At 47.9% G+C, this 59,544-nt stretch overlaps 2 protein-coding genes and 1 long non-coding RNA gene across 12 annotated transcripts; 2 read left to right on the top strand and 1 right to left on the bottom strand.

Moving 5' to 3' along the window:
• Positions 1 to 560: 560 nt before the first annotated feature.
• sergef (secretion regulating guanine nucleotide exchange factor) lies at positions 561 to 10,994 on the top strand. 5 transcript variants are annotated; one of them, XM_023795771.2, is made up of 11 exons: positions 561 to 643; positions 935 to 1,070; positions 1,316 to 1,471; positions 2,961 to 3,055; positions 3,300 to 3,360; positions 3,552 to 3,665; positions 5,569 to 5,631; positions 5,735 to 5,890; positions 6,296 to 6,462; positions 7,935 to 7,971; positions 10,287 to 10,994. In XM_023795771.2, the coding sequence occupies exons 1-11, from the start codon at positions 596 to 598 to the stop codon at positions 10,499 to 10,501; spliced, it is 1,248 nt and encodes a 415-aa protein (XP_023651539.2). In that variant the 5' UTR covers positions 561 to 595; the 3' UTR covers positions 10,502 to 10,994. The 5 variants fall into 5 exon arrangements, with proteins under 5 accessions (XP_023651539.2, XP_023651538.2, XP_072554553.1 ...); XM_023795770.2 differs by having other exon boundaries at positions 5,732 to 5,890; XM_023795772.2 differs by having other exon boundaries at positions 582 to 643; positions 907 to 1,070; positions 5,732 to 5,890.
• Positions 10,995 to 14,204: 3,210 nt separating this feature from the next.
• Positions 14,205 to 56,892, bottom strand: LOC111835435 (voltage-gated potassium channel KCNC1). Of its 6 annotated transcripts, XM_023795744.2 has the most exons (6): positions 56,543 to 56,892; positions 55,584 to 56,218; positions 32,136 to 33,069; positions 21,934 to 22,116; positions 21,548 to 21,656; positions 16,749 to 20,893 (listed from the first exon to the last, which is right to left on the bottom strand). In XM_023795744.2, exons 2-6 carry the CDS (start codon positions 56,151 to 56,153, stop codon positions 20,782 to 20,784), a joined length of 1,908 nt encoding a protein of 635 aa, XP_023651512.1. In that variant the 5' UTR covers positions 56,154 to 56,218; positions 56,543 to 56,892; the 3' UTR covers positions 16,749 to 20,781. The 6 variants fall into 6 exon arrangements, with proteins under 6 accessions (XP_023651514.1, XP_023651512.1, XP_023651513.1 ...); XM_023795746.2 differs by lacking the exons at positions 16,749 to 20,893; positions 21,548 to 21,656 and adding an exon at positions 14,205 to 16,285; XM_023795745.2 differs by lacking the exon at positions 21,548 to 21,656.
• Positions 55,689 to 59,283, top strand: LOC140578216 (uncharacterized). The gene is made up of 3 exons (XR_011982306.1): positions 55,689 to 55,826; positions 56,887 to 57,002; positions 58,875 to 59,283. It is a non-coding gene; the product is annotated as an uncharacterized lncRNA (long non-coding RNA).
• Positions 59,284 to 59,544: the final 261 nt, after the last annotated feature.

The following is a 59,544-nucleotide window of genomic DNA, read 5'->3' as shown; positions in this document are numbered from 1 at the left end:
TGTAAACCTGACTGCATGGCTAGTTGCTTGATTTTACACACCTGTAGCAATGGGTCTGAATGAAACACCTGAACTGATTAAGAGGTATGTCCCAATACCTTTGTCCATATAGTGTATCTCAGAACAAAATGCATAAACAGTTTCCATTGTAGAGCCCTGTATCCAGTCATCCAAAAGACGTTTTACCTCTGATGGATTAACTCACCCAAATTACCAAGAATGTTGCACAAACTTAGGTTTGCTAGTTTTGTGAAAGATTGCTAACATATAGATTATTGTACAAATTATTCTTATTAAATCAACTGTAAACAAGCAGATAAAAAAGAAACACATTAATGACAACATGTAAATGTACAAATATAGTAATGAAATTAGTTTTAAATTGAACAAAGTAATTGTATATTCAAATTATAACTAAAATAATGCAACAATAAGTTATTGTTATTATAGATTATCATTCAATTACAGTAGTAAATATACAGTATAAGGAATGATCGAAAAGTACAATTTGACACATTCAACATGGCGGCCGGCCCGGTACGCAGAAGGAGCCACAACCGGAAGTTCATCGCGACCATGTCTGATCTTCCTTCTCATGAGGGACTCAGGCTCGGATGTTTTGGACGTGACTTTGTTCACGTGGGTGAGTCTATGTAAAAGATAAATGAGGATTTGTAAGTTGATTAAAATTAGATTTCGGGCCGCGCGTCTGCGTTTTTTTTCTTCGGATAACTATATGTTTGACCAGCCATCCACCCAAAAGCGAAGCTACACCCTGATACATGTGTAATAGTTTTCTCCTATTAATGTCGATAATGACATCTGATAATGAAGCGCAGTTTATAATATCCGCACATTTAGTCTTCTTTAAAAGTTTAAAGTGAGGGAATTGGAGTTTTGTGACAGCAGGGTCTACGCTTCAACGCTCCTGTAGGGCGCTAACAGCTACGGCCAGCTGAGCCAGGGGCATGTGGAGGACCGGTGCGAGCCCGGGACCGCGGAGTGCGCGCTACCAACCGCCGGGGCGCGCAGCCTGCGTGGAGGCGGCGGGCACTCTGCGCTTGTCACCGGTGAGTCAGGTCGAATCGATAAAGTAACTTATTAAACTAGTTTGATGAAGTGGCGCAGATGTACTCACCCGTCTGAAGTTAATATTAGACTTTAAATAATTATATAAATCTTATCTATCTAATTAATTATATAAATCTAATGTATCTTATCTCATGAAGAAATTTGCCAAATGCTGCGGATGACATTTGGCTCAGCTTCTGCATCCTGTGACCTCGCACTGGTGTGTCTGTCTGACTATCCACAGAAGCGGGACAGTTGATGGTGTGTGGCCAGAACCACAGAGGACAGCTGGGCCTCGGCCATACGTCTCAGATCACTGCCTTTGTTCCCTGCCCTTCTCTGGGCCCGCGGTCCATACGCCAGGTGTCCTGCGGCTGGGACTTCACCCTCATTCTGACAGGTGAGGTTCCCTGCAGTTGCGCTTCTGGGTCTGTACCCAAGCTGTATTTTCTAGCTATTCAGGTGCTGGCTAATCTTCTCTCAGCTTTGGGTGGATGGGGAGGGAGGGGGGTGTATGGTTCAGAGGATTAGGATGCTGTTCTTACGACCAGAAACTCACTGGTTCAAATTCCAGGGTTCGCAGAGTGATTTAACCGTTGGCCCCCTGAGGAAGGCCCTCAATCCCCAGTTGCTCCGTGGAATTGGGACGGGCATCTCCATCACTGAGGCCAATGCGCTACACATCTCAAAGCATTTCCAACGATCTGATACGTTAAAGATACATATGCAGCAACTACTAATGCAATACCATATGATTCACCCCTAGTGTGATGCAGTGCAATTTGACACAATTTGATTCAACAGATTGCGATTCTACGTGATACAATGCGATGCAAAAGAATGTGATGCTATGCATTTCAGTGTGGTACAGATACAGGGAATCAATGTAAATATAACATTATTGGTCACATTTCTAAATAATAAAGGCGCAGGGCTGGTGCACTGATGCGAGTCAGTGAATCTTTCTCTCCCTACCAGTGACTGATCCTGATCCTGCTTTGGATAGAAGTATCTGCTAAAACAATGTAAATGTAGGGAAATTGCGTGCATTTCTGCCCAGGAGTGGATTTCCCATTGAATCTGGTCCAGCTAACCTTTCAGACCTCTTCAGAAGAGATGGTGTTTTTCCAGGCCGCCACCCTGCCTGACCCGTCAGCTGGCGGTGGGAGAACCGATCCTGGTCCTGCCATGTGCTCCCAATCATGGAGGGAATCTGATTGACGGCAGTGCATCGTTAGGAACAGATCGTATAATCGGTGGACCAATTAGGGGCCTCGTGGAGCCACGCTTTCTGGCCGCTATCTAATCACAGGCTGCTTAAAAAGATCTTTGAAATGGCATCATTAGACTGGGGTCTCCATGGACCTGTTACGTCAACCTCCAAAGCAGTAATGAAGTGATCGCGGCCTGGGGGGCTGACGGGGGAATGCAGATATGTGGCTTCTGAGACGTATGCAGGGTCAGGGCTGGATGGTGAGTCCTGGAGGGGGGGTTAGTACTGAGGCTGACTGAGGGACATGGGGTGTTATGGGCCTCCATCTCATAGCTCTTACAGTGTTTGCTCCGAGCGTCGATGACCTGCTGTTCATAAGAAGGTGGGACACTGTAAATCCCTGTTGGTACAGCAGGTCCGGGTGTGTGATCATTCGCAGTCTGTCCAGCATCTGCACATGCTGGTGTACTTTAGATGAAAGATTGCCCCCTTGTGGCAAAGGATGAATCTACATTCCAGCCAAGGCTACATTTGTCTTTTGGGCTTTTCTAAGAATTCAATTGCCCTGATGCTGCAGCTCCTTTTGGGACATTCTAGCATTTTCCAGTTATGTGGCTGACCAGCGTGTGGTTTTACTAGTGTGTGTGGCCAGTTCCCTTTCTCTCTTTTTCTGCAGACTGTGGACAGCTGTTGGCCTGCGGTTCGAATGCCCATGGCCAGCTGGGCCTCCCCCAGGTCTCCGGGCACACAGCAAAGCCCTTGCCAATTGAGGTGGGGAGGGGATATGCCTTGGGCAGGGGGGCGTGGGAGGACGTTCAGACAGACAGCCCAGTCATGAGTTTGAGTCATGAATTCACTGTTTAATCGGGTTTTTCAAGCACAATCTGTCAGCATGTTTTTTTTTAATTGATGTGTTGCACCAAGGCTGTGATGAAGTGGAGTAGTGACATTATAATAAAGTGTTGAGAGCAGACTCTGTATGACAGTAACTTCTGACCTTTGACCTTTAACCCAGGCCTTGATTTCCCCCATCATCAGTGTGGCTGCAGGGCTTCGACACTCTCTGGCTGTTGATTGTGAGTCGGGCTGCTGAAAATCATAAATATTCTGAAATACTTGGTTAAAAGTATATATCTGGATATATGTGATTGATGAGTGCTGAGCTGCAGCTGTTGTTTTCATGTTTGTTACCAGTCCTGCAGTCTACTGTCTCAGTTAGTATTAGCACTGCTTCTCTTACAATGCACCATGTGGCCCTTCTCTCCAGCCTCAGGGTGTGTGTACCAGTGGGGGGTGGGTCTGTCCAGCGAGGCCAGGCGGCTCCTGGCCCCGCAGACCCCCCCCGCCCACCTCACCTCCAAGGAGCCCTGCCCAGTTCCAGGTTAGTGCTGGCCACTATATCCCCATAATTACATGCGCTGTGTGGCACTAAATATTTTTCTCCCCTTTAAGTTTTTGGATATTTAAAGGGATATGATGTGTGACCCCCTCACTGTGGCTCAGCCAATCAGACCATGCCCTTTATTAAAAGGGATATAATGAGTGACCCCCACATTGAGTCTCAGCCAATCAGACCATGCCTTTTATTAAAAGGGATACGATAAGTGTCCCTGTCACTGTGGCACAGATTGTCGGAAAATGCCCTTTATTTAAAGGGATACGATGAGTGACCCCCTCACTGTGGCTCAGCCAATCAGACCATGCCCTTTATTAAAAGGGATATAATGAGTGACCCCCACATTGAGTCTCAGCCAATCAGACCATGCCTTTTATTAAAAGGGATACGATAAGTGTCCCTGTCACTGTGGCACAGATTGTCGGAAAATGCCCTTTATTTAAAGGGATACGATGAGTGACCCCCTCACTGTGACTCAGCCTATCAGATAATGTCCTTTAACGTGTAACCTGGTTCTCAGTGACAGATGCTGACCTGACGTTTCTGTAGAATAAAGTGCTTCCTCTCTGCGGGTGTTCTGGTGGATTGTAAATGTGCTGTCGCATGATGTCGTTTCATCGCGCTGCCTTCACCTGGTTTATGTGGGACTGGTTCCATCTGGTTCCTTAAGAGTCGAAATGGCTCTGTCACTGATTTCAGCAGAACCTCTCTGGTTTGATGGCAAGACGTGTTCCGCTGAGCATCGATCGTGTTTACACGGAGCTGGTGTACCTGTTTGGTCGGGGTTCCCCATTGCTATGCGGACTGAGCCGGGACCTGGCTTTGCCGGGGGGTGGGGGGGGGGGGGTTTAACAGAATCGGAACCTGTGACCAGAAGCGGATTATTTTTTAAAACTGCAATGTAAAGAATAAAGACACTTAAGAAACACATATTTTTACATACGAGTCTATTTTCATTCCAGAATTATACTGCATCTCAGTCACTGTTGCTTTTTTGAAATTGGTTTCTAAATTCTCTTAACTTTTGTATTCTTAAATATGCCTCCTGTAATACTACTCTGATTATATTAATCTATTATTTAGTGACACTGATCATTACTGTTACGCCCAGCTCGTCCGATCCTCGTGTGGCTACCCGATTGTCATCAGCTGTTCCTTGTGCTTTCCTATCCGTCTGGTGTATTTAGTCGGCGTCTGTACCTGTATTCCGGAGTTCTGTCATTGACGTTGTCTGACGTAGTGCCTGGCCCTGTCCCTGTCTGCCGTCTGCAAGCAATAAACCTCGTTTGCCTGTCAGTCCGGCTCAGCTTGCCTGCTTTTCTGCTCGTCTGCACCGCGTAACATAACAATTGCGTAGTTGCAATTATGGTAATATTTTTACAGATTTTAATTGCATGTAAAAAATTACTGGTGTTTCGTGGACTCTCATATAACATCCTCATAAAACAAATTCCAATGCTTTTGCTTGGATCATGCGGTACTAGTTAAGCCTGGAGATGGAAGCACGGTCTGCTTGATTGACATTCCAGGGAAAGTTCCTGTGTATATTTTGTGACAGTATGATTAGTCCTGTTCGCAGTCCTGTCATAGTGCTGTTGGTCTTGTTGCTGAGGTGGGGTCAGACTGTGGGCAAGTGTAGGCAGTTAAACTGCAATTTAGTGTTGTAAAGCTTTCTGTTTATGTGAAATTGTTTTAGTGATCCCTCCCCAGGGCCACAAATTGTGAAGGAGGCCACTTAAGAGTCCCCTCTCCCTGCTCCACAAATTTTGTCGTACGCCACCTTACAGCGCCAAGCTCAACATTAAAATGTTGGTGCTGCTTTTCCATTTTGGGACACTTTCATTCCTGTAGTCAGCTGACCCCCCTCTCCCCTTTCCTGTCCCCGCAGCCCTGGACACCGTGTCCCCAAACTCAGTGACAGCTGGAGCCTCCCACTGCGTCTGCCTGACTGGTGAGCTTGCTGGCATCCTACCTGGAGCAGCCCTACACTTCGCAACAGGGTGCGGTTTGGCCGCTGGCGCCGGCTGACGTTTGTAATTTCTGGTTACCAGCAGGGGGCGATGTGTTCCTCTGGGGCAGCAACAAGCGGGGTCAGCTTGGGGGCCCGGGGCCTTTCCAGTCCCTCCCTCGGGTCCTAGATCGCATCCTGCTGGCTGGAGAATCCGTGACGGATGTGTGGAGTGGCTGGACACACCTAGTGGCCAGGACAGGTAATTAATGCTGAGAATGTGGTCTAATGACTAACTGCGCTAAATGTGTAATATTATCACGCAGCTGATGTCTTTAACATAGGACACAGAAGCTGTAATATTTCTACATTTTGCTGGTATCCCATCCAAGCTGTACGCTGCCCCACCCCTCTGGTTTTATCCTATATGGGCTCCTAATCGCTAATCAAATGATTGGATGAACGCTCATTTTAAATGGATTGATTTTTCCATGATTCAGGAAAGCTTTTGTCCTGCTGCCTAATCATCGTGCTGTGTGGCTGGAAACAGAAGCAAAATTTAAGAATAAATTTTAAACCCAAACGTGTGGTGGTATACTGTTCTTTTTGAATGTGCTGTACAGTACTCTTCTCACCATAACAGGGATATTTTATATTTCCCTTCCAGAGAGTGGCAGGGTCTTTACTTGGGGGCGGGGTGATTACGGACAGCTGGGCAGGGCACTGCAAACCAATCAGGATTTGAGTCTTCTGTCAGATGATGTCCCACCTGCATACTCCAGACCAATGGCGTGCCACCCTATGGAGGTGAAGGCCCTTACTGGGGCCACACAGGTAATAATAATGCTTTGCATTGTTCAGCTTTTCTAGGGAGGTTGATGTTTAATGGCTGTAGTTTCATTGTCACTGTGCCTGAACTGTAAATGTTTTTTTTTATGTACCTTGTGACCATGGTCAACATGGCGGTTGTAAGTGCCCTTTTTGGGTCTTCCTCAATGTCATGTGACATATTGAGTGACCGTGCATAACTCTGTAGTTATAATGGAGGACTTCCATCTTCTGTCTGCCTTTCAACTATGGGTAGCTGCACTATGGGTGCTTTCCAGTAGGCATAGGATAATCATACTGGGCTAAGTGGGTTTGAACGCTATGCCTGTGATCTGAAGGTCACCATTGGCCCCTGAGCGAGGCCCTTAGCTCCCAGTAACCTCCATAACCCCTTTTTAACTTAACTGCCCCCACTTAGCTGCTGGTAAAGCAGCACGCAGGGCTGGAGGGGGGACATGCTCGAGCGACGCATTAGCGACTACGTCGCTCCTCAGCTGAGGCGTGTCGCCATGACAACGGCGGTGGCTCCTTCCAAATCGCTTGCCGATCTACTCCCACTGGAACCCTGGACTCGCCGCGGTTTTCTTGGAGGAAGGGAACCCGTGAGCAGTTCCAGTGGCATGAGGCGTCAGCTGTGCATGTGTTTCTGTATGTTGTTTTCTTACATGTTCTAATGCGGAGGATCTTTCATTATCGTTTCTATTGGGAATGGCCAGCAGGGGGCAGCAGTGCACTAAAAATCCCTTACTTCCAGTGTCATTTCCAGTTCTCTTCAGGGCACCTGAAGGACTGTTTTGTGTCCATCCAGTCTACGGTTGTTTTGGAAGCTCAAACCTTTGCTTTGTCTTGTGGTCGTCTCTGCCATTCTGCCATTCACTGCGTATGTAGAAGCCTGGAATCTGGTGCATGGAAAATGATGCTGATCTCCTACCACTAGAAGGCGCTCTCTTATTTGGATTCAGGGGACTGTACAGTTTGAGATCTTAATGTGTCTGCACAGTGTTGCGCTCACAGTTCCCCTAAACTGCATGCATTTTGTTTATGAATGTTTCCAGCGTCCCAAGCTTAAGCCTGACACGGGCTCTCCCAGTAATGCTCCGAAATGGGTGCAGTCGGTCCACTCTGCACTCCGACACAGTGCTTCCTTACTCTAGTTGGGAAAAGGCTGAGTCGTCATCGAGGATTACACAGTGGGGGAGGGGGGACTGTAAGCTGTAAGGTTGGTTGGAGCACTTGTGTGTGTCGCGCCGACTGAGGCGGGGAGTGTGGGGGGGAATTTGGCTGATCATGTCGTCTGTGGTTGACATGTGACGTGTCGGTCCTGCAGCGGACTGGGGGGTGAGGCGGAGTTTCCCTGCCCCCAGCCTGCAGTTTGTAGTGCATTTCTCTCCATATCAGCCATTGTTTTGATGTTAACCCACCTGCAGCAGGATCTGCTATGAATTTAGTCCTGTTTTGCCCCCCCCCCCCCCCCCCAGGTAGCGTGTGGCTCGGAGCACAGCCTGGCTGTCGTAGGTGAGTCTTCATCTGACACCCCCACCCCAGTCTGTGGTGCCAGGGACGGATCTCACTGCTACAGTGCGTTAGTTTGTGTGTGTGTCTGTCCATGTCTGTGTGTGTGTGTCGGTGTGAGTGTGGATTATGTTTATATCACATTGAATGTCCCCACAATGATCTGTGACTGCAAAAACTAAAAATGCCAGAAGTGTCATATTTTGTTTGGTTAGTTATGGTTAAGGTTAGGGCTGGGTAGGGGTTAGGGTCGTCATGCTGGGATTAGAGTTTTCCCTGTAGAAATGGATGGAGAGTCCCCACAAAGATATAACTACAAACCTGCGTGTGTGTGTGTGTGGGTCCAGATGGACCTGGGTCTCAGGGCAGGATGACAGGCTATCCAGCAGGAGTGGGACCTGACCCCAATCCTCTGTGTGCCTGGGGATCCCCCCCAACCCCGCCCACACACCTCCCTGGAGCCGAGGCCTGTGGGTATAAATAAACTGAACTAGGCTAAGGAGAGTAACACACACACACACACACACACACGCTCACAGTCCACATACAGATATCTTTGTGGGGACTTCTCATTCATTTCTATGGATAAATTAATTCCAACAATGACAACCTAACCCCTACCCACCTCTAACCTTAAACACAATTAAGCAAACAAAATATGAGACTTTTGGCATGTTTAGTTTTTTGATGGCATTCATAGATTTTTTTTTTTTGTTTATAAAATTGAGGTTATCCTTGTGGGGAGTGAAAAAAAAATGTCCCCACAAGGTAAAAAGTTTTTATCACATTGTGGGCAAATCTGTCCTCACATAGTAATAATTACAGGAAGACAGAGACGCACAGCCAGACAGAGACATGCACTCACGTTCTCACACACACTGTGGCAGGGTGTGAACATGAACTGACCCCCGGGTTATTTATAAAGACCTGGGGGAGGGGGATCTACAGAGAGAGAGCTGGGGGTGGGGGCTCTGGGCAGGAAGCGTGGGGCTCCTGGGGGAGGGGGGGTGTACAAAGAGAATGCCGGGGGGGGCCTTTGGGGAGGAAGTGTAGGAGGCGTGTGTCCCCCCCCCCCCCACTGCCAAGGGGGTGCTTTTAAACAGGCCGTGGATGCCAGGAGCGGAGGTTGTTCTCTGACGTGCCGACAGGTGGCCATCGTCAGGTGGTGTGAGCAGCGAGCGTGTCCTCGAGGTGTCGGCACGGCAGCATGCGCAGACGAACCGCACTGCTGTGCGTGGCCCTCAGCCTTGGCTCAGCCCCCAGGCCCCCAGGCAGCCACGCCCCCAGGCCGCCACACCCCCAGGCCGCCACGCCGTGCTCCATTTGCCTCAGGAGTCGCCGGACACCTGGTAGCTTCCTCCATTGAGATGCTGTAGGGTCTGGGCAGAATCTCTATCTGTGTACCCCCCCCCCCCCCCCAACTCCACTTGCATTTGATTTGTTTCACTGCGGCATGTTTTGATGCCTTTCTTGTGCAGTGATAGCTGATAATCCCATGATCCCGCATACGTCATCGCTGCTATGAATGCAGCAGTAGCTGCTCCGTCTCTATTAGCTGCATCCCCACAGATACAAGGGGCAGACACTGTTCATTGGCTGACGGTCTTTGGGCCAGGTATTGGACACCGTACCGTGTGCGAATGAGCTGCCATCCTGGGGGTGGGTGGGGTAGCTGTTTCCTGCCTAAAAGCACATTTTACGCCGAACGTGAGGCTGTTTAACATGGTCGCCATGGAAACTGCCTCTATAATGGCTCCTTGGCTTGCCGCTTCCCAATGGACAGGGATACCCGCTCTGCCCGTGGATGAAGGCGCGGAGCAGGACTCCTCGTACTCCTCTGTCAGTATGTCTGAATGCCACCTGGTAACGGCAGGCGGTCGTTTGCCGCATGGTGGCGCTGTTTCGTCGGGATGGGCAGTACTCACTGGATGGATGGATGGATGGGCCTCAGACTGGTTACTGACAGGAGGGAGGGGGAGCCTGCGTCTGGTGGGCATCCCATCAGCATCGGGCACGTAGAGGGATGGCCAGGTGGACGAGCAGAAGGGCCAGGCTTGCCCTGGAATGAGTGCCATGGCGTTGCCATGGAGACAGGCTCCGTCGGGCTGTCACGGTGCATGTCTTCCCCTGCATTGACCCCTTGCTGAGACCTTCAGCTTTGGGTGAAGCAGCAGGTTGGTAAGATGGATTTTTTTTGGGGTAAACGATGCTTTAGTGTTTTAGCTACTAATCAGCCGAATGTTTAGGTCTGTACTGCTATCCCAGCGCAGAGTGTCTATCCGTGTCTGTATCTACCCAGGTTCCCTGTCATTCTGCAGGTGGCGCTCTGGTCTCGTGGGGCTGGAACGAGCACGGTATGTGTGGAGATGGATCCTGCGAGGATGTCAGCAGTCCCGCCCCCATCGCCGCGTTACGCCAGGTCACGCCTGTCCTAATTGGCTGTGGGGCTGGGCACTCCATGGCGTTGTGCGCCGTGCCATTGGCTGGCTCTGCAGAAGCCCCGCCCCGGGCCAGCAGCAGCGCTGCCACATGAACTCATCTGCAGAGGTCTCTCTATCCAGTGGGAAACCCCCAGTGAACCAGCCCACCAGCGGTGTCTCCTGCTTAGTCAGATTCCAGTGTGTCCCTGCTGCTGTGTGATTAAACGCTGGGCAGAGTCTCTCCTGAACCTGAAGCTCTTCCTCCCACGGGGTTTAGCCACATTTCTGAAGCTGTTCCACAGGAACCACAATGTTTTCCGTTAATATCCATGTTCCATAGCAGCGGTTGAGGTTGGAGTTTCATGCTCAACTTTACGGAATTAATGTGAGGGGCCATTGTGGTCCTTCCTATTTGTGTTAGTCTGAAATGAAAGGACGTGAGCTTAACAAGCAGTGACTCCTTCCCCAGCGTTACTCACACTGCAGCGCTTCCTGTGTTTACCCCTCGAGAGGGCTGACAGGTCACTGCATCTCCATAATAGGTAAAAACTCTTAATTCAGCCCTGACTCAGTATAACCAAAGTGAAATAAAAGTCAATGAAACAGCTGAATATAACAATCTCATTTTTGAAAATGTGAAGCTTTTGATGGATTGAGACAGTTAGGGAGAAGATATCTTTGGAAGTGTTTGAAGCGTCGCCTTGCAGTGACATCTGCTGGCCTGATGGTTCCGATAATCTTTAAAATAAGTGAAGCATGTGGAACAGGGGTGGGGAACCTGTTCCATGGAGGGCCGGTGTGGCTGTGTGTTGTTGGGATGGCCTCAATCAGCCAATCACAGTGGGTCCCCAGGACTGGAGTTGAGATCCACTGTTTTATTATTGGCTGAATGAGAAGTCATCCCAAAAAGCCTCACTGGCCCCTGATGAAACAGGTTGCCCACCCCTGGTGCAGAATGGACTTCATTCATACGGGCGAGTACATAGAGTATACAGAAACTACAGTTACTATGACACCGGATTGTGTTGTGCTGGCAATCGGAGAATCTGGATACTTTGCTCGGAGGTATCGTTACATTGTCATTGTACTATTATTACATGCCAGATGATGCTGGCAAACCAAGCGTTTTACATCAAAAGCATCTCAAGCAGCAGGTCTGGGTCGTGCTCCTTCCAGGTTATAAATGTATCACCATGGGCAGGGCTGGATCTACCAGCAGCCTTAGGCAAGACCCATAACTCAAAATAAATTTCAGAGGGTCCTCCTTGGTATATTTTGCAAACTGGGGGGGCCTTAGTTGATTTTGGCTATTGGGGAGGCGGGTGTTTCCTCAGGTTGACTGACCCTAAGGTAGCTGCCTTCTTTGCCGATGCCAAGATCCAGCCCTGAACACCGGGGACAAGGATGGACAAAGGTGCAGTTTACTCTACAACTCCGAAGCTCTAATTTATTCAAGGTCAGTGTTTAAGTAGAGGTTTAAATGGAGCTAACAGGGTGCTATATCTTACACAGGCTCAGAGTCAAAAGCGGAAACATAAAAACAGACTGCGGTAACTCCAGGGCTCGATGAAAGGCACTCAAGAGACCGAGCCAAAGAGCGGAGCTTCATGCAGGCTTTACGTAACTTTGACAAGTTTACATTGAGGTGAGGTGATGTCAAGTAGCAGCCAATCACAGAACAGGGATGTGAGATATGATTTTATACTTTCTATTTAGGTGTTTTTTTGGGTCAGCATCTCCTGATCCCAGATCTACGGTTCACACTTCTTTTTTTATACCAAATTGAGGCAAAGCATCAGAGGCACTCGAGGCATTGTGACATCATAATGTGACATCATAAAGCGCCATTCGGAGCACTCGTGACTTCTGATACTGACGTTGGAACGATACATTGAAACGCGCTTCAAACGAATCAAAACAGTCTGGAAACTGCATGTTTGGAGTATTCTGAGTTTGATATTACGAATACTCTGCCTGGCCAAAACCAAAGTCATCATTTAAACTTAAATCAGCTAGTACTTAAGAGCCAATGACTGGATCATTATTACAATTCAGCAACGTTATGCAGCAGTGAAGTGAATTCAGCTGAATACCTGAATCTATTGAATGGCCAGGTTACCTCATCAATGGGTTTTTTCTTCCCTAAAGGCATGGTCATATTCCAGGACGATAAAGTCAAGATTCTTCGGGCTCGAATTGTCAAAGTGTGGTTCAGAGAGCATGAGGAACCATTTTCGCACATGAATCGGCCACCACAGGGTCTTGACCTTAACCCCACTGAAAGTTTTTGAGATGTGCTGAAGAAGAGTTTACAGAGTGGTTCAATTCATCTATCATCAATACAAGATCTTGTTGAGAAATTAATGCAAATCTGTTTGAAAAAAGATGTTGAAACGTGGAAGCAATGGATTGATGAATGTCCAGCATAATCACAGGCAGTCCAACAAAATATTAAAGTGTGCAACTTTTTTTTTTGGCCAGGCAGTGTATAAAGTGTATATGTGCTTGCTGTGGATGCGACAGTGTGAGCGCAGTGCCTATTGTGGGGATTTTCTCGCACCCATTACAGGGCAGACAAACAAAATAAACAGGTTTTATGAGAATATCAATAAATTAATCTTTGCAGTGTCATCTGCAGGTAATCTCAATAGATTTCAATAAATATGAAGGATAGGGAATAACTGAAGAGGTTTATCTGCGTGTGTTTGTGTGTGTGTGTCTGGGGGGGGGGGTTGTTAGGCATGTGATTTGCGTGTTCTCTGAGGCTGCAGGTCACGCATCACTACAAACTACCTCATTTTCCCCATGCTGAGTGTCACTATGGCAACACTGCATGTGATCGTAAGACACCAGTAGAGAAGCGGTGAGAAAAACACAAGCTTGTTAGGATGTCCGTGTGCAGTGCGGTGATTGGCTCTTCATTAGTGGATTCCTCTGTGTGTTGGTTTGCTAACCTGGAGCCCTAGGCGGCTGGAATGCTGCAGATTCCCTGTGTGTGATGGAGCGTCACCCCAGCGGCGCTCAAAATCATCACCACTAAGAGCCTGCATTCGCATGGGGCCCCTGAGGTCTGGGCGCCCTGGAGGTTTGGACAAACAGTCACTGCACTAAATATTGAATTAACATCTGCCTTATTTAGGAGATGCTGAAGCAGCACATTCTGCTAACCAGCTAGCTATGTACGATCTTCTGACTGTACTTGCTAACTATTTATTTAGTTTTCCACTGGGGGTTGGGGGGTAGATTGTCTTTTTGAGTAGAGCGCCAGAGACAGCAAATCTGCCCTGGCATCACCCCGAAGCAGCCTGTCCTCCAAGTGAGTTGGACTTTCTCAACGTTGGTTGTTTAATGGTGCATCTTCTGATCACTTCAAATAAATATGGATGCCAGTATCCTTCCTGGCATGAAGTTCTCGGTGCGGTGTGCCATGCTCCAAAGCTGGGTGCACGCCGAGCAGATGGCAACGCCAACGAACAATCAACTGCCATCGATTGTGTAAATCTGCGCCGGAACATGCGGGCGCGCCTAGAGGTGGCAGCTGACATGCAGCCCAGTCAGTGCGCTCCGTTTCAACAAGTAGTTTTGATTACGCAGCACAAACCGACGAGCTGCTGACTCTCACTGACGGCCCGACGGCTTCCGGCAGCCAAAAATCATCTTAGCATGTTCCAGTCTGAAGAGTTTAGCCTCTTAGCAGTGATCTGTGTTCTGCTTTTTCTGTCTGTCTCAGTTCATACATCAGGACTACTGAGAAGGAGAGTGAGGGAACAGTATGGATATAAAGATGTAGGTCAAAATAAAAGACAAGACAAGCGTTTTTTTTTGTGTAAAATAAGCCTTTATTTAACTGCTATCATCCAGGAAACAGCACAGTAAATGTCCTTCAAAATCAAGCACCCAGAATCAAGAAAGAAGCACGTATCAGGATACCGGACACAACCTGCTCAGTGCTGGGGGGGGGGGGGATATCTGCATAGGCAGGCCATCTGCTTGTGAAAATCTCCCGACTCTGGGGGCCTCGGCTGTTACAGAGCCCCTGACCTGGTCTGCTTTAGGCCCTGCAGCTGTTTCTCTGCAGAGTGCTGCCCGTTAACTCTCTGTGTCATTTTGTATATTACATCCCAGAGGCCTGGTGTACATTAACAGGCCCTCATTGGCTGTGGAGGCCATAAGGGACCAATGGGTGTGTCCTTTAGGGGTGTGGCCCCAGCAGCCCTCCAGCAAGAAGGAGCTGGACCACAGGGAATACGCTTTTTCACATTTGGAATTGACTGCACTCATACATCTCAATCCCATGCTTGTTTCCTGCCTTTAATAACTTCTATACCGATAACCCTTTGTGAACTCAGAGCCGCTCCTTTAGTCACATATTCTCGCATACATATTGATGCAGAGTATTGTGCTTATTCATATTCAGGGGTATTTTGGCCTGTTACATTTTACGTCCGGTTGGTTACTGAATTTGGGAATTTGCTATTTAACTACAAATTCACTGAAGTCCGAATAATCCTCGTGAATATCAAAACAGAAAATGCATTATCTACAAGATTGTCTCTACTTATTAATCCAAGTCAATTCCCCATCAGGATAAGTACTTAATATCAAGTCTGACTTGCCTTTTATCAGTGTAATAGATAAATTGAGCTTAAGAGGTATTTTACCTGTGCTGTTCTGGATAGCAGAATTCCGTTATTCCTGTACATTTGCACGGCTAAGTCTTGCTGTTCAGGCACCGCAGCTGAGTTCATAGTGGAGCAGAGTGAGAAGCTGCTTGTCCCACATTTATACTGGTGTACAACTAGGCCACATTAAGGAGCAGTAATGAATGCGTTCAGTCTCCTAGGAAAAGAGGAAACTGTGAAATGATACAGGCAGGAGCCGTGATTAGCGACTGGCCCTTTCTGGATGTGTTCATTTTGCTTTTAAGGTTTAATTTTGCAAAAGTCAGAAGAAAGTAATCTTTGGAAAAAAAAATGTGTCACGTGGACACACGATGAGCGAATCTTAATGCCAGTTATGAAAATATCAGCATCATAGGGATGCAGAATCATCTCAGCTCCCGATCTCCAGCCCGCCGGTGCTGGGTTTGGTCAGGAGACACGAGGGAGCTTCACAAAGGAGCAGGTCTTGAGAACACAAAGGCCAACGAGATGCTTCGCACGACGGTTAACTTTAAAAACATGCTGAAACCCTGTAACTAAGGTCCTAGTGACAAGTCTATCTTGGTAAATTTGATGAGTATCTGGCACCCGAGCTGAAAGTCATGTTTGCACAAATTTGACAGATAAACCAGGCATGCTCTTGGCTTGTAGCCTTCAACCGCAAAAGCAGAATGAAAAGTGCCTCCCCTCCCACGCGACCCACCACACCCCCTCCTCAGGTTAGCTGTCAGGACACCCCGGGGTCATGCATGAACGTTCATAAGACGGAACACGTCTGCGCGACGGGCATTAAGGTTCAGAAACATCGGAGGGCACAGGAAACAGTTTGGCTGTGTTAGGACCATTCCTGGAGAGCAAAGGAAGGTGAGGGAGACGGGCGGGGGGGGGGGATCGTCCTTTAGGAGGATTATGGGTACGAACAGAACGAGCACAGAGGAAGGATATTTACAACACAGAAAGACAAAAGCACATGTTACACCTGGAGACTGAAACACAGCAACAGAGCACAGTTACACTGAGAGAGGGCGACACGGGGTGAGACGTCTACGGCTGCCCCCCCCCACCTCCAGCGTCCAGGTTGCCGGGGCGACGCTTGTCTACGCACACAGACAGACTAGAGCACGGTCAGGTTGGGAGGGGGGTAGGCTGCAGCCACACACACAGTGGTCGGGATATCACGGTTCATTACACACACTGACTGTGAGGGAGGTCGCCGGTGAGGTCGTCGTTTGCTCTCTAAGGACACATGGAGAAGAAAAACAACAACAACAAACAAACAAACAACAGCATTATTTTCCATCTGGGAGCGAAGAGGGAGATGATGGGACAATGATGAATGGAGCTGAAACGAGCCGGCGGGGAAGGGGGGGGGAGATGGTGACATGGGACTGGTGTTCAGAGTAACGGCTCCGTCGCGTCGCCATGGTAAACGGCAGCTTTACCATGTGCTGCCCATGCTGAGCGGCCCCCGTCGCGTCACCCCCCCCATGCCGCGGGACAGAGCTCCCGCCTCCATGCCGCTCTGCAACTCGCCATGCTGCCCCTCCACACGCAGGGGGCGCTGTTCCAGTCATTCTGCCTTCAATTCGCTTCTCCTTGACCCCCAGCGGGCTGCACTGGGAGGTCAAGCAGAGGTCAAACTGAAGAAAGGCACGCAGGAAGTCATTCCTGCTAATAAAATCAGAGTCCCAGCACGCTGTTCATAAAAAAATTTATTTCATGCTAGAATTATTAGTATTAATCTGTTACTTACTGCAGTTACCTAGTTTGCATAACATAGTACATGCATCTGCTTTCTCTCAAGTACTAAATTGCATACACTGCGCATAAAACATTTTTCTTTTAAGTCTGACTGAGAGATAAGCAATTAAAACACAGCCTCGTCCTTCTGTTAGGACCAGGACTTACACTTATGTTTTATATTTTTTGCATGTTTTTGGTCTTTTCTTGCTTTTTTTTTTGTCAAAAATAACACCGTTGAAAGTCCATACGTAATGCGATATGAACAATGTCTCACTGTAATAAAGTTTTCACAAGGGATCTATTCATTAGTAATTACAGCAAATAACAGGGAAAAAGTAAAATCAAGTCTGATGTTTTTCCCCAGCTGTTTTTTTTTCCGTTAGATCCAGGGACACAAGCATGCCAACAAAAACGTCCTAAATGATTTTTTCTTGTGAAACAACACAGAGACTGTTTTCATCCACTTGTGCCCTTGGTGTTAGTGTCTGATGCGGTAAAGAGGGGTGGTCAATATGACCCAAGCTGCCTCTGTGACACAGGTGTCATTCGATACAAAATTACCGACAGGAAGGACGGCTAAAAAACAGCATCTACACGCTCTCTATTATCATATATTTTGGCTACATCAAAGGTATGTAAAAGTAAGGAACTTCTGAGAGAAAATATATATTTTTTTGTTCTTACATATATTCATAACAATATTTTCTTTTAATTTTCCCATGCAACTCATGCTTAATAAACAAATAGGTGTCTTCTACAGTCAGATTCCTGACATTAAACGTGTTATCGCTAATGGTGTAATTCGCAGTTATGTTTCTCTGTGTACTACGTGCGTTATCTTGGTGCCTCTCGCGTTCCTCTTCAGCGTCTGTGTGGGACTGTCCATGAATTGTCCCCTCTTGACGAAAAAAGTCCCATACTCGCCAAGATTTGGAAAGAAGTCTTCCTCCTTTTCTCTCCGAAAAAGAGACAAACTAACTTTGTCCTTTGAGATAAGTGGCTCTTTAAGGTACCCCATCACACCGTCTCACTTTTTCTGTCTCCCTCTCTCTCTCTCTCTCTCTCTCTCTCTCTGTCTATCTGACCCCAAGTCCAACGTGTCCCCTTGCCTTGTGGGGGGGGGGGGGGGGGGCATTAAAGCAGCGTCCTCCTCTCAGAAACAGGCAGATTGGCTTCAGGTCACTCTCACGGTTTCAGCTTGTATATACTTAACGAGGACGGCCTCCTCTTTACGGGGGTCTGTGACTGGCGGCGCGGGGGCCGTGTTCAGCGTCGACGCGTTCGCAAAGGCTGGGTGTCGGCAACCAGAGCAACGGCGGCGGCGCCGGAGCGAGAAAGAGAAGAGCGAGAGACGGCGTCTGACACGTCATTGGAAGAAAGATCCGGAAAACAGAGGATGGGGGACAGAGAGAGAGGTAGAGATGTGGCTGGGGGTGGGGGAGAGAGAGAGAGAGAGAGAGAATGCACCGAGGGGGGGCGGTACGGTCCATGCACCGGGCGCAGCCATGCACCTGCAATCCGCACACCGGCACGGGACTCGTTGGGGGGGGGGGGAGCCGTCGCATTCAAAAGGGGGCTTTTACAAAGAGGCACATCACAGGGAGAAGTAAAACTGGGAGGGGGCAATTAAAAGGGCTCCATTCCTGCTTGTGGGAGGGGGGGGGGATTTAGTGTGGTCTGTCAGGTGGTGCACATGTGTGTTAAAGAAGATGTAAAACGTGTATTTGTGATGGAAATGAAAAGGGCACGAGGATTTATAGCTGAACACTATAAAATAAGAGCCAGCAGCACCAGACAGCTCCAGAGACGTCAGCTTCCTGACACGGCCGCTCTTCGGGACTCTGGATTGCAAGTTTGATATTTGCTGGCTCTGACAAAACTGCTTTCAGCGCAGAACCAAACTGCTCGCGTGGGGAAGCACTGCCTGGGGGGGGGGGGGGCCTGCAGGGGGTGCACCTCTTGACGGTGGCACTCGCTGCGTGACCTGGACCTCGGCCCTCCCCAGATGCGCGCAAGTGTGGCCTGTTATGTTGTTTTTATTGTCTTGTTTGGAGACACGTGATACAAATGAGGATATCGGGGGCGTGAGATGCTAAAGGGGGAGGGGGGGGGGGTGAAAATCTAAAAGGAACAGATCGAGAATGAAACAAACAAAGGCGACACATTGTAGGCGAGGGCAGCTGGTGGGAGCAAATGTGGGTGCGAGAGGACCTCCAGCATGGCCTGTAGGGCGGCGCCACAAGCGCCGATGACTTTCTTGGGGTGTTTCGGCCCTCACCAGCAATGCAGTGATGGCTCCTTGCACAGGGTCAATGTGACAATAGGTGTGCTTTTCATTTCTGGTATCTCCTCTCATCTGTTCAATTACAGTCTGATAAAAAACAGAGCAGCCTGCTCAACAGCTGCATCCTGCATGCACTGTGCGCAACCAGGACCCCGGCATGCGGGGGCGGGGGGAGGGCTGGTGTCGGGGGTCACAGAGGGCCTGCAGCGGGCTGACGATGGTCCTGAGGGTAAATCCCACCGGACCACCCACATCCCGCATCCGCCTGGGTGTCTGAATCGGCATGAAACCGGCAGCAGGTGGCCACACGCTTTGGTGACGACCTTTAGCATAGTGTTTCCTGTCACATGACACATCTTTATAGCCGGTGAGGGTGAAATTCCTCAAGTACCTCTCACCCTGAGCCGAATTCAATTTTGATGCAATATCCAATCAAACTAAATCTTGAAATTTGTGTGTACTGAGCTGCCATCTAGGTCTGTCCATCATGCCCCATCAGCACGAGTGGGCGCCAGCCAACTGCTCAAAAAGCTTTAGTACGTGACACGTTTGGGGGCCCACGTCTATCACCACTGTGACACCAGCCGTGAGCGGGGCAGAATGCATGCAGACCACGGACAGTCTGAGGACATGCACACACCAAACATCAGGCACACGCTCACACAGACTGATACTCACACCACAAATACATATGTATGGACAGAGACATCAAATCATGTTTCACTTGAACACCTGAACTTTAATTTGTTCCCTCTCATAGTATTGAATCTGTGAATGTTGTAAATATTTTTTAAATTTCAGTCAAAGAACTGATTCATAGCAAATGTAAATATCAGAAACTGAACTAAATGAAAACCAGTGGCATTTATTCCTGCTCCAGAATTGCTGGGACTTTCATTCGTACAACTGAGCATGTGTGGCATGAGTGCTGAATTATGGGTAATGTAGTTTGACAGAGATGACGAGCTAGGAAATTGTGCGATGGTTGTGTTTGAGCCTAGGCTAGCAAACAGAGATGGAAGCATTTTGTTGCATAAAGACCTTGAACCTGGAGCATGCTCAGTTTGAATGAAGAGTTCCAGAAGCCTGTTTACTGCAGTCAAGTTGACAAAAAGACTAAGGCCACATGTATCCTCTCTATGTCAGCATTGAACTGCTTTCTTCCCACAGCTGTGGTGTCCCTAGTTGAGGAAGGTACTTGGCATGAGTGATAAACCCAACTTTTTAGTGGGGATCTGCTGGAATCTGCATTTCTGGTTGAGTCCTGAGCCAGGATGAGGCCGTAGGGGCAGGGGGACATGGTCTGTGGGTGGGGGACAAGCATCCTACCTCCACTCTGCCATGGGAGTACCGGCTGTGAGCGGACCAGGGCTTCCTCGTCAGGATGGGTTCCCATTAACTGTCCTCAGTTTAAAGGTTGGAGCCCAGTTTAAAGGTTACTGAGCATCATCCATCTTGCTTTGTCTCACGTCTGACCCACACCCTGTGCTAAGGGATTGCCTCAGCCTTATCATCTAAAATAATCTTGCACGGCCCTTTAATTGTCTCCAGTGGGAGGGGCTGCAGTGCTGAGTGACTGGTGACACGCTGAATGTGGGTGGGGTCTCAGTGCCAGGTGCACGGAGTCTCATTGCTAGTTGGGATGGCCTTCGGTGCCAGACGATTGGATGTCATTGTGGCGTGGGCAGGGCCTCAGTGTGTTAGCTTAGCACAACTGTCCTCTTGGCAGTGCACCCACTTTAGCTGCAGCAGAGGGTACAGCTGGGAGCTGAGAGGGGGCGGGGCCTCTCCCAAGGTCCGCCCCAGGGAGGGCGGGGCTACAGGGCAGAGCAGGACAAGGACATGGGAATGGTAAAAAAAGAGGTCACAAACAAACAGCAAGGGGGAAACAACAAAAAACAAACAAACGACAAAGAAAAAGAAAAAGGGAAGGTTAAGGTCGATCCAGAGCTCAGACTAAATCTGTTTCTTTTTGAGTGTATAAACGTGGATGAGAGAAAAACTATCAAAAGGTCTGGAAAACATTCGAGATGGTCAGCAGGAGAGACTGAAAGGAATTAGGAAGGGGTAGAATGTGTAAAGGGGTGCCAACAAGAAATGCATCACTGTGAGATTCGTTTTCCTCTCAGACCATGCTCTTAAAAATGAACATGAACAAACCAAGAGTACAATGATTCAGATGTTTGCACAGATTTATTTTATCCACCCTTATTTACCAGCCCTGGATTCTTTTTAAAAAAGAAGATGCAGGTGAGAGGAAGAGGAGGAGGACAGGAGAGGAAGAGGAGCTAAGAGAAGAAGGTCCGACCAGAGGTGCCATGTCTCATGCCGGGAAGGATTCAGGAAGGTGGGAGACAAGCAGAGTAAGGAAGGGGTGGGGTTAGAGTAGGGAAGGGCGTGGTTAACATGTGGAGGGGCGTGGTCCTGTGTCAGAATGCCAAACCAGAATGCAGATCTGCTGAAGCCAGTACCTGGGCAAGGTGTAGGGAGGCGATGGTGTTGGGGATCCTGCCGTTTGGTGTTCTGTATGCTGGAGTTTGGGGGTGGGGGGCTGTGAAGCTGTGAAATGGTTCAGGGTAGCTGGCCAAGGAACAGATATAGCAATTCACAGTGTAGAGGTGAAATAACACATGTGGATGGACATTATTTGTGTAATGTGCTTCTTCGCTGTCATCTGAATCGTGTGTAAGGCCACAACCTGTCTGAAAGGACACCTGACTCAGCTGGACACCTGTGTGTGAGTCCACAACCTGCCCGAGAGGACTCTGACTCTGACTCTGACTCTGTCTGGCTCCTGATTGTTTGCAGTGAGAGGCCTGTGCTTTTGGGATAAAGCCTGTGATTGTCTGTTACATACCCTTCCTCACTTGTCCCCCCGCGTGGCTGGGCCGCTTGGCCGCGGTTAGGAGGAAGCACGGCTGCTCGCTTCTGTCGGATGGGCTAATGACCCGGGCGTCCTCAGGCGACATGGCCTGGTCTATATGAGGACAGTCTTCGTTGGCCAGCGCTGCCTTAGCTGCCTCGCCATTCGCTTTGGGATCTTCAAACATACAAGCACAAGTGAGACACTACGTATGTGCAGAGGGACAACCTAGTCTGGTGCAAGTTTCCCATATCTGAAGCTAAAAAAATAAAAGGCTACGAAGAAATGGCACCACCTGCTGTTGTGGAGGAATTGCTCGATTTGGGTATTTTAAAATTGGGGGGAAAACATAAGCAGCACATTCATCTAACGTTTATAATAAAACACGCCCTCCTCCCTCCTTACCTCCCAAACCCCACCAAGCACCCAGTGACCCCATGCGAGTCAGTCACACGTGGTCTTAAAGGTGCTACCACCATAGCCCCTATGGTGCCTTTAATTTCTTCATTAACATACATGCAGCACCCAAGACGGATGCTAGATTACAAGACAATGGCACTCATTCTTGTCCCTCCACACTCTTTGAGGCACGTGATGAAATGCTAACCATGGTTTAAGAACAATATATGACAAAAGCTTCATAAGATTTTTCTTCTTATTCTTTTGGAATGAAGAAGGTGGAAACCAAAATCTTATGTGCTCTTATAAAAAGACAGATATTCACAGACTGGGTAAGGGATGTCCATAAGACTGCAATTCATATCCTGGTGGCTTTTTAATGTGTGTGTGTGCCTGCAAAACAGATTCCAGGAGCAGTCAACCAAGACAAGGAAAAGGCACTAAGGAGGACAAGATACATTAAGAACAGTAATCCTCATGAGGATGGCATCGATCCCATTTTGCTTTTTGAGGTATTTGATTGATATTTAATAGTAGTAACAGTAATAGTGATACTTTACCTATTCCCGTGGGGAAATTAGCAACTTTTTGCATACCTCATCTAACTTTCCAGGAGACACACAGACAGAGTATGAAAGTAATGGCATTTTCATCTCAACCTAATGGTAAGTACAGATTGTGCTTCCACTGCATCCAATAAGAAGGTTTTTGATCACTTTTCAGAAAGATGCATGTTATAATCCTAGGCTGGGCTTTGCGGCGTCATCAGCAGCTTTTTGCTCTGTATTTCATTGTCTCGTTCATGCTTCACAGCACTCGTGTCAGCTTTCTCATTGGCTTGTTCACACTCCACAACACTCGTGTTGGTTCTTTCATTGGCTTGTTCGTGATCCATAGCACTCGTGTCGGCTCATTCACACTCCATAGTACACGTTTTGGCACTCTCACTAGCTACTTCACACTACACAGCACCACCCTACTGTCGGCTGTCTCATTGGCTAGTTTACGCTCCATAGCTCTTCTGTCGGCACTGTCATTGGCTCATTCACGCTCCACAAGCACGCGTGCCAGCTCTCTCATTGGCTCGTTCATGCTCCACAAGCACTCATATCAGCTCTCTCATTGGCTCGCTAAAGTATACGCCCAGCCACGTTGGACTTAAACTTTCCCTTCAGGTTTCCCTTCGGCTCATTGGCGAAAAACCTTTCCTTTGACACCTAGCATGTGGGATGTAACATCCACAGTATCTCAGAGAGATAGGCTGGTCAGGTGGTCACTCAGTAAGGAGATGAGGGCTGGAATAGCACAGCACCACAGAATAGCACTGAAGAGGAGCTGATAGTATCGGACTCTTAGATCAGACCTGGGCAAAAGTCAACCTGTGTGTTGGGTGAAGCATTATGTTCACATCTATCCAGATGAATTTATCTTGGCCTAGAAATCTTTCTTTGCATGAATTATAAAAATAATAAATATAAACAAGAAAAATCCACTAGCTCTACTGATTTCTATGTGTATTAAAAAAAATAAAGACAAAGTCTATAATGGTTGCTTTGAAGGGACAATAATCATTAAAAATGGCCCCTGCCAACATGAGGAAGCTCAGATTGGCCCCCCCATAGAACATAACTGCCCTGACTGTGCCAGGGTGACCATGGGCAGCGCTAATCCTGCCTGCTCCAGATACCACCTTGATGTTCATTGGTGCCAGTTGCCTACGTGCAGTATGCTTGCTCTCTGAAGTCTGAAGAATGTATCTCATCCCTTTTGGTTTCTCCCTTTTCCTCCCTGCTCTTCCTCTCCCTTCATCTGCATGAGACCCCATCTTCCCTGCCCCTCTGTCTTCCTCACGGCTGATCTACTCCCCATCTACTTTGGGCTGAATGTCTCCCTTTCGGCTCCATTTGTGCCGACCCACGTTTCTTGGCCTCCTCCTGGGTGCGGCAGCTGGTATCGAGATGATCTCCATGGGGCGTTGGGCCATGCTGCCTCCCCTGTACTGTGACGGCTGATCAGTGGGCCTCCACAGGAGCTGGGGACAGGAGCAGCAGGCATCTGAGCAGGACGCCTACCTCCATGTGCCCCAAGGACCCCTCTCTGCTTCCTAATATACACAGTCTGCCCGTGGTCATCACCCTGCTGCATAACATCCATAATCTAACACTCTGCCTATACCATTTCCTACTACACCATTACTCTGTGCTGCAGGAAACCCACACCATAAAACTTACATTTTCATTTCAACGTGCGCTCCTCCATTAAGACATGAAAGGCTGCTCTTTGGACCACAAGGGACAGAATCCATCAGTAATTTAAACCTACCCACTGAAAGTGCACTGTGTCTCATTTACCAGGATTTGCATGTGCAGTTTAATGCCTTGCGCACTGTTACTGACACTGAGAGAATTCGAATAAGAGAATTCACTGGGTGTGATACATCTACCAAACTTAGTATCAATGTAAAAAGCAGAAAAAGTCACTTAAACCACATTTGTGCACTTTCTAATAGCTATCTCTTTTGAGACAGTAAAAGCTTCAGGCTAAGGGCAAAGTAAACACTGAATGAAATTTGTTTTCATTTTTTCATTTCAGTTTTATAAGTATCCAGGACGTCTCTCTCACAGCCTGGCACTCAAAGGATCAGTGGGACCCGGCTTCCTTCTGTCCTTATAATTTTGCACTGAGATTGAGTTGTTGGAGTTGCCTGGCCTCTTTTGAGACGGTCCCTGGTGCAGCGACACGATGGAGACAGGGTGAGCCCCTTCAAGACCCGGCCTACTTCCGAGGGACCATCTTGATCTGTATCCCACAAAGTCCTTATTTAAAAAAGCAGCTTTAAAAAGCATCTTATTTGGGTCATGCGCCCTGAGGTTTCTCAGGCATCAACAGCAGTAAAATGAAGGCCGGGGAATCGGGGGGTGGATTGCACACAGTTCTGACGTGGAAGAGCATCTTCCAGGAAGACGGCACTTAGAGTTATGAATCCCTCAGCTGGACAAGAACAATCATCAGGAAGACAGACCTGATGAGCAGAATGAATCACCATGGCGACCCTGCTTCCATAAGAACTAAACCCCCCCACCCCAAAGATGCTGCGTTATTTGCTACGCCGGACTGAAGCTCATGGGCACACCTGCAGGATGCCGTCTGTGCAGACAGATGAGCAGTTTTGCCGGCCTAATTCCTCGATGAATAATTCAGACTCCCTGCCAGCTGAACCCTCACCTAGAGCTCCAGCGCTGCACATTTATCTGAATACGGAGCTGCAGGTTCCTCATGCTCCTCAGCACCCTACTCACAGCAAAGACCCAGGCTACTGGTGTTACTGGGCTGAGTGCCAAACCTCCAAGGGACCTCATGCTGCTCATGGTCTGGTCTGTGCACATTCACAGCATCTGTCTATTAACCATGAAACATCTGTCTATATGGAGCTGGGGCAGATAGTTATAGGCATCATCAGAACGTGGAACCCACTCAGCTGGATTGCAATGAGTAGATGCAAATGCCTTAACCATTAATCTAGTCAGGGGCCTTCTTTTGAACAGAGGGTTAAATATTGTGAGGACTGCAGGTTACAGAACGGTAACCAGTGGACCAATATGAGCTTTCTTCTGGCTCTGCTCATTCTGGCCAGAGCTGAATCTCTATGTGACATTTGGCCCAGCTCATTGGCGAAAAACAAATCTCTAAGAAACAGTCAGCCTAACTCATTGGCTGGAGCCAAATTTGTATGTAAGAGTCAGCCCAGCTCATTGGCTAGAGCCAAATTTGTACGTAAGAGTCAGCCCAAGTCATTGGCTAGAGCCAAATCTGTATGTAAGAGTCAGCCCAGCTCATTGGCTAGAGCCAAATCTGCATGTAAGAGTCAGCCCAGCTCATTGGCTAGAGCCAAATTTGTACGTAAGAGTCAGCCCAACTCATTGGCTAGAGCCAAATCTGTATGTAAGAGTCAGCCCAGCTCATTGGATAGCGCCAAATCTGCATGTAAGAGTCAGCCCAGCTTATTGGCCAGGCCTTGGTTTCTGGCTAAAAACTGGCCTAGGTTCCAGTGCACAAATCAGCCTGGCTCATTAGCAAGTGCCAACATCTACTGGTCCTGCAGTGATCGGCTCTGAAGGCCTTCCTCCCTGCCGCGGCCATGAATGGTCACCACCGGTGCTGCTACTGGGCTCGTCTCGGGGCCCCCGTCAGGGTCCGCCTGACTCACGGCTCCCTCTGAAATTCCCACACGGCTGCCGTCACACTTTGCACTCTGCACGGCGCCACGGGCTGGCGCTGTGCGATGCTGTAATCATAAGCCCTGTTAGTGAGGTTAGAATCCACTCAGCTGGGGGGCAGGCAGGGGGGCTCTGCTAATTAAAACAAGTTAGGGATTAAGTAAATGCGTGGTGAAGCCAATGAGGCAGGAAGCAGGTGCACCTGTTATAATCAGACCAAGCATATTTGCGCAGAGCACCGGACACCTGCGTGAAACACCTGCCCCCAGTGTCCCCCCCCCCACTCCATTCTGGAATAGGCTGGCCCCTCCCGGTCTAAGACCGGGTCTGTTAAAAGGTCTAATAACTCTGATCTCATATCTCTGAAACAAGAATCTACACCCTTGTGCAAATTAATCAAAACAAGTCGTCACACAGACATGCATGCAGTGGCCTGGGACCTGCTGGTTTGCACAGCCAACAGGGCTGAGAGTACGCTGGGTGGATGGACAGAGGAGGCACTGTGCCCACAGACTGGCAGGCCTGCATGGGTGGAGTTACAGCTGAGTGGATGGAGAGAGGAGGCACTGTGCTCACAGACTGGCAGGCCTGCTCAGGTGGAGTTACAGCTGAGTAGATAGAGAGAGGAGGCACTGTGCCCACAGACTGGCAGGCCTGCTTGGGTGGAGTTAGGGCTGGGTGGATGGATAGAGGAGGCACTGTGCCCACAGACTGGCAGGCCTGCTCGGGTGGGGTTACAGCTGAGTGGATGGACAGAGGAGGCACTGTGCCCACAGACTGGCAGGCCTGCATGGGTAGAGTTACAGCTGAGTGGATGGACAGAGGAGGCACTGTGCCCACAGACTGGCAGGCCTGCATGGGTGGAGTTACAGCTGAGTGGATGGAGAGAGGAGGCACTGTGCCCACAGACTGGCAGGCCTGCATGGGTGGAGTTACAGCTGAGTGGATGGACAGAGGAGGCACTGTGCCCACAGACTGGCAGGCCTGCTTGGGTGGAGTTAGGGCTGGGTGGATGGATAGAGGAGGCACTGTGCCCACAGACTGGCAGGCCTGCATGGGTGGAGTTACAGCTGAGTGGATGGAGAGAGGAGGCACTGTGCCCACAGACTGGCAGGCCTGCATGGGTGGAGTTACAGCTGAGTGGATGGAGAGAGGAGGCACTGTGCCCACAGACTGGCAGGCCTGCATGGGTGGAGTTACAGCTGAGTGGATGGAGAGAGGAGGCACTGTGCCCACAGACTGGCAGGCCTGCATGGGTGGAGTTACAGCTGAGTGGATGGAGAGAGGAGGCACTGTGCCCACAGACTGGCAGGCCTGCATGGGTGGAGTTACAGCTGAGTGGATGGAGAGAGGAGGCACTGTGCCCACAGACTGGCAGGCCTGCATGGGTGGAGTTACAGCTGAGTGGATGGAGAGAGGAGGCACTGTGCCCACAGACTGGCAGGCCTGCTCGGGTGGAGTTAGGGCTGGGTGGATGGACAGAGGAGACACTGTGCCCACAGACTGGCAGGCCTGCTCGGGTGGAGTTAGGGCTGGGTGGATGGACAGAGGAGACACTGTGCCCACAGTCTGGCAGGCCTGTTTGGGTGGAGTTAGGGCTGGGTGGATGGACAGAGGAGACACTGTGCCCACAGACTGGCAGGCCTGCTCGGGTGGGGTTAGAACTGTGGTCAGTCCATTTGCATAGAGATGCGCCAACTTGTTTCAATCAATTTGTACAATGGTGTGTTTATTTATTGCATATTCTGCTCATCAGATAGCATGTCACATTTGTACATTTTTTCCCCACTAGTCAGATGGTGAACTCTTTTGTCTTAATGTCTATGCCTTGAAATGTCATGTTTACATGTCTGAGTATTTATATTCTGTTTGTTACTTTCTCATTTGCACTATGACTAATGAGACTGATATGTCACCTCAGTGTCTGACCCACGCATTATATATCTGAAGCTGACAGTCACATGTATGTTGAAAGCCAATGGCTGTGTCCCGGTGCTTCTTGCGGCGGGCCTGGACATGCGTGTGCTGCGGGATGTGTGAGTGGTGCAGAGGCGTGAATCTGTGAATGGCCCCGCCACGCGCCTCCAGCTCGCTAAATCAGGCCCACGGCGCTCGGCTGCCCAGACACCGTCGTCATGGTGACCGGGCTCGGCTCCCAAAAAAGACACGGTGAAGAGAAGTAAACAAGGTGGGCTATCAAGTCGAGCTTCCCGAAGATCACAGACAGGGAGGCTGCCTCTTTTCCAACAAGGTGGTGCTGGATGTAAATACTGTAGAATCGATCCCCCTGAATGGCCTGAATGATGTCATCGCACTCAGCCTGGTCCTGCCGCTCTCTGATTATATTAATGTGGAGATGTGACCACACTCTGGCTGAGATCTCCGACACTCAACCTCCTTGCACACCCTTCCTGGCTGTTTCTTTGTTATTCATGAAGTCCGCCAGCCTACTAGGTAGGTCGTGATAAGGTCAGAGAAGCACAGCCGCCTTTCACCGATATCCAGCACCTTTTAGATAAATAGATGATGTCTGGCCATGTGGGGTAGCACCATCGTCTGACAGCTTAAGCTGGTCTGTAGCTCGTCAATAATCACAGGTCCCCAGTTTATCCTTTGGGGAAAAGTGAGTCGCTTCGATTGTTGTGCAGTTTCAAAATCACACACCTTGGCCCTGTTGTTGCTACTGTTACTATGGTAACACACTTTTTAATGTGCATTTTGTGGTGCTAAAGTTACATTTGGTGTCAGAGTGGTGTGTCAGTAGGATACTTTTAAAGAATATCGATTAGACCTGTCAGTTGTCCATCAAATCATAAGATGATGGTTCAGGTCCTGCATTTAAGCCTTCATCTGTGTCATGAAGTATAATTAACGCTAAATCAAGTTCTAGTAAATAAAAACCAGAAACAGCCCTCTCTCTCTGGGACGAGTGACCCAATTGTAAGAACATACAGACTAAAGCTACAAAACACTATGCTATAATATTGCAGTTGATTGGGAGACGCTGTCACTCTTTGGTTTGATTTTATGATTGTGGTTGATTTTTTGATTCCAATGTGGCGCTCGGGGATTTTGCTCCCTCCCAGCTCCCTGCCAGACGCTGTCTTCACTGTCTGTGGGTCCCAGAGGACCAGACTGGGAAACACTGACATAAACCTCATGATCCGGAGTTTAGTCAAAATTTGATGGAAGAAATCAATTCCCTACATTTGCCTGCATACTTCTTCCTGCCATAGAATTAGATATTTTGTTGATTGTGTAATTAGGCTTCTTTAGGGGATTGAAGTAAGGCTTAATCTCTGCCACACTGAGTGCTGACATTATAGCTGAATATAACAAAGCTAATGGACACTCCTACTATTTCCTGAAAATGAGTTGGTATTTACTCAGAGAATGTGGCCTTAACTTAATCCTAGTGAGATTCCAGCGCGGTGGCTGCACCGTCTGTCCTGGTTATCTATAGCTTCTGATGATATCTCTCAGTTCTTTGCCCACTATGTACATGACTTCCGCTGAGATGCTGCTCCCTCCTACTCTGCCATAAAATGGAAGCATAGCAATAAATAGAGAAGCTCCATCTTCACTGTCATAACTCTACTTGGACATATCTGCCTGAATCCCATGGACAGCTGGGGTGTCATCCCTCCATTCCCATGGCTAATTTTGGGCCGCAGACCCATTCGTGGGATATGCCATCACTCACTGCCTCGTCATACGCCATTGGCTCAGAGCAGTAGCAAACGGGAGGGTAGTACTGTGCAATCATGACATATTTCTCAGTGGTATTTTGAGTCCTTGGTAAAACCCAGTTACGCAAGAACATTAGGGAGGAACAGTGGCCCCCATCTAAGACAGATGACCTGGGTGTCCATGGAAGACCATGAACCAAACAGAGACCAACGTCTGTCATTTTCTCCAGTTAGAAATGTTTGCACTCTGAATCCTTGAATTGCATGAAGTCCCTCAGTCACTCAGTGATTAACAGGCCTTACCGTCGACTTCCGAGTGACTCTTTGACTCTCATTCCTTGGTGACGAATTGACTCTCTTTCTCCATACACCCACTGCAGTGGCCTGGATATGTGTTCCTGTACGTTCTTCTTCTGCTTGAGTGGAAGCGGCGGGCGCTTAGCCTCTCACAGCCTAAATCACGTCACTCATGTAGTGCTGGGGGGGGCGGCAGCAGACTGTCACCATGTCGGCTCCATCAACGACAGAACCCATGATTGGCAGTTCTGGCCTTAATCTTGATGTAGCATCCAGATGCGACAAGGGCTTACTGCTCCCTGCCCTCCAGCAGATACAAGTGCTGATGTACTAATAGTGTCGATCAAGCAACGCCACTCAACCACTGTCAACCAACCCAACCAATGGGGACCTAAAACAAGTCTAGCAAAAACTGCCCCAGGGTCTTGTGTGCAAATCTGCTGGGCTCATTAGCAAGTACAAACTGGCCCAGACTGGCTGAATCCAGGCTTTAAAGAGGCCCTGTGCTGCCTTCAACACTGCCCTGCTATGCTCCAATCTCACTGGCTGGGATTGTAATTAAAGCTGGTGGTTTTGATGAGCCAAAAGCACCGGCTCAGTGCTACTAGCTGCTAGGAAAGCCGTCCCACCCCTCAGCACCCCGCAGGACCTTCCTGGTCCTAACCGCACTCTTCACATCCCACCAAGAACCGCTGCCTCGTTCAATCCACCACCGTCTGATCACATCAATCTCATTCAGGCTTCTGACAGATACAACTCATGTTGACGAGGAATGGGCACAGTGACAGTTATAACCCGAGGGGAATGTCTCCTTTTTTGTCCCCGTAATCACCTATTTGTTACATGTAACACTGTGCTTTTTTTTATAATATCTGCAAATAGTAAGATGCACATTCTGGTAACTCCACTAAAACCAGTGAATAATTGCTAACAGCCGACATTAATATTATGGAATTACTGATGGTATTTGTTTTAGTACATGTGGAAGCAAAGAACAAGCCTCTTCCCTTCTTTAGCTGTGTGCTCTCTGTGCTAAGAGGCGCGCCCTTACCCAGCTGCAATCAGACAGATTTACTGTACAATATGGGAGCTACATGATATCAGTACTCTTTGGAGTTGGGAATGTTGTGGGATTCTTCAAAGGGAAATCAGAGGGGATACGGGGTGTAGTGGGAGTCGGGAAGGAGCTGGTAAGGGGGTGGGCGTGCCGTTTGATGAATGTGCCACTTGATTGCCGTGGATGAAACGCTGACCAGAGGGTACAGCCCACGGGGGGGGGGGGCTGTGTGGCCTTGTCAGTGAGGGGTGGATGATGGTGAGAGTCGGACGGAGGTGACGGAATGTGTGCGCACGGCTGGGCGGTGGCCTGGCCTTGTTGAGTGGGTGGTGACTCGGGATGGTTTGGGGGGGAGGGGGTGGGGGGTGTAGTGTCAGTTAGGGGGTGCAAGGGGGTAGGGGTGCGAGTTTGAAATGGTTGAGGGTGAGAGGAGGAAAGAAGAAGGGAGACAGGTGGAGGGAATTGTTAGCAAGTCATTTTTTCGTTCAAGATTCCTTGTTTGCAATCAGATGGACATGCCTCTCAGAGGCTTCCTACCTGCTCTGTTCATTTCTAACATTTCTTCCTGTGCCAGGGGGCAGGTGTCACTCTGCGTGCTGTGGTGGGGCGAGTTTATGCCCGACTTACAGAAATTGGGGGAACCGGGCTGTGGGGCTCTGGGAATATGCTTGTTCTTTTTCTTTGGTAGCTTCTGCTTGGCCATAGCCAAGGAATAGTACATCCCAAAGTTGTTGACGATGACAGGTACAGGCATGGCGATGGTCAGCACCCCAGCCAGGGCACACAGAGCCCCCACCAGCATGCCCGACCAGGTCTGTGGATACATGTCCCCGTAGCCCAGGGTGGTCATGGTCACCACGGCCCACCAGAACCCAATGGGGATGTTCTTGAAGTGCGTGTGTTCACTGGCCCGCGGGTCATTGGGTTTGGCACCGATGCGCTCGGCGTAGTAGATCATGGTGGCGAAGATCAGCACGCCCAATGCTAGGAAGATGATGAGCAGAAGGAACTCGTTGGTGCTGGCCCGGAGCGTGTGGCCCAGGACCCGCAGCCCCACGAAGTGACGGGTCAACTTGAAGATCCGCAGGATCCGCACGAAGCGGACCACCCGCAGGAAGCCCAGCACGTCCTTGGCCGCTTTGTCAGACAGGCCGCTCAGGCCCACCTCCAGGTAGAAGGGCAAGATGGCCACAAAGTCAATGATGTTCAGGGTGTTCCGGATGAACTCCAGCTTGTCTGGACAGAAAGTCACACGCATGAGGAACTCAAAGGTGAACCACACCACACACACGCCCTCGATGTAGGTGAGGTAGACGACAGTCTCGGTCTCCAGGTACACGCGCTGCAACGTCACGTTGTCCACTTCGATCTCGTCTGTGCGGTTGATGATGGGATTGAAGGCCTCGTGCGTCTCCAGGCAGAAGGTAGTGATGGACACCAGGATGAAGAAGAGTGACACGAAGGCCACCCACTGTGGGAGATAGAGAGGGAAAGGGAGAACATGAGGTGGGAGCCCACAGCAGGTAACCCGATCAGCCCCACACGTAGAACTATGGAGCAAGAATTCTATAGCATTTCTCAGTCAAATTACAATGGTGCTCGAGACACACATTAGCGCCGGAGCTCATTGAGTTCAAGTTCAGGCTGACAGTGCAGCTATGCAGTGAAGTCGAGGCAGCTGACAGATAAAGAGAAGTTGCCGTCGCCCCACACTGCAATCACAGCAAACCTCATTTATTCACATCTATTTTGGGAGAGTCGCTCATGTCATTTGGGAGAAATCACATCATTTCCACTTGTCATTTCGGCTGTTCCCAGAGACTGGTAGCCTAATCACGGATTAGGAGGCTTCAGAATATTGCAAAGTACACCGAGTACTTTTTCATCAGAGTTCTTTCTGATTACATTACGGCTTCTACAGTGAGATCGTAGTTTCTTTTTTCCCGGAAAATCGCCAGGAAGGATTTAGAACTGAAGGCCGTGGGTGTAATTGCTCCCCTACCTTCACTTCCCTTCATGTACAGTGATGGAAGTGACCTGCCACGCCTTGGAGAAAAAAAACTGACATCAGCTGCAATCCTGGGCGACTGGAGCACAATGCATTTATCGATTTCAAATTGCGCAATAACGCACAGTCCTTGCTGCCTCACGCTTTCAGTCACTGCAGCAGTGCTGGCTTTCTGGTGGAGCTAATTAGGTTGTGTAACTCCACTCAGTGACAACAGAATATTAAATCCGCTTAATATGCAAGGGGTGACAGGGCGCTGGTTTATTGTAGATAAAATCAATTGGCGAAATATTTCAGACAATGCAGGAGCCACAAAAACAGGAAATACAAGTAGGACAGACACACACACAGGCCACCTGAAAGACTAATTGTTTACACAGAAAGGTCAAGAAGAAGGGCAGAGAAAATGACAGCGGTAAAGACTACAATAGCAGGCTGCTGCCGTATCTGTTGTTTCAGGCAAGTTCTTGAATGCCAGATGAGAACTTACCTGGGGATGTCCCCAGAATGTGACAAAAGTCGGTTACTTTGACCGCATGGAGACTTTTTTCTGAGTCCCCACCACTCAATTTTATAAAAATCTGTGAATGCAATCAAAAAATAAATAACTCCAAAAGCCTTTGTTTGGTTACTTATGGTTCAGGTTAGGGCTGGGTATGGGTTAAGGTCATCATGTTGGGATTAGAGTTTTCCCCATAGAACTGAATGGAGAGTCCCCACAAAGATATAATTACAAACCTGTGTGTGTGTGTGTGTGTGTGTGTGGGGGGGGGGTATCCATCAGGGTGCATATTAGAATATCAGGAAGATGTTAACTAATTTGTATTCTCTGCATCTAAGCAGCTTTTAGTGTGTATCCTTCAAAATAAGATCATTAGAATTATAATGTCAGGGACAGACCATGACTGCTGGCCCATCTCCTCACCTTCCTGCCCCCCAGTCCTCACACCCCTCCAGAAACACCCCACAGGAGCCATTACACCAAGGTTACAGTGCAGCTCCCGTGTTCCTCCCTAGGGCACGCCTGTCCGGTCACATTTACTCATTTACCTTCCTGTCACTACAATCGCCAAGATCAAATTAAGTCTGTCGTGTTGGACCTTTACCCAAAGGACTTCTGTAGTTGTGACCAAAAGCATTTTGTACTCTGCTATGTGTCTCATAACCTGGAAAACACAGTTTAATGGATGTAAACTATGCACTAACCAGGGTTTCTCATTCCTACCTTTGTGGCCTTATTGATAGAGTTTTCTTTTTTTCGTTCCCAAAGAGTTTGCAAAGCTCTGTGCGCCATTTTAACCTCGTCAAGCGCTATAAATTCCTGCAGTGGCCATTTATGTAATCCCCTGTCTGATCTGAGTAGTAGGGGTCTGGACTTTACATACGACTGAGCCACTGGCCTCCAGCAGAATGTTCTACAGAGTCTGTTAAAAACATTAGCAGGAGCAGACATGGTGGTCTCAGTAGCAGAGACCTGCAACCCCACTGGACCCCTGAGGCTCTGTCGCGCCATAACAGGCCAGCAGGTGGCGGTGTGGTTAAAGAAAGATCTGCATGGAAGCCAAAGGCTGCAGGTTCAAGAATGCAGGATTGCATTCTTAATATTGTTACTCTGGGAAAGCAATGCAAGGTTAGTCATACAAGGTTCAGCCAAGGATCCAGAAATAATTACTGACAATAAAACAAGGTGTGATGCAGAGGGCTAACTGGATATGCAGTTTGGCTAACTGGAGTCTCTAAATTGGCTAACTGGAGTCTCTAAATTGTCCATAGTGTATCTGTGTGTGTATGACCGTGACTAGGATGTTCCAATAGGATATGATCATTGGATATTAGGAAGGTGTCACCCCTGACATTTTGGCAGATTACATAGTAATTCACAGCAGTCAGTAAGCATGTTTTTGGTTATCAGGTTTGGAGAATGACGCAATGAAGAAGAGGCTGGACTGGCTGGACTGGTAGGTCACCACCTTAGTGGCTGCAAACCCTTTGTGAAAACATGCAATATAAGCAGCCATGTCCAAACGCAGCCTTTTCTGCCTGACTCACTGCTTTCCTCAGCCATTATCTGCCTGAGATGACAACACATTTATATAGTGGTGATGGAATCTGATTGCTGCCTGGACTTCGGCTCGACCACCTGAGACAGACTCACTCCCATCTTGATATGTTTGTGTGTGTCTTACAAGTCTGATGGGATATGTGAAAACTAACATAAGGCATCATTTCTTCAGCACCTCTGAGCCCTGACCTCAGCTTGGCTTCGAGGCTGAAGCAGAGCCCCTCTGACCTCAGCTTGGCTTCGAGGCTGAAGCAGAGCCCCTCTGGGCTCAGTGAGCTCGATACAGACTCACAGCCCCAGCCACTCTTTGGAGGAACAGGACACGCAAGGACTGATTTAGAGCTGCAGCATTTTCAATGAACGTTGAGAGATGACTTGGGGGGGGGGGGCAACTCCTTGTTCGGGAAGGAGAGCCAAAATACAGCCCTGCCCTGAGTGACGTTCGTCACCCCCTTCTGAAACACGCAGGCGCTCCGTCTGTGAAACAGCCTGTTCTCCCAGCAGCACTGACACTAAAAAAGGACAGGGTGACAAACAGCCATAACAGAAAAGTCCCACCATAAACACTTTAAAAATAGACCATCACCAAAGCTTTTTCTCCCACCCTTTTTTCTAATTCCCTACTTTCCCCTCCCTGCCTCTAATTCCCTATCCCTTCCTCCTTTCTGTCTCCCTTCCTTCCTCTAATTCCCTATCACTCCCTCCCTTTCTCTCCCCTCCCTGGCTCTAATTCCCTATCACTTCCTCCCTTTCTCTCCCCTCCCTGCCTCTAATTCCCTATCACTCCCCCTCCCTGCCTCTAAATCCCTATCCCTCCTTCCCTTGCTCTCTCCTTCCATGCCTCTATATCCCTATCCCTACCTCCCTTGCTCTCTCCTTCCCTGCCTCTAATTCCCTATCCCTTCCTCCCTTTCTGTCTCCCTTACTGCCTCTAAATCTCTATTACTCCCTCCCTTTCTCTCCCCCTCCCTGCCTCTAATTCCCTATCACTCCCTCCCTTTCTCCCTCCCTCCCTGCCTCTAAATCCCTATTCCTTCCTCCTTCTCTCTCCCTGCCTCTCATTCCATATCCCTTCCTCCCTTTCTGTCTCCCTTCCTGCTTCTAATTCCCTATCCTTCCCCCCCTTTCTCTCCTCCTGCCTGCCTCTAATTCACTATTACTCTCTCCCTTTGTCTTTCTCTCTCCCTCCCCACCTCTCATTTCCTTTCCCTCTCTTCCTTTCATTCTTCCTCTCTTTACTTGTCCCCACGCTTCCCCATCTCTCCTCATTCCCCCTTTCCCTCACTCTACCCCCTTTTCCCCTCCTCCCATTTCCCTCTCTCTTTTTCTCTTTTCCTTCCTTCTATCTCCCTCTCCCTCCCCCTGCATCTCCCCCCTCTTTCTCTCCCTATTTTCTTTGTATCCATCTCCATCTATATCCCTCTCCCTCCTTCCCTCCCTCTCCCTCTTCCTCTCCACCTCTCTCCCTTGTTCCTCTCCCCTCCCCCTGCTTCTCCTGCTCCTCGGATGATGGCACCCAGGGATGAAAGCCTGTCACGTTCTCTTACGTAAAGCCGCCTCTCCAGCCTCGCTCTGCTCTTCTGCACCTGATGATACGCGCAGCTTGTTCGGTGCAGCAGAAACACTGCAGCTATTGTTAGCCACCAATTTTGCAACCTCTGGGTGGCATAAAGCTCAGTTTTCTCCACCCAATGAGATCCAGCTGGTCTGGTTTCCAAACCGAGACCTTTTGTGATGCTTTTTTGGCACTGTGTGCATGTCTACGCGTTTTTCTGTTGTGTATGTATGTATCTTCTCGCAGAGAAAGCTCACAGAAACTTGAATAAAAGTGTGTCCTGGCAGGTCAAAAGCTGGAGAATGGGGAGGATGAGTAATGGGACCTAAAGGGAAAGGAGGAGGTAGAAGAGGGGAGGGAACCTGCTAGATGGAACCCGCATTCCAGCACAAACTCCCACAGGGACCATTTCAGGAGCAGGTTAGCCTCCATTCACTTGGCATGTGTAGAACACATGTCCAAACCTCTGCTGGAATGCTGGCACTCTTACGGAGCCGGACATGTGTTTGTGTGGGTCCAAACATGGGGAGGAATCACTCTTTTACCCCTGAAACATTGCTCCTGAATCATGACAGGGTTTTAGTAAAAAATACATCCATATTCTGGCTCTCTATAAAGCTAACACAGCTAATGCTAATGCAGAAGGACATTTGTAGGATGGTGGTTGGATGTCACTTCGTGGTGGCTGCCTTCAGGTTCTCTCTAAAAAAAGCTGAGTAACTGAGGGGCCGGCAGTGATGGCCGGGGACCAGAACGCTGATGAACAGCGTGGAGGCAAATTCCATGTAGGCGGGAAGGGCCACCATGCCTGGGGACACAATGCAGTGAAGGCGGAGCAGCAACCCCCGCAAGGGCCGGTGGGGGGGGGGAGCTGGGGGCAGAGGCAAAACAGACCAATAAGGAAATGCTTATGTTTCCTTAATGTTTGACATCACTTCCTGTGACTCCTTCTGCTGAAACACTCCAGAGCTCTGCGGAATCAACCCTTTAGTGAACAGTGGTTGGCGATGACCATACAGTCTTCCCCTCTTGTTCATGCTTGGGTGGGTCCAGCGCCAGTGTTTCCCACCACTCAAACCATGCCCCCAGCTGGCCACAAACAGGCACTACACTAAATATAAAATAAACAGGTTCCTTATTTAGGAGATGCTGAAGCCTCATGTTCTGCTAACCAGATAGCTAGCTATGATCTTCTGACCCTACTCACTGGTGGATTTATTTAGCTTTTAAATAATCTGAAGGAGGCAGAGGGCCCCGAAGTGACTTTTCGAGTCAGGTGTCAGAAAAAACAAATCTCCCCTGAGTGGTTCATAAAAAACTCCCTCCGGTGCTCTGTGTTGCCCCTGCGGCTTCACTGTTGCTGCTGCCTTCAAATTAACCGTGTGGTCACTCGAATGGCTACCGCAAGGTCATGGGTTCAAATCCTAAGAAAGAAATTCTCCTTTCTAGCAGAAACAATGTAACAAGCTGAGCTTTGTAAATGGACAATAGGAAGGTGAATTGTAGGTGGGAAACAACATAATGTGCTGAACATCAACTCTGACTTCTTTTCAGGATGGATATTAAACGATGTCTCAAAGCATTGCTGTCCCAGAAGGGGTGCTGCTATACTTTTAAATGAGGATTTTGTCCTTAATTGCTCCATACTGACTGATTGAGCTGTTAGGGCTGTAAGTCACTCGTCGCGAGAAAGCTTGCCAAATGAATAAATGATAAGTTAAATGAATGGCCGCTTGGCGCGTGGAGCTGCGGCGTGAACGAGGGCTGCCACCCGCTGCGCTTTGGCAGCCGGACCAGGGGCTTCGGCTCGACCACCTGAGTCAAACACTGGGACAGTGTCCAAACGCCACGAGCGTCCCCATCCAGCCGTTTAATTCCAATCTCGCACAACAGGATCACACGGACAGATTAGAAATTTGCAGACGTGATGGTATCTGACTCCAAACTTCAACTGTTACGAAACGTCAGGTGTGTTCTCTGTTTTGTTCACCCGGTTAAATTCCCATTTCTGTATTTTGCAGACACCTTTATCCAAAGCAGGGTCAGGCAGTCCCTGGGGGTAAGGGGCTTTGCTCAAGGGCCCAACAGTGACATAATTTTTCAGACACTGCTGAGCCACAGAGCGCCCCCTGGAGGTCAGAGCTCATTTTATGGGGATTGACACAGGACGGTGAGAAAAGCATGAAGCGACACAGTTCATGAGGAATTCCTAGCTACGGTCTGTGTTTGAGCTACAACTTGCACCGCTGGTGCTGGGAAAATGAGTAGATGCCCAAGAGAAGCCCTGTTTATTAAATAACAGCTCAGCTGAATTTTGGGGGGGGGGAGGTAATTGCAAACTGCATGACTGTGGGAGACGATGACCAGAGTCCTCACTCTGTGCCTGGTTACACTAAATATAAGAAATGAACCTTTATTTGCCAATGGGAATGCCAGAGTGATCATGGTTCTGAGCCGCAGGTCACTGAGGGCGTGGCCCAGCGGCCGCCTGCCAATCAGTGGTCCAGAACAGTGACAGGCCCCGTTCCCAGTAAGGCGGGACACCAGATGAACTCCGTATTACTGTATTGTGTTCAGCCACTTCCCTGATTGATGCTGAAATCTCCTTATATGGGTTTCAGAGAGAATCTCTTCATCTGGGTCAGCCCAGACTATGCCTAATAAATTTTGTGGCTTGCGACACTCGCCTTCAGCTTTTTGACGAGTTCTGAAACCGAACAGCCTGTCTCCAAAGCACTCCTGCTCCAGGTGGACACTCTGTCAGGATGCATTGTAGCTTATACTGTAAGACACCTTGCCAATTTAAATAGGAATGGACCAAAACTGAAGGAAGCATCCTGCGTAAGAGCCATATTTAGGAATATTACTGAATGATAAAGATAACATAGCGTTCAAATTGTAATATGAATGTCATTTAACACTGTGATGATATAGACCAGTGGAACTCCACTGTTTGTGAGTATTTTTGGTTTATTTCACTGTCATTATGTCAGGATTGGTGTCCATCTGGCCCTGCCCCATGTGTCTGGTCCCCTTTTGGCCAGCAGGTGTTGCTAGCCATCCTGTTCCCCCTCTTCATTTTTGTAAAGAGCAAGATCACGCTGTTTATTTTGTCATTTTTCCTTTCGCTTAGTCTGTAAGGTAAAAACAGTCCGCAGGCTCACGTCAGTCACTAACGGCTATAAGCGGGTGCTGAATCCTTCAGCAGCGACTTGCAGTGCAGACAGTGAAAGCAGCATCTGCTAACGGGCTCTGCGGTGGGCCGAGGACCCCCTCAGGCTCTCACGCTTGAGCTCACGCCAGCGCTGTTTAAAATAAGCCCTTTAAATGTTGAAATGCCCGTCCTGAACCTCTCTCCCTCCCATAGATGCCCGCCTTTGCTGCGATAAGCCCTCTGCAGTGTGTATTACAAACCAAACGATGTTGTTAAGCCGCATCCTGCTCTGTGACCCCGATCCGCAGGATTTGGGTACACAGCACCCCTGAGAGGCACAGTGAACACGCATGTGGATGGGGCAGGTTATGCCCATAGAACTGTCACCTCACTGCCACCTCGATGCTGCGCCAGAACCATCAGCTCTAGAGATGGAAGACACCCTATTTCTACCTACTCGCTGTGACAGCTAACAAGCTAAACTGTCATCTAACAGTGATAAAACTCAAACACAGAGTGCAGATGATCCATAAGATGATGCCACTCCAATAAAAATAATCAAAACACACAAACATTTTTGGCTTTTTGATTGCATTCTCAGAACTTTGTGGGGATTTTTCAGGTCCCTACAACGTCAAACACACACACACACACACACACACACACACACATACAAACAATGAGAAAACCAAGACAAACACCAAGGTGCCTTACGCATTGTCCAGACAACTGCAACTTCTGTCTGACACAGAACAAACAGAGAGTCCGCTGTGTGGGATGAGATTTTCCATGCTGCTGCTATTAAAATCTCCCGGGGGTTTTTTCATCTGCAGTCTCGCTGTTATTTCATGCCATGAATGAGCATAGTCTGACCCTTCGTCTGGTGAACATGCATAAATAACTGAAGTTACACATCTCGGGCTTCCCCGTGTGCCCCCTGGACGGCACATGCAGGCACACGTGTTCTTCATGAGGAAGACCTGCCACACACTCAGCCACTCACACTTCAGCTCTCTGCTAAAATGAGAAGCGATTGTATTTGCACCAGACCCTGTTAACACAAAATAAAGACTCATAAAAGCCAGCATGCCACTTTACACAGTTCATACTATTTCTTGCTTTTCATGTTGCATCTTCCTGGTCGCTGCTGTATGAAAATACGGTTGCTGATACATTGATGTATATTTTTGTCTTACTTTCCTTGAAGGGGCACAAATATATTAGTAAGCCAGATACTACTCAAATCAAGAACAAATATAGTAATTTCATGAAATTGTTGAACCGTTATTATTAATTAACGATGAACGAACGTTGGATCAGTACATAACTAACACTTAGTTTTGGTTAATTGATATATTAAGTAAGTGTGTACTACTACATTACTACAACATTACTTGTGCCCTCAAAGTGTTCTTTTACTATGTTATTGTTATTCTTAATGATATTTTAATGTTATTTTTTTTTTATTAATCTTTTTGTACTATTTTTCTTTGTATTATGTATATCCCTTTTGAATAGAATCCAGTGAGCAGGTGCAAAAGCATTTCACTGCACACGTGTATAGTGAATGTTTGTGCATGTCACAAATAAGACTTTAAACTTCCTGGACAATCTCTGGATTCTGCACATAAAATTTGCTGTGTTCTTGTTCAGAGGTGCATTTCAACCATTCATTTGGCTGGTATTCAGATTAAATAACTTGCCCCAAGGTCAAACGGCATAGCCCCTCTTGGGGTTAATGGTGCCACAGAATGAAAATCTGACTTAACTTTGGCACAGTTGAATAAGGAGAGTTCGGTAAGTAAAACTGACATACCGTGAGTCTCAAATACTGCTGTTCCCTCTTTCAAGTATAAATCCCGCATATGAACACAAAGGTAGCTGATTCAAAGATCCTAGCCTGTTCCATAATAGTCTTAACTACACCCCCAAACCTAACATACATCGGCCCACATTCAAGCCCAATTGACCTGCACCAGTTGTATCATATACTTTCTCTCTCCAGGAACATGTGTGCACAATTTCCACAAGTGCACCTGGTGAGGAAAAAAATATATACTGACATCCACTGATTTAGGTTATTTATTACTAGTAGGCTAAGAAAGTGAGCCACGTTTTCTTAAGCTTCCGTTAGTAACTTACATAGTTGGAACTGTTCAGCTGCATGGTTCCTACTATGTGAGTTGCTAATGTTGTTAGCAGCTATGCTTTTGGGAAACATACCTCAGGTTTGCAGGGGTGGGGGCAGGGGTAGTAAACAATATTACGAACTTTATGATGCTGACATTGACAAGAGACTTCTATACTGCCTGCAGCCTATTTTTGGCTAGCTAAACAAATATATAAACAAATATCTCATCGATACGGAGTCAAAAATATTGAAAGCAGATGTCCAAATCATTTAAAATTCACAAGCTGCTCCGCTTGCTGTTTGGAGTTCTTAGTAAAAACTGTGTGATGAAGCTGACATCGTAAAATAATTTGTTGAGTGAGATGCAAAATAATTGCATTGTTCTTGTTACAGTACGAAGCTAAAAACAAAGTTATTACTATGCCAACATTGTTCCTAAGCTGAAATGGGTGTATTATGGTTACGTGTGGCAAAGTAGAAAGAGTACAATCTAAAATAATGCTGTACAGTACAATTTAGTAAATCCATAAACTAGTAACATAGTTGTTTATTATCATTATCAAGTATTATGTACAGTACATAATCGTATGCGCACTAGGATTGTTTACACCAGCATCACCACAAACACTTGAGTAATGTGTTGTGCGACGGCATCACTGGGCGATAGGAATTTTCCAGCTCCATTATAATCTTACGGGACCACCGTCATAAATACAGTTCGTCACAGACCGCAACGTCGTTATACGACTGTGAGATGCTGGTTCTATGTCAAGCCATTGCAGTGCCTTACTATAAACTAGCCAATCAGAGCAGAGCTCATTAACATATTAATGAGCCCACCAAAAAAGGGAAAACAGCAACAATCTAGGGTCGAATAATAAGGCTGCAAATGGTCCTGTAAACCACTTCTAGGCACCTTTCGACCAAACCAAGTTCACATACCTTCTATATAGACACCAGAGAACAATGTAAAATACTGAAAAAATGCCTTGTACAACACCTTTAAGCCCCCTGACTGCTGTGTGCTAGGACACATGACCCCTGTCTGCCTGGGAATTGGAGAGGGGGGGCTGGCCGTGTAAGACCGCTAAGATGCTGTGGGACTCCACGCCCAATTCCGGCACCTGTGGCACTTTGTCACATGTTGCTCTCAGATGTAATGGGAATCCATGTTGTTTGGAAAAAAGATCCGGGTGAAAATAAAAATTAGAAACTGATACGTTTGAATCTGGGTGACGTCAAGCATCTAGCTGATGTGCTGAGGGCTGTAAGGCAGTAGGGAAGGCTCTCTCTGGACAGCTGACACTTCGGGAGGACTTAGAGGGCATTAGCGGTGGGGGGGCGGGGGGTTGTGCCGATGATCACTGTTTCAAATCCCAGGGTCGGCAGAGTGATGTCACCACTGGGCCCCTGAGAAAGGCCCTTAACCCCAGTCACTCCTGGGACTGTCTGACCCCGCCTTCTTAAAAAATGTGCATTGCTCAGGAAAAAATTGCTAAATCGATAAAATGTAAATGAAAGGTAGCTGAGGAAATCCCTAACATCAGAACAGCCCTGAATGATGCCTTTAACTGACTGGCATGGAGTTTCCCATGTCACCTCCATAAACATGCATAAATCCCTCTGTATTTATGTTTTAAAATACCACAATTAAATGTAAACATTCTGTTGCAGGTTAATTTTTCATTTAACTCAGTAAAAACATATTTTATTAGCAATCATTAGATTATTCACACCTGCTGCATGTTGCACCGTGATCCTGAGGGAAATTTACCTCCTGCTCCTGTATGGTGTCATGAAGTCCTCATGACTTGATTAATTCAGTTTCCATACGAGAGAGAGGAATGCCAGTCCGTCCCCTAGCATTCACAGATATGTACCCACACCCCACGAGCGACTAGGAGATACTTAACAACCTAACATGCCACCTAAGGAAGACATGCAACTCCACACGTATGCAGGGCCGGGGGTGGGATTCAAGCCCACAGCCCCACGGGATACAAGGCCACTGCGTCACCCACGGACCCACGATGCCACCCGCTCCCTCCGGCAGGATGCATTAATAACCGGGTGTCAGATGCTTAATGATGCAGCAGCGCCCCACACGCAAGGTTAAAGAAGGCTGCTGTATATTTGGAATATGCTTTCAGTAACTGCATCCTGCAAACTCGGTGCTATAATACCTGGAAACACTTAGGAAGGTTATTAGTGCATTAGCCTTTAAAAACACATAATTAAGCTGTTGCTTTTGCTGTTGGTTTTATTGAACTTGCCCAATCTAACCCTTACCTCCATTTGGTCTGTCCTACTGCTCTCATCCCCCTTTATTCCATTCCTACTCCACGCCCGACGTGATTCATTCCACATATGTCCCCACCCCCGAGTTGTGTACAACACAGTTACCCTATTTACATAATAAATGCAAGATGCATGTCTTTTTGAGAAAGCAGAGTCAGCCTGTACCTGGAGCAATTGAGGTTAAGGGTTTTACTCAGGGCCCCAGTTACAAAAACACACAGGTCTTGTAATCAAACCAATAACCTTTCAATCACAGATAGTGTCCCAATGCACAGAGTCACACTTCATCCACACATCTGACCCCTTCTGAGTCCCGCCTCCCTGACACCTTCCTGGAGCAGGGTAACAAAGAGCAGTGGCACTGAATTCATGCCCTTTCCTGCAGATCTATATTCCTAACTACTGTCTGTGAGTCTGTGAGTAAGACTTGGAGCCCAGAACATGGACAGAGAAATGAACTCCATGTAAATCAGGTTTCGGCATAGAACGGCCCATATCTGCAAGCTGTAGCAGCGCAAACAAGGGGACTCCGGAGCAAAGCTTTCCGGAACCTTCTCCCCCGGCACATCGTAATAAATGACTGACTGGCAGAACGAAGATGTTAGGCGCCTGACTCATGCTCTTCTTAATGGGCCTGCCAAACGTACCCTCACAGAGTCCAGAAGACCCTATACCCCCAGGATGGACTGAACAAGATACAGTAATTACAGAATATTTTAGAGCAGTGATGTCTCCCTTCATTGAGTACAGAGTAGTGTCATCTTGTCTACAAACTAACTGATTGCCAGAACTTTCTGGGTGAGTTCCGTTGCCTCCTCGTCGTTTCCCTTCACCGCCATTCGCTTGTCCCTTTTGTCAGCAGACAAGCGAGCGAGGCTCATTCTAAAGTCTTGAGATTCCGTCATTGGTTCACACCAACGAGGATTTTTTTCATCCCACAATAAAAACGTGGCTGCCGCCCGCATGGTCACAATGCCCAGGAACAGTTTAACAGATTAACTTCTCTGGGGGCCCTAGGCTGGGGAGTAGGCGGGGGGGGTACATATCGCAGCGGCAGATCGATTGCACACATTTAATAAATGTAACCGTTCCATTTTTCCCAAGGCAGGGTGGGTGCTGATGTTCCTGCATAGCCGAAGCATTAGTCCGGCCAAATAATAAAGCTGCAAATGGCCCTGTAAACCACGTCTAGGCATCCAAAGTGGACTGTCTATTTGTCCGGGTGCCCCGATCTGAAGTCTCATGTTCCACGTGATACGCAGGTCTAGAGGAGTGTGCTCGTGGTCCGTGACGTGGACCCTCTCACATGCGCGCACACACACACACACACACACACACACACACACACACACACACACACAGATTAGGTATCTGTATCTTTGCGGGGACTCTCTATTAATTTCTATGGGCTTAAGGACATGCTGGTTCTTCTTGACCCACTCAAGCCCCTGGGTCAGGTCCTGCTTGTTGTGTACTTCATTTAGTCCATGCTTACCTGTAAAAACTGCTATTTCAGATGTGGCTCATATGTGCACACATCCACAAACGTGCCACACTTCAGTCCTAAGGAAACTCCTTGATGAATGAGCAAGTCAGCTGGACCAGGATATCCCTTAAAACACACAGACGTCTCTGTAGACCCAGCCTGTATTTAGCACAGGCAGAGAATAACGGCAGGCCTGGATAAAGAGGGAAAATGGGCCAGTCAGAATGGTGTCAGTCGGGATGCCCCGTCTGAGCCGTGTGTCCCGGACCTGAGCCTCTGAGACGCTCCCCTGTCCCTGATGGTGCAGCAATTAAGGCTTGCAGAAGGAAATTGAATAATCTTAGCAGCTTTGATCTTCCTGTAACTGTTGTCCTGATTTGGATCTTTCGTATGGAAATAAGCCTGATAGCTCCAACCTGGGTAAGGTACAGATTAGCTGCTGTGTTCCTGTGGGGTGTGTGTGTGTGTGTGTGTGATTGGGTATGTATATATTATAACGTGATAAAAACCTGTTATTTTGATATTGTTGGGACAGTGGGGACATTTTTTCGGTCCCCACAAAGGGAAATTCAATTTTATAAAAATCTGTGACTGCAGATGTTATAATTTTATAAAAATCTGTGACTGCAAAAGTCCCCATAATGGAGGCCTGTGCTGGGGGCCCCAGAGGCACCATGATGGAGGCCTGTGCTGGGGGCCCCAGAGGCATCATGATGGAGGCCTGTGCTGGGGGCCCCAGAGGCACCATGATGGAGGCCTGTGCTGGGGGCCCCAGAGGCACCATGATGGAGGCCTGTGCTGGGGGCCCCAGAGGCACCATGATGGAGGCCTGTGGTGGGGGCCCCAGAGGCACCATGATGGAGGCCTGTGCTGGGGGCCCCAGAGGCACCATGATGGAGGCCTGTGGTGGGGGCCCCAGAGGCACCATGATGGAGGCCTGTGCTGGGGGCCCCAGAGGCACCATGATGGAGGCCTGTGCTGGGGGCCCCAGAGGCACCATGATGGACGGCTGTGTTGAGGTCCACAGAAGCACTGTGATGAAGGGCCGTACTGTGTCCCCAGAGAGCACAGCATGTGGAACACCAGAGCTGTTAGTCATGATCATCCCACAAACACAGACCCTCCACTTTGCTTCTCCTTCTTACAGCCTGTGGTCCAGCTCAGAGAGCAGCCTATCCAGTGAAATACTCCTCACCATTCAGCTCTGATGCCAGCATCTGTCACATAAACTGACAGAGCCAGAAATATGAGCCTTATTTACATTGTTTATGTTGACCTACCTGTACTTCTGTGTACATAACAAAGATTCACATTACGTGATTAATTCAAAATAGTCTCTATGCATTTATTAATATCAATATGATTACAGCCTTGTAATTCACTTAGGCTTGGTAAACATCTGCATGTAAACTGATGCCATACACTCTGTGTAATATGGGAAGATATAAATAGGCCTGTAGTGGGGTGAGTATCATAGGAGGGCTCTGGTTACAATAAGTACTATGTGGTGTTCTCTGAGTACTGTGCTAGGATGCATTAAATACAGTGCAGGATTCTGTGAGCACTATGCTGGGGTACACTAAGTACAGCGTGGGGTTCACCGAATAGTGTGCTGGGGTACACTAAGTACAGCGTGGGGTTCACCGAATAGTGTGCTGGGGTACACTAAGTACAGCGTGGGGTTCACCGAATAGTGTGCTGGGGTACACTAAGTACAGCGTGGGGTTCACCGAATAGTGTGCTGGGGTACACTAAGTACAGCGTGGGGTTCACCGAATAGTGTGCTGGGGTACACTAAGTACAGCGTGGGGTTCACCGAATAGTGTGCTGGGGTACACTAAGTACAGCGTGGGGTTCACCGAATAGTGTGCTGGGGTACACTAAGTACAGCGTGGGGTTCACCGAATAGTGTGCTGGGGTACACTAAGTACAGCGTGGGGTTCACCGAATAGTGTGCTGGGGTACACTAAGTACAGCGTGGGGTTCACCGAATAGTGTGCTGGGGTACACTAAGTACAGCGTGGGGTTCACCGAATAGTGTGCTGGGGTACACTAAGTACAGCGTGGGGTTCACTGAATAGTGTGCTGGGGTACACTAAGTACAGCGTGGGGTTCACTGAATAGTGTGCTGGGGTACACTAAGTACAGCGTGGGGTTCACTGAGTACTGTGCTGGAGTACACTAAGTACAGCGTGGGGTTCACCGAATAGTGTGCTGGGGTACACTAAGTACAGCGTGGGGTTCACTGAATAGTGTGCTGGAGTACACTAAGTACAGCGTGGGGTTCACTGAATAGTGTGCTGGGGTACACTAAGTACAGCATGGGGTTCACTGAGTACTGTGCTGGAGTACACTAAGTACAGCATGGGGTTCACCGAATAGTGTGCTGGGGTACACTAAGTACAGCGTGGGGTTCACTGAATAGTGTGCTGGAGTACACTAAGTACAGCGTGGGGTTCACTGAATAGTGTGCTGGGGTACACTAAGTACAGCATGGGGTTCACTGAGTACTGTGCTGGAGTACACTAAGTACAGCGTGGGGTTCACTGAATAGTGTGCTGGGGTACACTAAGTACAGCATGGGGTTCACTGAGTACTGTGCTGGAGTACACTAAGTACAGCATGGGGTTCACTGAATAGTGTGCTGGGGTACACTAAGTACAGCGTGGGGTTCACCGAATAGTGTGCTGGGGTACACTAAGTACAGCGTGGGGTTCACCGAATAGTGTGCTGGGGTACACTAAGTACAGCGTGGGGTTCACGGAATAGTGTGCTGGGGTACACTAAGTACAGCGTGGGGTTCACTGAGTACTGTGCTGGAGTACACTAAGTACAGCATGGGGTTCACTGAGTACTGTGCTGGAGTACACTAAGTACAGCGTGGGGTTCACTGAATAGTGTGCTGGGGTACACTAAGTACAGCATGGGGTTCACTGAGTACTGTGCTGGAGTACACTAAGTACAGCATGGGGTTCACTGAATAGTGTGCTGGGGTACACTAAGTACAGCGTGGGGTTCACCGAATAGTGTGCTGGGGTACACTAAGTACAGCGTGGGGTTCACCGAATAGTGTGCTGGGGTACACTAAGTACAGCGTGGGGTTCACGGAATAGTGTGCTGGGGTACACTAAGTACAGCGTGGGGTTCACTGAGTACTGTGCTGGAGTACACTAAGTACAGCATGGGGTTCACTGAGTACTGTGCTGGAGTACACTAAGTACAGCGTGGGGTTCACTGAGTACTGTGCTGGAGTACACTAAGTACAGCATGGGGTTCACTGAGTACTGTGCTGGAGTACACTAAGTACAGCGTGGGGTTCACTGAGTACTGTGCTGGAGTACACTAAGTACAGCGTGGGGTTCACTGAGTACTGTGCTGGAGTACACTAAGTACAGCGTGGGGTTCACTGAGTACTGTGCTGGAGTACTCTGATTCCTGGCAGTGAGATATAATTAATCCTATGACCCCACTACTAAGTTCACTACTGATACCTGCAAACAGACCATGTTCTGGCCGCAGTCTTTATTGAGGGAGATGTTCACATGGACATCCAGGTACAGTATCTCCTCATTATGGGGACCTACAGGCATTTCCTTCTGCAGCTTTTCCCTGCTGTAAGCCAGGGACTTCCTGAGATGCAGCATTATGGTGTTTCTTAAGCCATCTGACAAGATGACCTGATGATAGAGGGCAGCGCCTCCTGAAGCTCGGCCGGGTTCCAGGCCCGTCTCACCTGGGAGTCCAGACGGCAGGCCGTCCGCAGGCCAGTAGCAATCACCACAAAGCAAGGACACTGACAACTTTTTTTTCTTGGCAGCAAAACACCTCTCGCAACATCCTACAGAGATGGAATGGTGGATTGCAGCGGAAATCTGAAGACTCCTGACTTTCCAAGGTCCGGGGGTTAGGGGAGCGGACAGATTTCACATATAGCTGACATGCACTATTTGAAAGAAACAGTGTTTCTTTAATAAAGAAGCTTGAGTTTCTCTTGCCTTTTACAGGGACCTAAAAGGGAGTCCAGATGGAGCACAGCTGGCATACAGTGTGTAGCTCAGTATGCTAAGGAGCTGTACCTATCATGGGTTCAAATCCCTTGGTGAGCAGAGTAATCACATCACCAATAGCCCATTGAGCACATCCCTAACCCTAACTGCTCTAGGGGAGCTGGGTGCTGGGTGCTGGCTTTTCACCCTTGTACGCTGCTCTGGACAAAGGTTTCTGCAAAACCAGTGTAGCTACTGAAGGCTTTAATTTTGTTCTTTGGATCCAAGAGACACAGAGCAAGTCCTGCAGCTTGAACTCTTCTGAAAATGCCGCACATTTGGTCCAGTAAAAGCAGTGTTATAATTCACATTTAGTTAAATGTTAGTTTTATTTTAGCTAACTAAATGTACAGTCCCTTGTACTCGTGGATATTGAGGTTATACATTTAGATCCTTATTATTTTAAATTCAGCATGAGCCTTTTGAAGTTGATTTGTATGGGTAATAAAGAAGACATGTCAAGCATTTTCTGAAGGAGGACATTTTTATTCTTCATTAGATGGTTCTGCACACATGCCGAGGAAGGCGAAATCCTTTCACACATCCCTCAGAAACTTTATATTATTTATATATCACATGATGCATTTCCATAATTGCTGCTCCTATCATTGCATGCCTGTTCCAGAGCACTGTTTTCGCCAGATGTGCATGTTTTGCTGGAACTTCTTGCAGAAGCTGCGGATCATAGTGGGCCTGATGTTGAGACACGGGTTGGGGGGAGGGGAAGGGGAGGGGAGGGGTCAGAGTGCCAGCAAGTTATAGGAGACCTCTGGTCACGGTGTTCCACTCACACAATAGCTGCCATCCATCCATCCAGCCATCGCCTATTAACAGTGACCCTGTGAACCTCCATCTCAGTAGCTGACAGTGCCCTATACCTGCTGTCCTGACCTTTACCAAGGACCTGTCCCCAACATATGCATCATCCCACGCATGGGTACACGTGGTTCATCCACTGCTGCTTTACCGACAAGGTTCCTGTACCAACTACAGAGGGGAAGATGCTGTGCGACCAGGTGTCAGGATCAGCACGGAACACGGCGAGACTTCAGCTCCGGTGACCTTAGAACCCCAGTACACCGAGCAGAAAAGTCACACCTATTAGTCTAGAACAATAAGTCTTAATAAAGTATTGTTACTAAAAATATTTAATTACTACAACCTAATCACTAGACCATATGTTTTGATTCCATTCCTTACATTTTTTTATTTTTGCCTTTTCTTTAAATGTACATGAAAAAAGCAGAATCTCGGGGCATTTTCGCTCATTTCCTCAGTAAGTTTGTTTCCTCGGAGGTTCAGCTCTGCTAATTCAGCTTCAAGGCCATTTTCCTGGACTTCTCCTCGAAGATGTGGGATTTTTACACATGCTGTCAGACTGCAGAGTTGCCTTTGTCCATGTCGCCTGGCTTTGCAGCTTTAGTGCGAAACAGTGCTTGCCACTTCTGCGAAAGGAACTTGAACTTTATTTATCAATAAAATGGTATAAAGGTTGGAATTTAAATCACTGCACCTGGGTCACGGCTGACCCCTGTATTGGAGTGAACCTACTGGAAATCCTCATTTAGGTCTCGCTGTGTTGGCTGCTCAGCTACTGGCTCAAGGTGCATGTAGAACCAAGAAAGGAGACCTCACTCTTCCTGCCCTGAATTCCCTTTAAATCTACCGAATCCAGAAGGAGATGTTCCACTGAGTCCTTCTAATCATCCTGCGTCAGTCCTGTTTGATCCATGTCCCTGAAGCACCATGGATGGATTATCATCTGAGGTTTATTCCGCTTGCATCTGCTAGATGCCATTCCTCAACTCCAAGCTGAACCAAATTCCACCTAATGGGGAGTAATTTACTCCAATATACCAGAGTTTAATGTGATATAATTCATTAGATTATAATTGAATGTATAATTCATTTGCACATTGTTCAGTTTTGCTAAAAAAGGGGACATTGCTGACCAGCTGATTCACTGTATAGTAGACAGATTAGTTGATTAACTAGCTGACTATCACTCTAACAGTACCGCTCCATTAATGACAGGCTCTTTGGTCATGTGATCAGGCAGGCCATTCTGTGTGTGGCCGGTTGCCGGGGTGACGTTTGTGATGAAGCCACAGCGATGATGCGTTGCTGGGACGCAGTGACGTCGGACCCCAGCATCTGTGCGGACTACCGGCATGTCTCCTCCTCCTCTGCTGGGGGGGCTGAGGGGGTGTGGCCATTCTGCTCTCCCCTCTTGGGGGATCGTCACATGTCGTAGAGGGGGGTCCATGTTGGAAACACTAGTCTCCTGTGAGCTACGCGTGTTGTGGATTAATACCTGTAGAGAAGTAGATCAGGGCTCCCCTGCTGGTTCCTGCACACGACAGCAAGTGGCTATGTCCTGGTGTTGTGTGTGTGTGGTGGGGGGGGGTCTAACTCGAGACTCGCTTGGTTGCTCCCGAAGTCTCACCTGATAAGTCAGCCGTGCCTAAAACATGAAAGCTCTCAGTGCATCAGGAAGCAGAGCCTGTGTTTAAGCTAATCTGCCAGGACTCAGTGCCGCTGCAGTGGCGGCAAGGCAGGGAGAAGGAGGAAGCCCACAGAGTCAGGGGTGTTTTTGCTGACCTAGATTTTGCACATTTTGAATACGCACACTGAAAAACCGTTAATGGAAATGGGGGGGGAAAAAAACCCTGAAAATATCACAAAAAAGTTTTCATATTCTCTTGATAGTGGAGAGTAGAAACAGAAGTAATTTGCAAAACTGCAATAGAAACAGAACCTGAGAGTGAATAGGTACAAAGGAAAGCCTGCTGCGTGCTTAAGATGGATGCTAATCTCATGGCATGATTAATGACAAGTTTTATTTTCATGACGTCCACTAACGGGAAAACTTTTTAAGTGACTTCACTTTGCGGACTTGCAGAAAATTCACTGAAATCGCACACGGCCTGGTACCAGGGAGCAGACGAACGTCCCTATATACTTCGCTAACCATTTGCATCACAGTAAAATGGCAAGTTAAAGTATCATAGTCTCCACCCACAAGTAGACTCTCCTGTGATGCCTTATACTACATATATACTGCATACAACATGATACGTGATACGAAACCAATGTCCTGTGTCTAAGTTCATTATAGCCTGCTATTTCACTGCTATTACAAACCCATGTAAATTACAGGGAATCAGGTACAGTGGAGGGGTGTCAACACGCCCCCCCCTCCCCATTAAGTTAACACCCTTTCTTAGTGCCACGAGACATGCAAACACACCGCGATCTGGCCACAGCCTTTAATGTGGAGAGCGGTGTGAGAACACTGGTGTAGCATTTCTCCATTTAGACACCAACAGATGAGGCTCCTTCCAGTTTCAGACATTTCCGGAAGGAGCCACGGACTGCCAGATATAAGCCAAGAGCCGACGAAAATTTCTTATTATAGTTTTTCCAGAAAAAAAAAGCTGACCTGGTCTGCGGAGCGAGTCTGGAAACGCCCACTGACGAGCAAAAGGCCATTAATTAGCTTTGTGCTAGAGCTAGAATGGTTGCCATGGAAACATATTCCCAAGACCCACTGAACAAAACAACATCAAATCTAAGGCTATGATGATAACCAGGTACTATAAGATAATCATAAACATATATTATTTCATTACAGCAATAAAATGCCCAAAAATTGTCACCCATCCAAGGCTTGTCACTCAGAAAGGAAATCAATCTGTGCAGAAACCTAAATCACGGGGTCAGGTGGCCTGTAGGGCCTCAGACTGCATGTGGTCTTTGCTATAGATGGAAGGGTGGGGTCACGCTGCAGTGCTGCTCTCAGGCAGGTCATTTACACTCCTCCCCCCCCCGAAACGCCTGGCACAGTGCTGTACAGGGAACGAGGACTGAGAATGTGCCGGCAAATTGAGCTGACCTCCCCCTGTAAGCCAGTGATCCGCATCTGGCCCCCTCTCTGCTACCTACGCACCTGATTTCACCTGTCACCCACTTATGAAGTGCTCAGCTCACTGGGACAGACACATGTGACATGTGCAGTGATTGGGGGGGGGGAGGGGCTGAGAACCTGCGGGAGATGTAACCCAATGCTAATGACACCACTTTATTTAGACATGCAGTTTTTTTTTTTGGCACAAACAACCAATCGATGATCATCGCCTCAAATCCAGGCACTGAGGAGCTCGTTCGGCTTTAGAGAGATAGGCAGACCCTGTGGTCCTGTCACCACCAACCGCAAACTCCATCACCCCACACGCCATTACCCATGAGCACCTTGGTATGCATCAAGCCGTTTAGACACATAGCTTTTTAATGCCTTATATTATTATTTTATTATTATTATTTATTATTATTATTATTATTATTATTATTATTTGTCATATTGACGTACAAGTTGGGTCATGGATGGACGTTCAAATTGTGGACCTAGTTTGGACGTTGTATAGAATGTCCAGAATTGGTCATGGACTTACGGACCTAATATAGACATGATCTGCACGTCTATCCGACGTCCAATGTTTAGTGGGTCCTGTCCAATACTTACTTTTAGCCCCCCCATCCCCCCTCCCCATGCCATAAAAATAAGGTTGTCAATTACGAAGTAATTAATACTAGGAACGCTGTTCTCTAACAGAGCCCTCGCTCGTTTTGTGGGGCTCCAGCTTCCTGAAAAGGTTCTAACATGGATTACATCCTTTTACTCACAGTTGTGTTTAGTTTTTCATGCTTTTGTTTCCTAACTTGGCTTTATTTCCATATGTGTATGTGGGATCCTTTTACTAGATTAGCAGAAATCGATAGTGAAGATTTCAGAATGGATAGTTTTGATTTGGTGTAGAGTGCTTTCGTCTCGCTGTTATTACTCTACAGCATCGCTTTAATGAGCAAAACATCGGTACGCTCGTTACATTACTCATTCCCACAAACCGCTAAAGCTTTCGATATTCTTCCTGGCCACGTCTCACACCACAATCTGTAAATAACTTAATAATAAATTCTCTCTCACTTTCCTTTTCACAGACGTTTCCTGGATTAAAATGACGAGAATTACCGACGAGCTGACAAACGAGGAGTAACAGGTTGGTGTGTGAGATCACCCTCCTTCGTATCTTCGGCACACGCACGCGGCAGTAGTTAAGATAAAATGTATATGACATCCTGGCGAATACCAGAGAATATCATAAAACCATTTGCCCAACAGGTGCATTCAAACATCCCAGCAGGATCAAAAGGTTCAATGGCTGGACGATCGCCGCCTTGCACTCACCCTTGCATATTTGGAGGAGTAGGGGTCTTCAAAGAGCGCCCACACGCGCCGCTGCCAGCGCCGCCACAGCCCCATGGACCTGGCATCGGGCGAGTCCCCCAGCGCCAGCCGTCTGGTCATCTCCAGCTCCTCGTCGCCGTCCCCTGGATCCCCCATGCCGTCTGCGTCCCCCTCGTCGTTGCATATGTCGGGGGCCCCTCCGCCAAAGCTGTCCAGCGCCTCCTCGGCGTCTCGGTGCTGCCGGTAAGTCATCCAGCAGCATGGCTCTACGTCCGTCTCGTCGATGCCCCAAAACGCCAGCTCCTCCTCGTATAGCGGTCCGCATACGTCGGCCGGGCAGTGCAGCTTGCCGGTCCGGTAGTAGTTGAGGATGTGCGCAAAAACGCCCGGGTGCCGGTCGAAGAAGAACTCGTCCACCTTGGGGTCATAGTCAAAGTGGCTGTGGGCGTCGGGCTCGGCGAGCCAGGCGAGCCGGGTGCCGGGCAGCGTGCGCAAGGTGCTGCGGTACGTCTGGTGCCGCGTCCCTCCCACGTTTATCACGATGCGATCGTTGTCGTCGCCTTGGCCCATCGCGTCCCTTAGGCATGTCTCATGTGCAAGGTGCGGGCATCACAGCGATAAAGCGATGGAGAGCCCTGGGGGGGCGCATGTGTGAGCGTAGGAAGGAGATGAGAAAGGAGGGGGGGGGAGATTGGGCTGAGATTACAGGAGCGATGAAACGGCACAACCACCAACAACAATAATAACAACAAAACCAACAACAACGGCATAATAATAATAATAATAATAATAATAATAATAATAATAATAATAGAGACTATTTTCTTCGAACCCAAGATTTTACACATAAACGACTATTAAACTGTATGTATTACAGAATAACAGCTTGTATCTGCAACATAAACACTGAAAACAGATATACAGATATTAGAAACCGATAAGGAACAAACAATATTCACCCGTAACAAAAACACTTCTCCGAAACCGGATAAAATGCAGGTGCCCAGTTGGTTTAGATGAAATCCGGTATCCGGTGATAATTGCCGCCGGTGACTTTCTGTGACAGCAAGGTGACAGCCGTGGTGCTGGAGGGACAGCGCCGCTAATCTCCTTCTGCCGGGAGCCTGGCTTTATACCTAGCCCTGTTCCTTTCAAGCTGTCCTCTCTTTTTTTTCGGAAACGAGACACTTATATCCCTTTGTCCTTCCCCCTTCAGCTCTCAGAGACAGTGGCGGCTACAGGAGGATGTTTGACATCGATCCGCGTCGGTTACTTTTTTTTTTATCAATTCATTTATTTTTAGATGGATCAATACTGCTCTCAGCCCCCAGTTGTAGCGCCTAAAGCCAGCGATGGGTCGGAGCTGATCGGCGTCGGCATTGCGTGTGACGGTGCGCTTCCTCTGAGACGGATCTTGCTGTAAGAAGACGCCGCAGCAGCAGGGAGAGGATGCGCTCCTTTACCGATGAGCTCCCTCCACCTTCCCGACACACTCTCATTCATATACGCACATACATTCACACGCACACCTAAAGAGGCTCAAAGCCGCTAAAAGCCGCACCCTGCCTCTTGTTGCAGCCTGCCCACCGTCTCTCCGCGCCTGTCCACTATCACAAGCCTGTCACTCCGGCAGAAGTGTAGCTTAACTCCGCCTGATGCGCAGGCGTCTTTGCTTAATTGGTTTAGGGGTCCACGTCTTAATCGTGTCATTTTTTTGAAGCGCGGGGGCCATTGATACCATATCAGCTGCCAGAGATTATGCGATTCATAGATAAAAATCTGAGAAAAAAAACAGCAGCCTCTTAGCATAACGTGTTATAGGCTTGGATTGTTTGCTGATGTGGAACACTATAGTTAATTGTTGCTTCCTCTTTCCAAACACAAAAAAAATTCTGCATCTTAACTAGCTCACAATACCAGACTGTACAGTATATGCAGGCTCCTTATTACAGAAGGGTGACATTACAAAGGGACTTCGCCATCAATGACTTTGTATAATTAGTCACATAGAGATTTCTCTGTGCTAAAGTTATTCAAAACCATAAACGGACGCGAAAGATTTAAGTTGGATTGCGGGATATTATAAAATGATCGTCCCGTTACAAGAAGAAATATAATTAACTATGATTTTAATCGGAGCTGTCCACTGCCAATCCCCCAAGGTCATATGTGTTTCATAATTAAGTTAGAATTAGCAAAGTAGGCCTAATTACTCAAGGTAAAAGCAGGCGATTAAACTTACAATACGATGTACTCCCCGTGTGAATTACAGTCGGGTCAGTTCCATTTAATTCATTTATTGTACCGTGTTATGTCATACCCTGCTTATGGGCTTGACGTACAAAGGAGGTACATTGATAAATTACAGACAGGTTTAAAATAAATCGGACAGTTTAAAAATGTTTATTTTTTGTACTTTACTAATCTGTACTTTCTCTGACTCATGCATCCACAATTTAGGCCTATATTTAGTAGGCCTACACAGTACATAGTGCAGTGGTAAATGAGACAACTTAGTAGAAGGGCTTCATTAATCCCCAGCAAATCAAGCTGTTTTGTATATCCCAAATTGTCTTTCTAGGAGAGCCACAGATATATATGTGAATAGTGAGAGGACATTTTGGGGTCAGACCCAAGATTAGCCAGCGAGCAGCGCCCCTGCAGCAGTGTTTGGGGTTAGGGCCTTACTGAGGGGCAAGCAGGTAAGGTAATTACTGTATACTATTAACAGGAATTGAATAAAAAAACACGACAAAACGCTTAGATATGAAAAGATTAGCCAAACCACCGTAATAGGCATGTTCATATGAGTATACGCAGCAAATTGTAAAGCAGTGACCTGCTTACATTCATGCAGAGATGTCATTTGCAGAATACCGACAGAGTGAAACGAGCGAACCGCCATGTTAAACTGCTTTTGGGAAGGTTTGATACAACATCAGCAACAAATTAATAACCAGATGATAGCGCCACGACCCATAATTACTATGGGACCTTCAGACAAGACATAACGTAGAGCATGTTGTTCAGAAAATAGTGTATTGATTTCAATTAAATAAGTGATGTGTGGTTCCTTTGAATAAATGCGTCATTTGCTAAGATCTCAATTATAATAAACACACATTAATGAAAATGTTTATGAATACGAATTAGCCTGTGTTTAAAAGAGATCTGTGCGGATTTGGGGTAGTTAATTATTTACTGCTGCACACAGTCAGATCACTTAAATACTTACTAGAGAAATTACGTTGGCATGGGCAGAGCTCTGAATTTAAGCTTCAATTTCCATAGCAACAGAGCAGGATCCGCAATGCCTCGAACAGTGAGGGATGCCTGGATGTGGTGGGAGGGAAGCCCTACACCTATTCCCGCGCGGACTGTGTCCACCCAGCCAGACGTCCCGTGGACGCGGAGTGACTCAGCCTCGAAAGGGTCAATGATCATCCCCAGATTATCGGGATCTAGCCGACACCTGCACAACAATTTGCTTGAAAAAACAATCATTGCGTTCATACTTCCATAAAATAACTTGATTTGTTTGTTGTTTTTGTTGCATAATTTGATTTTAATGTCTAGAAGTATCATTTCAAAGTAACATAGGATTGGAATTGTACAGCAATATGGAGTAATCATGTTTCTGTGTAATTTTGGTCTCGCTACCCGACGCATAATGATGAAATTAATGGAATCTGGTTGCATATATCTATGGTATTGTATTCCTTATTGTTAAAATATTATAAAAAAAGGCAGTCTACCTAAGATTTGCAACACCCTGTTATCAGGATACGTCAGCTTTGAGTAGAATCCCAAAAGGTCCAATTATCCGTCGCTGTTATGGGATAGTCTCTAGGGAATGCAAAGAAAATGAGTTTCCATTTTGGTTGCGCTATTCGTAAAAAAAAAATGAACGTACCAGAGACATACATTTTTTATTTATGGCAATAGCGGCGCCCTGTGGAGG

This window comes from Paramormyrops kingsleyae, chromosome 13 (genome assembly GCF_048594095.1).
Source record: "Paramormyrops kingsleyae isolate MSU_618 chromosome 13, PKINGS_0.4, whole genome shotgun sequence".
NCBI classification, from domain to species: domain Eukaryota; kingdom Metazoa; phylum Chordata; class Actinopteri; order Osteoglossiformes; family Mormyridae; genus Paramormyrops; species Paramormyrops kingsleyae.
Note: the sequence above shows the minus strand (reverse complement) of the source record. Positions and strands in the feature narration are given on the sequence as shown.

Excerpts from the sequence above, each read along its gene's own strand:
- sergef (XM_023795770.2), top strand. The coding sequence starts at position 596 with ATGAGGGACTCAGGCTCGGATGTTTTGGACGTGACTTTGTTCACGTGG. Across the intron at positions 1,472-2,960 it reads CTTCACCCTCATTCTGACAG|ACTGTGGACAGCTGTTGGCC; the intron begins GTGAGGTTCCCT and ends CTTTTTCTGCAG. Across the intron at positions 3,056-3,299 it reads CAAAGCCCTTGCCAATTGAG|GCCTTGATTTCCCCCATCAT; the intron begins GTGGGGAGGGGA and ends CCTTTAACCCAG.
- LOC111835435 (XM_023795744.2), bottom strand. The coding sequence starts at position 56,153 with ATGGGCCAAGGCGACGACAACGATCGCATCGTGATAAACGTGGGAGGG. Across the intron at positions 22,117-32,135 it reads GTTAGAAATGAACAGAGCAG|ATCCCAAAGCGAATGGCGAG; the intron begins GTAGGAAGCCTC and ends GTATGTTTGAAG. Across the intron at positions 21,657-21,933 it reads GGGGGGACAAGTGAGGAAGG|CTACCCTGAACCATTTCACA; the intron begins GTATGTAACAGA and ends TTCCTTGGCCAG.